The sequence below is a fragment of the Borostomias antarcticus genome, assembly GCF_949987555.1.
Source record: "Borostomias antarcticus genome assembly, chromosome: 19".
Classification (NCBI taxonomy): Eukaryota; Metazoa; Chordata; class Actinopteri; order Stomiiformes; family Stomiidae; genus Borostomias; species Borostomias antarcticus.
The window spans coordinates 10,429,857-10,491,583 of record NC_140252.1 but is presented as its reverse complement, the minus strand read 5'-3'; the positions used below and the strand labels follow the sequence as shown (position 1 = coordinate 10,491,583).

The 61,727-nt window shown below is 46.3% G+C and overlaps 11 protein-coding genes and 2 pseudogenes across 13 annotated transcripts; 8 read left to right on the top strand and 5 right to left on the bottom strand.

Moving 5' to 3' along the window:
- Positions 1 to 2,159: 2,159 nt before the first annotated feature.
- On the top strand, positions 2,160 to 2,774 carry LOC311321490 (histone H1-like; the record flags this gene model as incomplete). The annotated part of the gene is made up of 1 exon (XM_084453481.1): positions 2,160 to 2,774. The coding sequence occupies one exon, from the start codon at positions 2,160 to 2,162 to the stop codon at positions 2,772 to 2,774; it is 615 nt and encodes a 204-aa protein (XP_084309607.1).
- A 1,262-nt stretch (positions 2,775 to 4,036) lies between these two features.
- LOC311321495 (histone H2A-like) lies at positions 4,037 to 4,423 on the bottom strand (the record flags this gene model as incomplete). Its single annotated transcript, XM_084453485.1, has 1 exon — positions 4,037 to 4,423. One exon carries the CDS (start codon positions 4,421 to 4,423, stop codon positions 4,037 to 4,039), a length of 387 nt encoding a protein of 128 aa, XP_084309611.1.
- A 272-nt stretch (positions 4,424 to 4,695) lies between these two features.
- LOC311321494 (histone H3.2) lies at positions 4,696 to 5,106 on the top strand (the record flags this gene model as incomplete). Its single annotated transcript, XM_084453484.1, has 1 exon — positions 4,696 to 5,106. The coding sequence occupies one exon, from the start codon at positions 4,696 to 4,698 to the stop codon at positions 5,104 to 5,106; it is 411 nt and encodes a 136-aa protein (XP_084309610.1).
- Positions 5,107 to 21,744: 16,638 nt separating this feature from the next.
- Positions 21,745 to 22,048, top strand: LOC311321944 (histone H4-like; annotated as a pseudogene). The gene has a single exon. The product of its transcript is annotated as a histone H4-like (transcript).
- Positions 22,049 to 22,888: 840 nt separating this feature from the next.
- On the bottom strand, positions 22,889 to 23,266 carry LOC311321498 (histone H2B-like; the record flags this gene model as incomplete). Its single annotated transcript, XM_084453488.1, has 1 exon — positions 22,889 to 23,266. The coding sequence occupies one exon, from the start codon at positions 23,264 to 23,266 to the stop codon at positions 22,889 to 22,891; it is 378 nt and encodes a 125-aa protein (XP_084309614.1).
- Positions 23,267 to 26,691: 3,425 nt separating this feature from the next.
- Positions 26,692 to 27,278, top strand: LOC311321491 (histone H1-like; annotated as a pseudogene). Its single transcript has one exon. The product of its transcript is annotated as a histone H1-like (transcript).
- A 2,113-nt stretch (positions 27,279 to 29,391) lies between these two features.
- Positions 29,392 to 29,778, bottom strand: LOC311321496 (histone H2A-like; the record flags this gene model as incomplete). Its single annotated transcript, XM_084453486.1, has 1 exon — positions 29,392 to 29,778. The coding sequence occupies one exon, from the start codon at positions 29,776 to 29,778 to the stop codon at positions 29,392 to 29,394; it is 387 nt and encodes a 128-aa protein (XP_084309612.1).
- A 270-nt stretch (positions 29,779 to 30,048) lies between these two features.
- LOC311321493 (histone H3.2) lies at positions 30,049 to 30,459 on the top strand (the record flags this gene model as incomplete). Its single annotated transcript, XM_084453483.1, has 1 exon — positions 30,049 to 30,459. One exon carries the CDS (start codon positions 30,049 to 30,051, stop codon positions 30,457 to 30,459), a length of 411 nt encoding a protein of 136 aa, XP_084309609.1.
- Positions 30,460 to 34,014: 3,555 nt separating this feature from the next.
- On the top strand, positions 34,015 to 34,326 carry LOC311321499 (histone H4; the record flags this gene model as incomplete). Its single annotated transcript, XM_084453489.1, has 1 exon — positions 34,015 to 34,326. The coding sequence occupies one exon, from the start codon at positions 34,015 to 34,017 to the stop codon at positions 34,324 to 34,326; it is 312 nt and encodes a 103-aa protein (XP_084309615.1).
- An 854-nt stretch (positions 34,327 to 35,180) lies between these two features.
- On the bottom strand, positions 35,181 to 35,558 carry LOC311321497 (histone H2B-like; the record flags this gene model as incomplete). Its single annotated transcript, XM_084453487.1, has 1 exon — positions 35,181 to 35,558. One exon carries the CDS (start codon positions 35,556 to 35,558, stop codon positions 35,181 to 35,183), a length of 378 nt encoding a protein of 125 aa, XP_084309613.1.
- Positions 35,559 to 38,965: 3,407 nt separating this feature from the next.
- Positions 38,966 to 39,580, top strand: LOC311321489 (histone H1-like; the record flags this gene model as incomplete). The annotated part of the gene is made up of 1 exon (XM_084453480.1): positions 38,966 to 39,580. One exon carries the CDS (start codon positions 38,966 to 38,968, stop codon positions 39,578 to 39,580), a length of 615 nt encoding a protein of 204 aa, XP_084309606.1.
- Positions 39,581 to 40,855: 1,275 nt separating this feature from the next.
- On the bottom strand, positions 40,856 to 41,242 carry LOC311321942 (histone H2A-like; the record flags this gene model as incomplete). The annotated part of the gene is made up of 1 exon (XM_084453957.1): positions 40,856 to 41,242. The coding sequence occupies one exon, from the start codon at positions 41,240 to 41,242 to the stop codon at positions 40,856 to 40,858; it is 387 nt and encodes a 128-aa protein (XP_084310083.1).
- Positions 41,243 to 41,516: 274 nt separating this feature from the next.
- Positions 41,517 to 41,927, top strand: LOC311322154 (histone H3.2; the record flags this gene model as incomplete). The annotated part of the gene is made up of 1 exon (XM_084454191.1): positions 41,517 to 41,927. One exon carries the CDS (start codon positions 41,517 to 41,519, stop codon positions 41,925 to 41,927), a length of 411 nt encoding a protein of 136 aa, XP_084310317.1.
- Between the last annotated feature and the right edge of the window lie 19,800 nt (positions 41,928 to 61,727).

Below are 61,727 nucleotides of genomic sequence, written 5' to 3'. Positions count from 1 at the left end.
AGTCTTCACATGCCTTAGAAATAAACTATAGCCTGTGCACTCTTTGTATCTCAATGATAGATGATTCAACACTGGCAGATTAGGCCCTGTGTGCAAATCAGAAGCTGGGCCTTGGCTGTCACAGAGTAGACGTAGGGCAGACTAAGGACACCAGACTAGGGTGCTAAGGTAGTGCGTAAGGACTAGGAATTGAGGGACCATATGACAGTCATATAAATTAGGACTTGAACAAAGGATATTAAAACTTAAGTTTGTAATGAATAGAGTCTTTGAAGAGTGGACAGGGAGGGATGACAATGGCCCACAGAAAGTGGACCTGATAAGGTGTATATCAGGCACCAGACAGCTGAATGAACAGTATTAGGCAGAAGGCACTGCCCTAACTTTTAATAAGATGGACCATAAATCTGAAAAGTCACCTGTGACAACTGATGGAAGCAGCCTGTGACAACTGATAGACACATAGATGAACTGTTAGGCCTGTGTGCGAAGGTCATCTCTCCTGCAGGACACTCACGGAGACTTATTTGCTCTTGTTGAAGCAAACACCCTCTGTTGATCACCTCTGGATTCTGGAGTTTCTTCATCTGAATTTGATTGTATTGACAAAGTGTTCTAAGTATAGTTTAAGACAAAATGTTCACTACATTTGAATGAAATCACAATGGCCCTATGGGAGTTTAAAATACGCAATATGCCTAATTGTTTCCTTCTTTCGCCCTCTTGGCTCCCATTTAGTTTTGTCACAAATGCAATTTACGTTTCTACTCATGTCGCAATAGTCTACCATGGTATAGGCGATTGATTCTTAGCAGTTCCCGCTTAGTCACTTATCTTGTTATTCCCTGTAGGGTAAATAGCCTACTTTGCTCAAGAACACAATCTTGCTTGAGATAAACGTTTCTAGAAACTAAGCCATATTTATTTAATTCTGCCTCGACCACGTCTATTCACATCAGGTAGGCTAGTTTAGAATCCCAAAATCACACAGCCCAGAAAGAGCTAATTGCTCAGATCACTCAACAATAATCGCCTACATTTCCTTCCATGTAGGCTAGGCCTATCTTCACTACATGGGCTGCTATACGATAGGCTAGGCTATGCTAGACGACTGGGCTCCTGCTTTGTCTATAATGACACAATAGCCTAGCCTACTCAAGATGCGATTGAGATATTGTTATAGCTAGGTCATCAAATTCAGTAAAAAGAAAACGACGAGTGTGTGTTGTGATAGTTGCGTTTCACTTTTTGCAATCCTATAACAAAATGTAGCCTAATGTTTTGAAATATGGATGCTTTTGTGCTTATTAGCCTTTTTTTTTATTGAAGCATTATTTCACCTGTTTCGTCAAGAAATTTGGTTATTAAATGGGGACAATAGGCTGTGACACAATCTAAACGGAGAGAGATTCTGCGCGGCACCTCACTGCATAGGCTAGGCCTACCAAACAAACGAGGACATTGCCCCAGACGAGGGGCGTAATAGGCGACAGACAGTCCAAAAGACCAGGGGGATTCATTCTGCAGGTAATCCAAATGTGAATCACCCAGGGAGGGAGAGAAAGGTAGCCTCACACACACGGGCAGACACCAGCAAGATAGGGACCAGGTCTCCGCCCCAGTTTCAACGCTGTGCTTTACGCACCCCAAAAGAGACCCCGTTTAAAAACATCGGCACCACTTCTGTGTACCCTAAATCATTTTAGCCCCTTGCCAGACAACTTGGCTCACTGGGCAACGATTTATGTCCATAATCGCATGCACTTTTAGACATTTTAGGAGTCAAATGCCACTGGAAACCTAGTACGCACGGCTCCATCCGAGAGATCAACGGCGGTGTTTTTACCCGGTAGCGAATAAACAGACGAGGCCGCCGCCACCCAAACAACTTTATTTCGAACGACAAATAGGCTGCTCGCTGTCACATTCGCTTTCGGACTTGTGCTCCACTCCAACTTTGATTTTTAGCCCTTTATACACCAGGAGAAAACACAGGAGGAACATCATTTTGGTAACCGAGAGCTCCTCGGTGGTGGAGCTGAGTCCACACGGTTCTCATGGCGCGTTTAAGGCCAAGCCCTCGCAGCGTCGAGGACTCACAGTCAGCAAGACCGACATACAGTACGTGTGTGATGCCGCAGAGCAAACTCAAGACAGACATGGCAGAAGTCGCCCCAGCTCCCGCAGCCGCCGCTCCGGCCAAGGCACCCAAGAAGAAGGCAGCAGCCAAGCCCAAGAAAGTGGGACCCAGCGTCGCCGAGCTGATCGTCACGGCTGTTTCCGCCTCCAAGGAGAGGAGCGGTGTCTCCCTGGCAGCGGTCAAGAAGGCACTGGCTGCCGGCGGCTACGACGTGGAGAAGAACAACTCCCGCGTCAAGATCGCCGTCAAGAGCCTCGTCACCAAGGGCACTTTGGTACAGACCAAAGGAACTGGCGCCTCCGGTTCTTTCAAGATCAACAAAGCAGCCGAGGCGAAGGTAAAGAAGCCAGCTAAGAAGCCCGCCGCCCCGAAGGTCAAGAAGGTAGCCGCCAAGAAGCCCGCTGCAGCCAAGAAGCCCAAAAAGGTCGTGGCTAAGAAGCCTGCAGCTGCCAAGAAATCTCCCAAGAAAGCCAAGAAGCCCGCAGCTAAGAAGGTGGCAAAGAGCCCCAAAAAGGCCAAGAAGCCCGCGACACCCAAAAAAGCCCCAGCCAAGAGCCCCAAGAAGGCCGTCAAGCCCAAAGCTGCCAAGCCCAGGGCTGCCAAGGCGAAGAAGGCAGCCCCCAAGAAGAAGTAAACGTCTTCTTTCTGTCCTCTTTACTATTACAAAGGCTCTTTTAAGAGCCACCCAACCAACTCCATAAAAGCGCATCTCCATGTATGGCCACCGAATTCACGCGGGCGCACATCCAACAGTAATAATTACGATATAAAGCACTTAATCTAATGGTACTGAAAACGTGCTGTACACGCTGGTGTTTCATTATAATACACTTCCACAACACTGGTAATGGGAGGCTATGAATTTCAACTGTAGGGTAAAACTCATTATCTGATGCATGTTCATGGTCAACTGGCGTGCACGGGGATCAGATCGACGCGTAGTTTATTCAACATTGTATTTTTGGCGCCTGAAATGAGAGGAGTAGTGAGAGAGCGGCGGAGCAGCGCAGGCCGTGGGCGCGTTCGTAAGGATCAGGACTGATCGCCGCCATGCTGTGACCCTTTGCATTGTGGCCAAATTCCGTCCCGACTCGCTCCAACGTGATACGTAGGCCTACTTTGTAGGGTTATACATTATTGAAATTACAAACTAAAATAATTAGTAAAACTGTATTTTGAGAAACGCCCATAGACATGCATGCATTCTCTCTAAGTCTAAAGCGACGTACAATGTTTTGAGTTGGGGTTAAGTGGCACAGCGGTAGGTAATTTTTTTTTTTAATTTGTTGGTCTTTACAGATCAAACAGAATCATTGTAGTTTGATGGTGTGTATGAAACCAGGGAAAGGAGGGAGTAGGTTAATAGCCCTGTTGCTCTTTTCTGTCCATTATTGTATAAGTCTACGAGGAGATCAAGCCATTTATACAGGGACGTCTATTTATTAGGGAGGACAAACTAGGTCATTCATGCAGCACACTTCATACACAGGCAACACGAAGCGTTTCAATTAAACACGTTTTAAATTAAAACTATCACAAGATAAGTCGAGAGTAATACAACTATGCCAAATAACGGTATAACATGCTGTAAAACCTGCAGCCGGCAACGTCCGTCGAATAACTTTAACTAACAATCCAAACACGTCTTCAACAACTTCAAATCAGACTGAATTAGCTAGATTTCAAGCGAGACTCCTTCTTGCAGGAGTCTCATGTGGGCGAATGTGCCTCAACTCGGGAGGTGGCCCACGTAGTCGCAAGTAACGGAGAACACGAGGATGATGGAAACGCATTCCAGAGGACAATGGAAATACACTTTGCGCTTTTAAGGATAGAAGTGGGTGGCTCTTAAAAGAGCCTTTGGGATTATTGGGAGAATTCACGTCAGTGGCGACTTCACTTGGCTTTGACAGCCTTCTCGGTCTTCTTGGGGAGAAGCACTGCCTGGATGTTGGGCAGCACGCCGCCCTGGGCGATCGTCACGCCTCCGAGAAGTTTGTTGAGCTCCTCGTCGTTGCGGACAGCCAGCTGGAGGTGACGGGGAATGATACGAGTCTTCTTGTTGTCGCGAGCAGCGTTGCCGGCCAACTCCAGGATTTCAGCAGTCAGGTACTCAAGCACAGCGGCCAGGTAGACCGGTGCACCGGCTCCCACACGCTGGGCATAGTTGCCCTTACGGAGAAGTCTGTGAACACGACCCACTGGGAACTGGAGACCGGCGCGAGATGATCGGGTCTTGGCCTTGGCCCTTGCTTTGCCTCCTGTTTTCCCCCTTCCGCTCATTTTAAGTATAGAAGTAGTTTAGTAACTCAGTGGTGTGATACAACGGCGGTCGGATTTTTATACCTTCCGTAAAGTGGCGCCCTTTTGCTTTTGTCGCTTTATCCAATCCCAGTCTCCGTGTTAATAGCCAATGGGGAGAAGGAGGCGATAGCCAGCCAATGAAGTAGCCCAGAGAGGCTGTCCAATCAGCGCACGGCAGCTGGCGTTATAAAAAAGGCACATTACGTTCTTGAAAGCTTTAACTACGACTCGCGGAGAAGAAAGCTGAGATCATGGCCAGAACCAAGCAGACCGCCCGCAAATCCACCGGTGGCAAAGCCCCGAGGAAGCAGCTCGCCACAAAGGCGGCTCGTAAGAGCGCACCCGCCACCGGCGGTGTGAAGAAGCCTCATCGTTACAGGCCCGGCACAGTAGCCCTGAGAGAGATCCGTCGTTACCAGAAGTCTACCGAGCTGTTGATTCGCAAGTTGCCCTTCCAGCGCCTGGTGAGGGAAATCGCTCAAGACTTCAAGACCGACTTGCGCTTCCAGAGCTCTGCTGTGATGGCACTGCAGGAGGCCAGCGAGGCATACCTGGTCGGCCTCTTCGAGGACACCAACCTGTGCGCCATTCACGCCAAGAGGGTAACCATCATGCCCAAGGACATCCAGTTGGCCCGCCGCATTCGCGGAGAACGCGCCTAAATTGGTCTGAGTTGCTTTATCATTTCAACATCCCCCAAAGGCTCTTTTAAGAGCCACCTCATTATCTCTAATAATAAAGCCAATGTGTTCATATTGCAACCTGCACAGTCTAGTGCTTCCTAATGGGGGTAGTTTGGACCTAGTTCTACTACACTGTCCATTCACCACCATCATGACATCCACGTATACAATGCAATTATTTTCGTGCATTGACCTTACGCCCAGCCATGGATTTCAGCCTGTACCGCCTTTTTTGACACCCAAGAAGAGAACTTGGAACGGAATGAAAGTCAGACTTAAGTCCCTTCCAGCATTTGATTACAGCCTCAGAGAAAGTATGAACATAGTTTAAAAATGGTTTATTCAAACACTAGTAACATGCTTTGTTTAGCGTATGAGGTGGTTTAAACAAGTGAATAGCCGTTCAATATATTTTAACGTGATGGGAAAACCACAGCAAAGTGAGATTAAGGTTGTTTTTTTGTCTTGTTTCTTTTTCCTCCTGCGTTGTGGTATGTTACAGGTGGACTATTTAAGTGTACCATACCTAAACAATACCACAAAGCGGGAAAAAACAAAGTCACAACAAGCAACAAAAAAGCCTTTTAGCTCCCTCTAGTGGCTATAGTTATAAATTACATTCTGGTACAGATATGGATTTCCATCAACTGTTTATCTTTTGACTGTGGTGCCTGTCTTTACCTGTGTTTTGGCAACCCCTATGTCTTCTCCTCATATGGATAGTTGAGAACAGATTGTAGCACAGGTAAGACAGACCTCCATCCTGTCAGTCACAGTGTGAGATAGTACTGTATCCCTCCACGGTTCTCTCAGGTCAAAGGGGAGCTGAAGGAGGTGGATGTTGATGGTCCCCAGTCCCCAGCCCAGTAGGTTCAGCTGCAGCACCACAACACCAGTGGCACACATTTTTAATCCATACATACAGTTCACCTGTGTATTTACATGGAACCCATATATTGTATTGCATATTATATCGACCTAAACCTATTTCATATCGCTTGAATGTGGCTGTTGTAACAGTGCAATTTCCCCCCTGGAATTAATGAAGTACCTGCCTGCCTGCTGAAGGTCTAGAAACAGCAGTAGGGCCGATATTCAGTTCCAGTTGATATGAGCAGAGGCTATTAGGTAAACACCTCCAACACCAACCAGGGGCCTCATTTATCATTGAGGTACGCCTTCTTTTACACGGTCTTTTTCGCGATTTCAGGCGTACGCCATTTTCCCCCCCCACATTGCGATTTATCAAGCCGAAAGGGCGGAAATTTAGTCGCCTTTCTCCGCGCTTTTGTACGACACCTCTCAAGTTGTCGTACCGATTTACACGGTGTTCTACGCCCTTTTTGAACACAGGGGGAACTGGCGACGCAGGTGGTGCGTCGGTGAATTACTATGTTTGACGGAGAGAATAAGAGCGACAGTTCATGAACGCACAATCATGTAGGCTAATAGCCCAATTCAGCACCAACATATATCGCAATGCAAGATTAGACGTGTCCTCTAACCGGCTCATTAATGGTCCGATATGGATTTGTTCCCCAAACTGAACCTATGCGCTGTCCCAAACCTTTCCGCGCTATATGTCACACACCTAATGCAGGCACTCCATCAAACGGCAATAATTGACCAATTAGATTGTCATTAATATGTGATCATGTGGACCTGTTTGCTCTTTGGTAAGCATATAAATGACAGTCCTCCTGTGCGTAATGCGAGCCTAAATGAATCCGGCGCTACTCGGCCTAGGCCTACTGGCCGAGATAGAACTCCAAAGAGGTGACGGCGATGGCGACTGCACCCACATAAGGGCACCATCAGTGAATGAATACGTCTATGTGAATCGCTAAAATGTGCACACTATAAATACCCAAATCATATGTGACATGCTCATCACAAGTGTAGTGGCACGGTGGCCTGGCTCCACGCATGACTCATTCATCCTGGCGCACAGCAGGGTAGGGGCTAGACTGGAGGCAGGCGCTGCGTGTGACGGCTGCCTTGTTGGTGTGTGCATAGCCAAGATACATATTCTTTGTCTTATTTACTTTAATCTTTATTAGCATTTTCCATCCATACAACGACAATACAATAAAACATAAAAACTTACAATAACAGCTTATGGGTACTTCCATCCATGCAGCTTTTTTTTCTTACTCAAATATGACAATTTTAATATTAGTGGTATCATCACACTTCCTTCTATAATCCATCCATTTTTCCCATCTCCCTTCAAACTTTCCTTCCTGCATCCTCAATGCATAAATAAATGTCATAAATCTCCTCCACAACACCCACCACTGCTCCTTGGTTGGGGGTTCCACCTTATACCAAGCCCTCATTATTGTCTTTTTACTAGCAACCAATAGTACTTTCACCAGGTATCTGTCCCCTCCTTGTACATCATTCTGTTATGTTTGCCAAGATGTATATTCAAAGCTGATAAGAATGAGAACCAGTCAAGACCCCACCACAAAATGAGGACCCAAGCCCTCAGCCCCCTCCCCATCATGAGGTTTACCAGCGGGGCCAAAGGGCCCACACTAAGGTCATGCGCCAGCTATGAAGACACAAACAAGTAAGGTTCACATTTCTACCATTTTATTGTCTGTTGGTGGGTGACTGTGTGAGGTGTGTGAGTGCGTTTGTGAGTGAATGTGTGAGATCCGTGAGTGTGGTAGTGAGTGACTGTGTGAGGTCCTTGAGTGTGGTAGTGAGTGACTGTGTGAGGTCCGTGAGTGTGGTAGTGAGTGACAGTGTGAGGTCCGTGACAGCATGTGTGAGGGAATGAAGTGCAGTGAGGATGTCCTGTTGGCTCTGGTGGTGTAGTGTGGTGACCTCCACCAACTGCTGAACAACTGCCCCACAACTGCCCCAATCCCTTCTGCCATTTCCCTCTGGGCCTCTAGGGTCATGAGCCTCCAGCACAGCGTCTGATAGGAAGCCCAGCCCTCAGGGACCCTTGAGGCAGGGACGCTGGCAGCCGGAGGTGGAGGCGTGGGCGGTGGAGACGGAGGCGCTGGAGATGGCACTGGAGGTGGAGGCCGGTGCGCTGGAGGTGGAGGCACTGGAGGTCGTGGCACTGGATGTAGAGGCTGCAACCGGCGGGGGCACGACCGTCAGGTCAAGGACCACTGCAGACTCCCCCTCCTCTGAGTCCCACCCCACGTCAGAGTCTGGAGAAACAATTTCAGTCATTTTCTTTGAGTTTGTCTGTTAACTTGATTATGCATTAAACATTTTATTGTGTAGCCATATTCAATTGATATGTTTTTCTGTTGGCAGCCAAATAAATGCTTCAGTGTGATTTACCGGGTGATTTAGATGAGAGTCTTAATAATGTGGTCTAACATTATGAAGTGGTCATCTGTGTTATCGTTCCCTGTTTTTGGTCCTGAATCAATCATAGCCTACCACAGAATGTGTGGAATGTTTGCTTTCCTCACAGACACATAATACATCATGTCCGTGTAGCCTACGCCACATACAGGATGCACGAAACGTACAGTAGGCTACCTAAACTGTAGGAGCGATCAGACAAATGTAGGCTCGTACAAATAGCTTACCTTCCGAAGATGATTTTCTTTCCTCGCGTGGACCTCACCAACAAGCACATGCACCTCCGTCTCCGAAAAGTTTCTCTTCTTTCCGCGTTTTTCCATAAACGTCTTTGTCTGTCCTAATGCTCCACGCTATATTATGTCGGTTCCTTCCGGGGTATCCACGTTGTGCGCTGTCAGAGTTTTGACCATATATGGTTGAATTTGGGCGTGGAGAGGGCGGAACACGGGGCGCGTGCGCGTACGCTCTCTTCTCCGCCAGTCTCGGATTTCGGAGCGTACGACATTTTTGATAGATCCGAAAAGCGTGTAAATATTCTCGTCGTACGCTACATTTCGCATTTTCCGCGTTTTCGTCGTACGCCCTCTTTTACACCAGAATTTACACGCTCTTTGATAAATGAGGCCCCAGGGCCTCGTTTCCCAGAGGCATCGTTAAGGCATCGTAGCGCTACGTGCTTCTTAAGAACGTCGTTAGCTCCACCTCTAGGTGGCGATGCGTTTCCCAGAACCTTCTCAAGCCAAGGTATACCTTGGCTACGAAGGCTCTGGGAAACAGCTCCACCCAAGGTACATCGTAAATCGCCCTTACGATGTACCTTCCGAAGATACATCGTTAGCCTTCCTTGGAGCCGAAGCGCTGTTTCCCAGAGCCTTCTTAGCCAAGGTATACCACAGCCAAGGGATACGTTACGAAGGGCGGTCGGACCCCATCGTTAGTGTACCTTGGCGATGCGCTCCGTTCATCCCGTTATAGTTTTAGCTCGATTCGAGCGAAATTACACTTTGAAAAAGGAGAGTTGCAATACAGCGCACATCTATCTATCCTATCTGCGCGATTCACATCATTAGTGTACACAAAATACAAACTTGAATGATGAACAAAATGTTATGGCGCCTACAGAACACATCATGGAAATGTTGTTTTTAAAACTTTTATTGAGCCAAGCAACATATACGACTATCCATAGCCTAATATAATCCACTCTGTGAACAACAACAACATTTTCTCATGTAAAGGGATAATTTGATGACATGACTTTTCTGGCTGTCTTTATATATTGTCAGACAGATATCCTGGCGAATCGATTAATCCAATGAGGCCGTCTAGATGAAGTCAAATATCCTCACACACGCTCCAGAATATTGTAGAAAGCCTTCCCAGAACAGTGGAGGCTGTTATAGCTGCACAGGGGGGACCAACTCCATATGATGCCTATTCATTTAGAATGAGATGTCAGGAAAGTTGTAATGTGTAGGTGGCCCAATACTGTTGTCCTTATAGTGTACTTTGCTAACAGATTCACAGTATTTAGTGATCTTACAAATGCTGTTTGTTATATTGTTTGCCTTCTTCAAAACCTCTACTGTTGTAATATGGCAAGAAATGACAAATATACAGGATAAAGGGAACTTGTTGAATATTGGTTGGGAAAAAACATGGGCAGGTTTGTTCTTCAGACTTTTGTCCTGTAACAGGCGGTCTTTTTCCGGGGTGGGGTTGTTAGACCCATGCCCAACCCCCAACCTGGAGGGCCAGTTGTTGCTTTTCGTCTGGCCTCTACCCTGAACCTGCCCGGCATGGTTGAACCTGCTGGGGGGTGACCCCCCTCCAATATAGCCTTCATGGTCATGGAGGCACACAAGCCTTCCCACCACGACAAGGTAGCAACACGTAGGAAGGATGAATGGTGTGGTGAGTGTATGTAGTGTGTGTGCGCAGTGTACTGTAGTGGGTGGGCAGTGTGTGATAAGTGTATGTAGTGTGTGTAGTGAGTGTGTGCAGTGTGTGTGGTAAGTGTATGTAGTGTGTGTGGTGAGTGTGTGTAGTGTGTGTGGTAAGTGTATGTAGTGTGTGTGGTGAGTGTGTGCAGTGTGTCTCAGGCATCTGCATCATCTGCAAGGGAGGAAAATTCAATTAGCGACATTGAATGGAATGCATGCAGTGTGGGAATAGACAGAGTACACAAAATACACACTTAGCCTACCTGGAGTTGGCAGAATGATGGGCACTGATATGGAGGGCCACACAAACTGTGCCTCCGCTAGGGCCTGCTGCCTGTTCTGCAGGTCCAGCCTCTCACGCTGCACACCCAGCCTCTGCCTCCCCAACTCCAGGAGCTCCTCGCTGCAGTCGCACCTCGCATCCGTGGTGTTCAGCTGCCTCTCACGGGGGGCGGGGGACGTCATGGGGTGTGTGGGGGGTGGGGGGAGAGCGTGTCGACGGGGTGGAGCAGTCTGACTGCGCTGGGGTCTCCTCTCCAGAGGACTGGGAGGCTTGGGGTGACTCAGCTGAGGGCTGGATGTTGGAGGGGCCCTCTCCAGACTCCAAATCAAGGCCACCAGTGATGCCTTGGGAGGCTGTGAGGCCGATGATCGATAGGGCCTTCTCCTCCTCCGGGGTGAGGGAAGGCACGGTGCTCTGCCTCTCGGCGCACTGCCGCCCCCCGGCTTTTGGCCTGACTGGCGAAGTCCTGCCATTTCTTGCTGACGACTGTCCACTCCCTGGATGGCCCAGGAGTGGAAGCAGCCATCCGCGCTGCAATGCGGATGTCTGTTAACTACGCATACTGTGTGTGTGTGTGTGTGTTGTGATAGTATTTTAAACTTGTCTAGTCAAAAGATTTACCAAGATACGTTCAAAAGGTTGAGTCTGGTTTATTGTGGAAAACAATACGTGCGCAAGGACTTCCTGAACAACGCAAACAAAGGTGGTTTCGTCAGAGAAGTGAATTCAGCCTCTGCTAGCTGTGGCTTATATGCAGTCAAAACACAGGTAAAGTCCTTCTAGGATGTGATTGGCTAACTCATTGCACGTCATGTGAAATGGCAGGCGTGGCCAAGAGTACAGACATGTGAAAGGTCTGAATCAGGACGAGGAAGACGAAGGTGTGGCCCTTCTGACTTAAACAAAGAGATGAGGAAGAGCTAGGCAGAGGGGGTGTTTACAATTACAAAGGGGGGAGAGTTGAGGTGTTTTCAATTACAAAGGGGAGACTGAAACTAGGGTTTGCAGGGGGCTTGATGAATACTTGGGGGGAGGTGATGAATTACAAGGACAAAGGTTTAAGGTGTTTGGATGTAAATTCCTGGACAATCCCCCATTTGTGCCTGAACAGGTACACAAAAATAAAATATAAAATCCAAACACAGTGTAAACAGTCAGCTATGCTATACATGTGGAAAGGAAATAATCTCTCCACTAGGTGGAGCAAAAAAAAAATCTCTTTTTTTTTTTTTTTAAATTATTTTCTTTCAACGTGCAAAATCACGCACCAAAACCCCTTGCTTCAGAAATTTGACAGGAAACAAGATAAAAAAAATGACATGATTATATACTATTTATAGTCTAAGAGTGGACAACCATTCACCAAAAAACATGATTTAACAAGGCAAAAAAAATAAATGGTTACCAGTGTAAGAAGGGCAAAAAACCTCTTGGTCAATTTAGAGGAAAAACCCAAACTTATTTATCAACTCATGTTTCAACCATTGTAACTCTTGTAAACAAATATGATATTTTTCAGATTATTTCAAAGTTCATTCACTCTTGTGAATAATCGCATGTGATGTCCTATGGAACATAGCTTCCATGTGTGCGTCTCTGAATGTTTAATGTAGGTTCCAGTGTGTGCAGGTGTGTGTTGTCATACCACAACCACAAGAAGGAGGTGACCGGCAAGGTCAGTCTCCGATTGCTCATCAGAGGAGAGGAGAGTGTGGCGGTGGCTGTCAAGGTCACTCTTGTTCACAGTGTATCCCACAGTCATTTAGGTGACACTTCTCTTTTGGGCAATAGAATGTCATTTGGGGAATGCAAGGCGTCTTCTCTTCTAGATCGCAACTTCAATGTCGCGTTGTTTGAAATCAGTTATGTTCAATGTTAGTGTGTGCAGGTGTGTGTGTGTGTGTGTGGTGCATCTTGTGAGGAGGTGACCAGCAAGGTCATTTTTCCTCCGATTCCTCGTCAGAGGAGAGGACAGTTGTGGCAGCCCATGGCTTTGGCCTCTGAGCTCCTCTGGTTCAGCTGCATGTTTGATCTCCTGGTGTTGGCGATCCCCTGGTGGACCGTCCTCTGCTGCTTGGACCCGTCGGCAATGGCTTGCATGGATCCACGAAGTCCTCTCAGATCGCTGTCTGCGTGGTGAGTAGAACCTGGTACGGCCCGAGCCACCTCGGCGAGTTCCAGCTCCTTCGTCTGTGGTCGCGGACCAGGACCCAATCCCCAGGAGAGATGTGATGCAGGAACCCCTCCTTAGCCTCAGGAAATGGCGGTCCTCACTCTGTTGGAGACATCTGTTAACATCTTCCGCCACCCCTGTTTTTGAAACATGATCTGGCCCGTGGGCTAGTTTGAAAGCATAATGAAAACATGAACGAGGTAGTACAGGTTTGTCATTAGGCCCTAGATACAGGTTAGTTTGGTGGTGGAATGTGCACTTATTCCTCCATTTCTTTTTCTCCGCAGGTGGAGCAGATGCTTGTAGGTCAGAAATGTCTGCCAGGGACAGTGGAGGAATCTTGTCAGGGTCTGTGGATGGTACAGAGAGCATAGAAAGCACAGGGGAGGAAGCAGAGACAGCCGCAGCTTTTGCAGCGAGCTCTCGGAGGGTGAGGAGGGAGTCCCTGTCCTGGTTCAGCAGGGTGAAGATGCGGTGGGACACCACACAGCCAGGGCGCCAGCAGCACGTACAGGCTCTTGAATTGAACCCGGTCCATCCCTGTACTGCTCCACGTAGGGCCGGCCCGGGTCGTGCTGCTGGAGGGCTCATCTCGGCGCTCCCGCTCCCCCAGCACAGGCTGATGAAGTGCTCCGTCTGTGGATCCACAGATGAGAGAGACAAACAGAGACAAAACAGAAGAGCAAAAGGAGAGTCATCTGGTCTCCCTGTTCCCCTCCTTGGTCAGGAACGGTTATCAGCAGTCTGTTGGAGATACTCAGAAACATGGTTAAGCGCAAGCTCCTGCTTTGGGGAAAAAATGTTGTTATTCAGTCAGGAAAACTTAAACAGGGTGTCTGTTCAAGTGTCATTTTAGAGCCAGTCTACAGTAGCCTACAGTGACATCAGGGGCAGCGTTAGAATGACTTCAACACGCCCAGTCCCCAGTCATGATCAAGGCAATTGGATTTGGCTCTAGAATTTCTCTCGCGATTTTATGAAAATAAAATAAAATACCCACATTCTCGTCTCAACAAAACAACACCCCCTAAGGGTGAAAGCAAAAATTTCCTGAAGTCAGGATAAAAATTAGAGATGGGGCAAAGAAAATGACACTAAAATGAATTGGCTTCATTTACAATTAACTAATCAAAAAACTCCATCAAAGCTTCATTTGTATAGCTAAAATTTGTATATCTAAAACCTCCCTCTTCTGCATTTGAGGACAGAGTATTTGGGCACTGCTCCTGTTTCATACTTATCTGTCGCTCACAGTGAGTTGGTGACATGGCGTTGGTCTTGCATCTCGCGAACCCCAGATCGCCCATCTGTAGGGAAACAGGCCGGTAACTTCCATCTGCACCTCTGGTCCTGTGCCCGCCTCCTGGTTCGGCATTCACCCATCACTCCCGGAACGACAGTTGTCTGTAAAAAACACTCAGAAAGAACACTCAGGCCCGATGAATGTGCCTCAAACTATAAACATGAGATATTTAACATAACCATTTAAAAATATATAAATTGGGTTATGAGATGCTGCATTCAGATTAAGACACTGGCAACCCTTATCTATTCCCCCCACTATTATGCACAAACCTTATGTCTTAAGCTACATATCAGAAAGAGAGACAAAACAAACAATTAAACAGACAAACAGCAGGTCCCAAGCAGTCCCCAGGAAGGCATGATCCAGGCTCCTCAAAGACCTGCCGCCCAGGGTCCATAGCCCCTGAAAAATAAGACTCAAACACAGACTGGGTTCAATAGCAGAGGGGAGGCCTAAAGCCAACTCCTCAAAAAACACATCATCATTATATGAATGAAATTCATACAGTAGAATGCATAAAATGAACAGCTTATGGCCATTCATTGACTATTGAAACAAACTCCTGAATCAAAACCCCTATTCAAAACCCTGTCAGACTTTTGAGTTCCCACCAATACCTAAAAGATCATCTCAGAAACATTAACAGCAACTTAAGACTCAAAGGCTCTACATCTATTTCATCCTGCCACCATTATCTTAAAAAAAAATCTCTCTATCTTGGCTAGTTAAAATCTCCCTAGTGGGTTGTTCAAGGGAACTCCAGCAGGTGGCGCTCGACCCCAAATCGGAGGCTCTTCCTTCCTGACCTGTTCGGACGAATACCTCGTAGAAAGGGGCGCGCTTAACTCGTAGAGAGAAGGGGCGTGGCTAATGGCGGGGGCATTGTTGTGTGATCATGGCGCAACAAGTCGAGGGGGGAAAATATAATTTTAAATCAGAGTTATTCTGCTGGGGAAATGGTGGAGAGACTGTTTGCTGAATCTCCTTATCTTTCCTTCCTGACCTAAAAAAAACAGTGCTCGTACTACTCTCCCAAATCTTAAAAACAGACCAGTCTATAGAATTAACAGGCTTTTCCCTTAACCCTCTAGCTGAGCCCGAATCTTAGAATTTAACACTAAAATGTCAGATGGGGATGTAAGAAATCGAAAATGCTTTAGCACATAACGAAATCTGCCAACAAACGCTCGCAGAATAATGCTTCAGCGCAACAATCTCATCAGGCTAGCAGTAGAATCCTGTGACATCCTCTAGCCATATGTTAGTAGCCGGGGTTACAGGGACACCTAGTGGTGCTCCCAAAATGTTGCATGTATGACCCGGATGTGGTCTATGGCCGTGCGCGGGGAAATTTAAAGAAACAAATCCCTAATAACCACGACGCAGCCTAAAACCCCAAAACAGCAATGAAAGGAAACCTTATGGTTAACTCACGGCGGGAAAGAATACAATTTCGAAAGAAACACACATTAAGACACATTAAATTCGCTTAGTACTCACCCAGTCAGCGAAGTCCTGTGTTCTCCTCTGGCTCAATGGCGGATCACCGGGACAGTTGTTTTTCTGCGTCTCCTAGGCAACCAGCTAGCCTACTGGAATCTAGCAGTTACGAACTTTAACAGTCTAAAAAGTGTACAAAAATACTTACAATACTTTACTTGGATCCATGGCGCGCGTAACAAACAATACAACCCAAGAGCCGAGGCTCAACAGTAAACACATAAGACGAACAACCCCCCGTGCACATACAAGAGAGAACGCAGCAGACTCACACGGGAACGCAAACAAAGAACGACCAAACGACGACCAAAAACGACTAATATACGACTTAACACACAAACATGAAACAAAGGCCCACGTTTACAACAAGCATGCCCGGCTGCACCAGCAATTTGGTCCAGGCTAAACTGGACGTCTAGATCCTACCAAATACTGTACAGCCACTTGGTCAAAGATAACGCTCGTTAGGTTTACCAAGTCACCCGGGAACAAAGGGGAAAACGTTTCTCCAAGAAACGCGGATTGCAAAAACTCTCAATCACTCCCGTAGCTACCATCTCGTTGGTAATCGTTCTTCAACGAACATCAACAATCACTTCGAAGCTAGTTGGCAATCGTGCTAACACGAACATCAACAAACGGGGCTTAAGCTAGTTGGTATCGTTCTGAAACGAACATCAACAATGCTCGCCCTACCCTCGGTAGGACTAAATACCCACGCTGGGGTTCCTGTTTTCAACACTCCAGACCAACACAACTGAACCAAATCAAGGCAAATACAACTCAGAACCATCAGAGGGTTCGTTTAAACGTACCTGTGAGCCTCAAGAATCCAGTGGAAGAACTGAGGAAATAATCTCGGCGTGCGCTCTGGCGCAAGAGAGAAGATTGATTTTCCAAAGCCCATATGGACCGACACGTCTGTCGATCAGTTCATCCACTGGAATCCCGAAGCAAAACGCAGGCAGTTATTCCATTCCCGTTCGCCAACTGTGATAGTATTTTAAACTTGTCTAGTCAAAAGATTTACCAAGATACGTTCAAAAGGTTGAGTCTGGTTTATTGTGGAAAACAATACGTGCGCAAGGACTTCCTGAACAACGCAAACAAAGGTGGTTTCGTCAGAGAAGTGAATTCAGCCTCTGCTAGCTGTGGCTTATATGCAGTCAAAACACAGGTAAAGTCCTTCTAGGATGTGATTGGCTAACTCATTGCACGTCATGTGAAATGGCAGGCGTGGCCAAGAGTACAGACATGTGAAAGGTCTGAATCAGGACGAGGAAGACGAAGGTGTGGCCCTTCTGACTTAAACAAAGAGATGAGGAAGAGCTAGGCAGAGGGGGTGTTTACAATTACAAAGGGGGGAGAGTTGAGGTGTTTTCAATTACAAAGGGGAGACTGAAACTAGGGTTTGCAGGGGGCTTGATGAATACTTGGGGGGAGGTGATGAATTACAAGGACAAAGGTTTAAGGTGTTTGGATGTAAATTCCTGGACAGTGTGTGTGTGTGTGTGTGTGTGTGTAGGAACTACAGCGTGGTGAACGTGTTGTGTGTGTGTGTGTGTGTGTGTGTGTGTAGGAACTACAGCGTGGTGAACGTGTTGTGTGTGTGTGTGTACGCATACAGCCTTCTTCAATGGGCTATATGCACAACTACAGTAGGCTACTTCCTGAAATTAGACATGCTTCTTTATTTCCTATCTTACACTATTGGATGAAATGATTATTCAGGAATTCCTGAATAATCATTTCATCCAAAGTGTAGGACAGGAAATAGAGAAGCATGTCTAATTTCAGGAAGTAGCCTACTGGAGTTGTGCATAGGCCCTACTGGTAGCCGCCAAACAGGACGGCCTTCGGCTGCTCCACCTCGTCCAGCATGATCACTAATTATTCTTTGGTGAACGCTATCACACGCTTCCTCTTCATATCTGCCATGTCGCTCAATATGTGCAGTTACCCTTGTTTTTTTTATAGGCCACATGCGCCAACACCGGTGCCTGATAGATTAAATTAGTCATCGTATCCGCGCGAATTCTAACGTGGGAATGCTACTGCCACAGGGGCAATTTATATGGGCATTATAACTTTGTTTGTATGATAACTAAATCAGTGGTCATTTTGCTATCATCATTGCCTATCATCATTAAAGTATTTTTTCCTGGCCTTTCAAGACATCCTCGACGGGGCTTATATGTCCCGATCCGATTCATGCTCTTTCTTGGATATTTTATTTGATGTAATGTAATTTGATGTATGAATTGGGACTATCACGAGGTCTCGCTTTGACTCTTAAATACATTAGCAGATGAGCTTTCGGTGGATTAGCTTACTTTTTGGTAATATTTAGACTGAAATCAAATAATTAAGACAGCACGTATTATATTGGCACGTAATTTCTGTGACTTTACGAATGGCCATCGATGTGTGCGGCATCGATTAATTCTTTTTTCAGCACCGCGCCCAGGGACAGCTCCTCTAACGATGTATCTTGGGATGGACCTAACGATGTATCTTCACGCGCACGCTAAGGGATAGTCTGGGAAACACTCGTAGGAAAAACTGTCCCTTCGCCAAGGTATACCTTGAGAAGCGTCGTAGTGCGGAGAAATTCGGCAAATCTGGGAAACGCGGCCCTGGGAAACAGGGCCGCGTTTCCCAGATTTGCCGAATTTCTCCGCACTACGACGCTTCTCAAGGTATACCTTGGCGAAGGGACAGTTTTTCCTACGAGTGTTTCCCAGACTATCCCTTAGCGTGCGCGTGAAGATACATCGTTAGGTCCGTCCCAAGATACATCGTTAGAGGAGCTGTCCCTGGGCGCGGTGCTGAAAAAAGAATTAATCGATGCCGCACACATCGATGGCCATTCGTAAAGTCACTGAAATGACGTGACAATATAATACGTGCTGTCTTAATTATTTGATTTCAGTCTAAATATTACCAAAAAGGAAGCTAATCCACCGAAAGCTCATCTGCTAATGTATTTAAGAGTCAAAGCGAGACCTCGTGATAGTCCCAATTCATACATCAAATTACATTACATCAAATAAAATATCCAACAAAGAGCATGGATCGGATCGGGACATATAAGCCCCGTCGAGGATGTCTTGAAAGGCAAGGAAAAAATACTTTAATGATGATAGGCAATGATGATAGCAAAATTACCACTGATTTAGTTATCATACAAACAAAGGTATAATGCCCATATAAATTGCCCCTGTGGCAGTAGCATTCCCACGTTAGAATTCGCGCGGATACGATGACTAATTTAATCTATCAGGCACCGGTGTTGGCGCATGTGGCCTATAAAAAAAACAAGGGTAACTGCACATATTGAGCGACATGGCAGATATGAAGAGGAAGCGTGTGATAGCGTTCACCAAAGAATAACTAGTGATCATGCTGGACGAGGTGGAGCAGCCGAAGGCCGTCCTGTTTGGCGGCTACCAGTAGGGCCTATGCACAACTCCAGTAGGCTACTTCCTGAAATTAGACATGCTTCTCTATTTCCTGTCCTACACTTTGGATGAAATGATTATTCAGGAATTCCTGAATAATCATTTCATCCAATAGTGTAAGACAGGAAATGAAGAAGCATGTCTAATTTCAGGAAGTAGCCTACTGGAGTTGTGCATATAGCCCATTGAAGAAGGCTGTATGCGTACACACACACACACACACACACACACACAACACGTTCACCACGCTGTAGTTCCTACACACACACACACACACACACAGTATGCGTAGTTAACAGACATCCGCATTGCAGCGCGGATGGCTGCTTCCACTCCTGGGCCACCCAGGGAGTGGACAGTCGTCAGCAAGAAATGGCAGGACTTTGCCAGTCAGGCCAAAAGCCGGGGGGCAGCAGTGCGCCGAGAGGCAGAGCACCGTGCCTTCCCTCACCCCGGAGGAGGAGAAGGCCCTATCGATCATCGGCCTCACAGCCTCCCAAGGCATCACTGGTGGCCTTGATTTGGAGTCTGGAGAGGGCCTCTCCAACATCCAGCCCTCAGCTGAATCACCCCAAGCCTCCCAGTCCTCTGGAGAGGAGACCCCAGCGCAGTCAGACTGCTCCACCCCGTCGACACGCTCTCCCTCCACACACCCCATGACGTCCCCCCCTCCCCCCGTGAGAGGCAGCTGAACACCACGGATGCGAGGTGCGACTGCAGCGAGGAGCTCCTGGAGGTGCGGAGGCAGAGGCTGGGTGTGCAGCGTGAGAGGCTGGACCTCCAGAACAGGCAGCAGGCCCTAGCGGAGGCAGTTTGTGTGGCCCTCCATATCAGTGCCCATCATTCTGCCAACTCCAGGTAGGCTAAGTGTATATTTTGTATACTCTGTCTATTCCCACACTGCATGCATTCCATTCAATGTCGCTAATTGAATTTTCCTCCCTTGCAGATGATGCAGATGCCTGAGACACACTGCACTTGCCTGATACACTTACCACACACACTACACACACTCACCACACACACTACATACACTTACCACACACACTGCACACACTCACCACACACACTACATACACTTACTACACACTGCCCACCCACTACAGTACACTGCGCACACACACTACATACACTCACCACACCACTCATCCTTCCTACGTGTTGCTACCTTGTCATGGTGGGAAGGCTTGTGTGCCTCCATGACCATGAAGGCTATATTGGAGGGGGGTCACCCCCCAGCAGGTTCAACCATGCCGGGCAGGTTCAGGGTAGAGGCCAGACGAAAAGCAACAACTGGCCCTCCAGGTTGGGGGTTGGGCATGGGTCTAACAACCCCACCCCGGAAAAAGACAGCCTGTTACAGGACAAAGGTCTGAAGAACAAACCTGCCCATGTTTTTTCCCAACCAATATTAAACAAGTTCCCTTTATCCTGTATATTTGTTGTTTCTTGCCACATTACAACAGTAGAGGTTTTGGAGAAGGCACACAATATAACAAACAGCATTTGTAAGATCACTAAATACTGTGAATCTGTTAGCAAAGTTCACTATAAGGACAACAGTATTGGGCCACCTACACATTACAACTTTCATGACATCCCATTCTAAATGAATAGGCATCATATGGAGTTGGTCCCCCCTGTGCAGCTATAACAGCCTCCACTGTTCTGGGAAGGCTTTCTACAATATTCTGGAGCGTGTGTGAGGATATTTGACTATTCATCTAGATGGCCTCATTGGATTAATCGATTCGCCAGGATATCTGTCTGACAATATATGAAGACAGCCAGAAAAGTCATGTCATCAAATTATCCCTTTACATAAGAAAATGTTGTTGTTGTTCACAAAGTGGATTATATTAGGCTATGGGTAGTCGTATATGTTGCTTGGCTCAATAAAAGTTTTAAAAACAACATTTCCATGATGTGTTCTGTAGGCGCCATAACATTTTGTTCATCATTCAAGTTCTTTGTATTTTGTGTACACTAATGATGTGAATGATGTGAATCGCGCAGGTAGGATAGATAGATGTGCGCTGCTGTATTGCAACTCTCCTTTTTCAAAGTGCAATTTCGCTCGAATCGAGCTAAAACTATGACGGGATGAACGGAGCGCATCGCCAAGGTACAGCTAACGATGGGGTCCGACCGCCCTTCGTAACGTATCCCTTGGCTGTGGTATACCTTGGCTAAGAAGGCTCTGGGAAACAGCGCTTCGGCTCCAAGGAAGGCTAACGATGTATCTTCGGAAGGTACATCGTAAGGGCGATTTACGATGTACCTTGGGTGGAGCTGTTTCCCAGAGCCTTCGTAGCCAAGGTATACCTTGTTCTGGGAAACGCATCGCCACCTAGAGGTGGAGCTAACGACATTCTTAAGAAGCACGTAGCGCTACGATGCCTTAACGATGCCTCTGGGAAACGAGGAGGGCTTGCTGCTTGAATTGGGCTGAGGTTGGAGGTTGTATCTAGTGAAGCGTCACCCAGGCAGAAAAGAGCGCCCACTGTGTTCAATCACATCCGCATTCACGATATAATAGACATGCCACGATTCTGAAAGAACAGTCTAACCAACTACTCAGTAGACGTCAGTCGATAACGGAAGTGTGAAAAATGTCAGGCCGCGGTAAGGGAGGAAAAGGACTCGGCAAGGGAGGAGCCAAACGCCATCGCAAGGTTCTTCGTGACAACATCCAGGGTATTACTAAGCCTGCGATCCGTCGTCTGGCTCGTCGTGGTGGCGTGAAGCGTATTTCTGGCCTGATCTACGAAGAAACCCGCGGTGTGCTGAAGGTGTTCTTGGAGAACGTCATCCGTGACCTACACCGAGCACGCCAAGAGAAAGACCGTCACCGCCATGGATGTGGTCTACGCTCTGAAGCGCCAGGGACGCACCCTGTACGGCTTCGGCGGATAAGCGGTTTCTCTCGTCTGTATTCCACCAACCCAACGGCTCTTTTAAGAGCCACCCACATCTGCAATTAAAAGCCGTGTCTCCATGTCGAATGAAGCTCAAACATTGAAAATTAAAAGCTCATTGTAAATGGCCTATATTAAATACAAGCACAATATCCTATATTACATTTTATTTTAAAAAGCTCCATATTACGCCTTACATTGTACGGTGTAGGCTATTTACCACTACAGAACCAAGCCCACGGGACATCGTTAGAAGAATAAACTCAGACGTAAGTGCAGTTGTTGCAGAAATTGACTCGAAACAACAATTAAAGAACAGGCAGGAGTATGCGCTAGGGGAAGAGTTTCTCAATGGAAAAGACGTTTTCGCCGTTATTCAGACTGGGATTAGTAAAAAAGTGCTAAAAAGTGATATGTTAAAATGAATTGATTTGCTGGAGTTCCAAGGGAAATGGGCTACTCCAGCCCCGCTCCTCGTTATTTTCACGATTCATTTTTCCCTGAGTCTGGCTACCAGGCAATGGCTGGTCCCCCAACATCAAATTCGACCCCACCAGGGTCCAATTCCACCGCACTAGGCTAGCCTACCAAGACTAGAATCACAGCACTTTGTCATATTTCGTGATCGGCTACCGAAGGAGTGGCTGTCCCACGCTTAGACAACTATTGATCTCGAGATGGTGATGACACATTCGGGGACAAATTACAGCATTTATCGCAAGCACACATTCGAAAAATATATAAAGACTAGCACCATGGAATTGCATTATTTCATAGAAAATGTGGGTGGCTCTTAAAAGAGCCTTTGGGTAGATTGGAGCCGTGGAAAGCCGCCTCTTTACTTGGAGCTGGTGTACTTGGTCACTGCCTTGGTGCCCTCGGACACGGCGTGCTTGGCCAGCTCACCGGGGAGCAGCAGGCGCACGGCGGTCTGGATCTCCCGGGAGGTGATGGTTGAACGCTTGTTGTAGTGAGCCAGTTTAGAGGACTCTCCGGCAATGCGCTCGAAGATGTCGTTCACAAAGGAATTCATGATCCCCATGGCCTTGGAGGAAATGCCGGTGTCGGGGTGGACCTGCTTCAAGACTTTGTACACGTAGATGGCGTAGCTCTCCTTCCTCGACTTTCTGCGCTTCTTGCCGCCTTTGGCAGCGGTTTTAGAGACGGCTTTCTTGGAGCCCTTCTTGGGCGCGGACTTCGCGGCAGGTTCGGGCATTTTTCTTTATGTCTCGTTGCTTCTAAAGAACGAAATGTGCTTAACGGCGCGTAGTCACCCAGTATATGTACGGGGAGTATGCAAATATTTAGGCAAGGCTCCCGTAATTATCTGCGTTGAGCTCTGACGCCCTCGTTTACCCAACGAACCAAATTGACCGCGCATGCTCAGGAGCTCCCCACTTTCCCAGCTGTCGGTCGAGAGGTCTGACGTCACTTTATTGGCTGTAGCATTGCCGCCATTGTGGGGTGTAGTCCAAAATCCCTATGGGGAAAATGAATTATTTGAGACACACATACGGACACTTTCCCCATAGATATCCATTGTAGGAGCACTTTGTTTACACCTCCAACCCACGTTTGTTTGCACCTCCGATTGGCATGGACGAGTAGTGCGTGACGTCACTGCAGGCAAAATAATAGTAGACTATTTGCGGAAAATAAAGTTGGTGTTTAATAATGATTCCTAGAACACAGTAGCCTACGTAGAATTTAAAATACATTGTTGAGTTAAATACATAGGTAATTGGCGATGAGTTTTGTGAATTTTGAAGCCCTTAGCCTGGTTGATTCTCAGGTCAGTGTTGAACCTAACATGACACATCACAGGACAGCTTTCTCAAAATATGGTGAACGACAAACCCTGATATGCACACAAGTAGCCTACACCAAAGCAGTTTGGTAGGTAGCTATGGTCACACTAACAAAAGGACATGGTCTGCAGTTGGATTGTTATTCCTTGCTTAATCCTCTTCATTCCTTGAGGAACATAAGGCTATCTATCTACTATCTATCCATCTATCTGTTTCCATCTGGTCCTGTCCTGTGCAGCATGTTGTACCTTGTCCCAAGTTAGGTCGCCATTTTTAGTTCAGAGCTCACAATTCTGTGCCAGGATGTTCTTGGCCTCCCTTGTTTCCTCTGAAATTCCAGCCCCCTAAGAGTCCTGTCATCATTGGGCCCAGGCCTCCATATTGGCATTGGGCATTTTGGGGTATTTCCATAAAAGCACCACTGCACACTACCGCTCTCACCGCTATCACTCCTCACTGATATCAGCAGCCAGTTGTTCTGACAGGTCTGTTCCCCATATTCTTTTAATGACTTGTTCACAGTCATCAATGTCAAGACAGGCTGCGTAGCCTAGAAAATAAGAATATTCCAGCGTAGACGTCATTCACTATTGCATCGTAGATAGCTGTGCTTGACTGAGTGTAGCGATTTATTTGCAGGTGCCTATAGGCTATTGTGGTGAATTTTAGAAGTTTTCGGTAGTCTTCACATGCCTTAGAAATAAACTATAGCCTGTGCACTCTTTGTATCTCAATGATAGATGATTCAACACTGGCAGATTAGGCCCTGTGTGCAAATCAGAAGCTGGGCCTTGGCTGTCACAGAGTAGACGTAGGGCAGACTAAGGACACCAGACTAGGGTGCTAAGGTAGTGCGTAAGGACTAGGAATTGAGGGACCATATGACAGTCATATAAATTAGGACTTGAACAAAGGATATTAAAACTTAAGTTTGTAATGAATAGAGTCTTTGAAGAGTGGACAGGGAGGGATGACAGTGGCCCACAGAAAGTGGACATGATAAGGTGTAGATCAGGCACCAGACAGCTGAATGAACAGTATTGGGCAGAAGGCACTGCCCTAACTTTTAATAAGATGGACCATAAATCTGAAAAGTCACCTGTGACAACTGATGGAAGCAGCCTGTGACAACTGATAGACACAGAGATGAACTGTTAGGCCTGTGTGCGAAGGTCATCTCTCCTGCAGGACACTCACGGAGACTTATTTGCTCTTGTTGAAGCAAACACCCTCTGTTGATCACCTCTGGATTCTGGAGTTTCTTCATCTGAATTTGATTGTATTGACAAAGTGTTCTAAGTAGCCTATAGTTTAAGACAAAATGTTCACTACATTTGAATGAAATCACAATGGCCCTATGGGAGTTTAAAATACGCAATATGCCTAATTGTTTCCTGCTTTCGCCCTCTTGGCTCCCATTTAGTTTTGTCACAAATGCAATTTACGTTTCTACTCATGTCGCAATAGTCTACCATGGTATAGGCGATTGATTCTTAGCAGTTCCCGCTTAGTCACTTATCTTGTTATTCCCTGGAGGGTAAATACTTTGCTCAAGAACACTAGTTTTCTAGTTTTCTAGAAACTAAGCCATATTTATTTAATTCTGCCTCGACCACGTCTATTCACATCATGTAGGTTAGTTTAGAATCCCAAAATCACACAGACCAGAAAGAGCTAATTGCTCAGATCACTCAACAATAATCGCCTACATTTCCTTCCATGTAGGCTAGGCCTATCTTCACTACATGGGCTGCTATAGGATAGGCTAGGCTATGCTAGACGACTGGGCTCCTGCTTTGTCTATAATGACACAATAGCCTAGCCTACTCAAGATGCGATTGAGATATTGTTATAGCTAGGTCATCAAATTCAGTAAAAAGAAAACGACGAGTGTGTGTTGTGATAGTTGCGTTTCACTTTTTGCAATCCTATAACAAAATGTAGCCTAATGTTTTGAAATATGGATGCTTTTGTGCTTATTAGCCTTTTTTTTTTTATTGAAGCATTATTTCACCTGTTTCGTCAAGAAATGTGGTTATTAAATGGGGACAATAGCCTGTGACACAATCTAAACGGAGAGAGATTCTGCGCGGCACCTCACTGCATAGGCTAGGCCTACCAAACAAACGAGGACATTGCCCCAGACGAGGGGCGTAATAGGCGACAGACAGTCCAAAAGACCAGGGGAATTCATTCTGCAGGTAATCCAAATGTGAATCACCCAGGGAGGGAGAGAAAGGTAGCCTCACACACACGGGCAGACACCAGCTTGATAGGGATCTCAGCCCCAATTTCAACGCTGTGCTTTACGCACCCCAAAAGAGACTCCGTTTAAAAACATAGGCACCGCTTCTGTGTAGCCTACCCTAAATCATTTTAGCCCCTTGCAGGCGACTTGGCTCACTGGGCAACGATTCCTGTCCATAATCGCATGCACTTTTAGACATTTTAGGAGTCAACTGCCACTGGAAACCTAGTGCGCACGGCTTCATCCGAGAGATCATCGGCGGTGTTTTCACCCGGTCGCGAATAAACAGACGAGGCCGCCGCTACCCAAACAACTTCATTTCGAACGACAAATAGGCTGCTCGCTGTCACATTCGCTTTCGGACTTGTGCTCCACTCCAACTTTGATTTTTAGACTCTTATTCACCAGGAGAAAACACAAGAGGAACATCATTTTTGGTAACCGAGAGCTGCTCGGTGGTGAACCACACGGTTCTCATTGCGCGTTTTAAGGCCAACCCCTCGCAGCATCGAGGACTCACAGTCAGCAGGACCGACATACAGTAGGCCTACGTGTGTGATTCCGCAGAGCAAAGTGAAGACAGACATGGCAGAAGTCGCCCCAGCTCCCGCAGCCGCCGCCCCGGCCAAGGCACCCAAGAAGAAGGCAGCAGCCAAGCCCCAGAAATAAAAGTGGGACCCAGCGTCGGCGAGCTGATCGTCAATGCTGTTTCCGCCTCCAAGGAGAGGAGCGGTGTCTCCCTGGCAGCGCTCAAGAAGGCCCTGGTTGCCGGCGGCTACGACGTGGAGAAGAACAACTCCCGCGTTAAGATCGCCGTCAAGAGCCTCGTCACCAAGGGCACTTTGGTACAGACCAAAGGAACTGGCGCCTCCGGTTCTTTCAAGATCAACAAGGCCGCCGAGGCGAAGGCAAAGAAGCCAGCTAAGAAGCCTGCTGCAGCCAAGAAGCCTAAAAAGGCCGTGGCTAAGAAGCCTGCAGCCGCCAAGAAATCTCCCAAGAAAGCCAAGAAGCCAGCAGCAGCAGCTAAGAAGGCGACAAAGAGCCCCAAAAAGGCCAAGAAGCCCGCGGCACCCAATAAAGCCCCAGCCAAGAGCCCCAAGAAGGCCGTCAAGCCCAAAGCTGCCAAGCTCAAGGCTGCCAAGGCTAAGAAGGCAGCCCCCAAGAAGAAGTAAGAGTTCTTTCCGTCCTCTGTACCATTACAAAGGCTCTTTTAAGAGCCACCACCCCTCTCCATAAAAGCGTATGTCCATGTATGACCATCGGATTCACGCGGGCGCACACTTCCTTTATAAAGCACCTAAGTCTGAGATAAATCTCATGGTGCTGAAAATTTGTTCTAGACTCGCTCATGTTTCGGTATAATACACTTTAATAGCACTGATAAGGGGAGGCTAGGGATTTCAACTGTAGGATAAAACGTGCGTGTGCATGGTTAACTGTGCATAGTGCTCAGATCGACGCTTGGTTTATTCAACATTTGTCTTCGGCACATGAAATGAGCAATAGAGTGGGGGACAGGCGCTGGCCGTGGGCAGCTGGGCTCGTTCGGTCCATGATCAGTGCCGATCGCCGCAATGGTGTGGCCCTTGCATTGTGGCTAAATTAACGTCCGACTCGATCCATCGTGATACGTACTTTATCTAAGAGAGTATTGACATTTGTTTAATAAGTTATTGAAATAATTTGTAAAAAGGCCTTTTGAGAAACGCTGGCATGCATTCATTCTCTCTGGGCCCTCTGATGGTAATGTAAGTGGCCTGAGATTAAGGCATAAACAGACTTGAGCCGTGTGACCCTATGCTAATTTCACCTGTATCCGTCTGTAGAGGGCTGAATTTTAAACTCAAAAGGGACCAGTGTCTGACCCTGTAGTTCCTTGTCTCCGTATGCAATTGGGTTATTTAGCATGCAATTTATCTAAAGCGACGTACAATGTTTTGAGCTATAGTTGGGGTTATGTTACACAGCGGAAGGTAAGATATTATTTGTTGGTCTTTTACAGATCAAACGGGATCATTGTGTTTGACAGCGTGCAGCTCATGGTGTGCATGACACCAGGCAAAGGAGGGAGTAGGCTAATAGTAGCCCTAGTCTGTTGGGCCTGATTGGGATAGAGCTGTCGCTCTTTTGTCAATAATTTCGTACAGGATGGAGGTCTATCAGGAGATTACATTACATTACATTACAGTCATTTAGCAGACGCTTTTATCCAAAGCGACTAACAATAATTGCATTTAACGTAGGAAGAGCCAATGTACTACTACTTGCCAGAACTCACAAGTGCATCTTCTTTCTAAAACAAACAAGTGACTAAGAGCATAATCTAGTGCTGAAGCAAAGTGCAAGAATCACAATCTAAAGTACAGTGCAATATAATATAATAAGTGCTTAGGTGGGAGGATTGTTGTAGTACTTCTTGAAGAGATGAGTTTTGAGCCTGCGACGAAAGATGGGCAGCGACTCTGCTGTCCTGACATCAGTGGGCAGCTCATTCCACCACTGCGGGGCCAGGACAGAGAAGAGCCGTGACCGTGTCGATCGACCGCAGGAGCCTCGGAGTGACGGGGCAACCAGTCGCCCTGAGGTAGCAGAGCGTAGTGGTCGGGAGGGGATGTAGGGTTTGACCATGGCCTGGAGGTAGGAGGGGGCTGTTCCTTTCATTGCCCTGTAGGTTAGCGCCAGAGTTTTAAACTGGATGCGAGCCGCTACAGGGAGCCAGTGTAGGGAACGGAGAAGGGAAGTTGTGTGGGAGAACTTGGGGTGGTTGAACACCAGGCGAGCAGCAGCTTTCTGGACAAGTTCCAGAGGTTTAATGGCTGACGCCGGTGCCCCCGAGATCCAAGACATTTATAAAGGAACGTCTATTTATAAGGGAGGACAAACAGACATGACAAACTAAGTGTCATTCATGTAGCGCACTTCATACACAGGCTACAGGAAGCGATTCAATTGTTTTTTTAATTAAAACAATCACACCGTAAGTTAAGTATACAGCCATGGCCAATAACTGTATAACATGCGAAGCACGTTGCACTTCCTTTTAAACAATCCAAAGACGTCTGAACTTAAAAATGTGCGCATGAATTGCAAATCACCCTGAACATTAATTTTAGTTCATATAGTTATAAACCCCCGTCGTAGGACTAAGTAACGGAGCACACGAGAGGGTGATGAAATAACATTTTAAAGGACAATGGAAATACACTTTCCGCTTTTAAGGATTGAAGTGGGTGGCTCTTAAAAGAGCCTTTGGGATTATTGGGAGAGTTCGCTTCAGTGGAGACTTCACTTGGCTTTGACAGCCTTCTCGGTCTTCTTGGGGAGAAGCACCGCCTGGATGTTGGGCAGCACGCCGCCCTGGGCGATCGTCACACCTCCGAGAAGTTTGTTGAGCTCCTCGTCGTTGCGGACAGCCAGCTGAAGGTGGCGGGGGATGATACGACTCTTCTTGTTGTCGCGGGCAGCGTTGCCGGCCAACTCCAGGATCTCAGCAGTCAGGTACTCGAGCACAGCGGCCAGGTAGACCGGTGCACCGGCTCCCACACGATGGGCATAGTTGCCCTTACGGAGAAGTCTGTGAACACGACCCACGGGAAACTGGAGACCGGCGCGAGATGATCGTGTCTTGGCCTTGGCCCTTGCTTTGCCTCCTGTTTTCCCTCTTCCACTCATGTTCAGTATCGAAGTGTTTCAGAAACTGAGTGGCGTTGTACCACTGCGGTCGGATTTTTATACCTTACGTAAAGTGGCGCTCTTTTGCCTTTGTCGCCTTATCCAATCCCAGGCTCCATGTTAATGTCCAATGGGGAGAAAGAGGCGATAGCCAGCCAATGAAGTCGCCCAGAGAGGCCGTCCAATCAGCGCACGGCTGCGGACGTTATAAAACGGCACACTACCGGTTCAAAAGCGTCAACTTAGACACTGTAGAAAAAAGTGGACAAAATGGCTAGAACCAAGCAGACCGCCCGCAAATCCACCGGTGGCAAAGCCCCGAGGAAGCAGCTTGCCACCAAGGCGGCTCGTAAGAGTGCACCAGCCACCGGCGGCGTGAAGAAGCCCCATCGTTACAGGCCCGGCACAGTAGCCCTGAGAGAGATCCGTCGTTACCAGAAGTCAACCGAGCTATTGATTCGCAAGTTGCCCTTCCAGCGCCTGGTGAGGGAAATCGCTCAAGACTTCAAGACCGACTTGCGCTTCCAGAGCTCTGCTGTGATGGCACTGCAGGAGGCCAGCGAGGCATACCTGGTCGGCCTCTTCGAGGACACCAACCTGTGCGCCATTCACGCCAAGAGGGTAACCATCATGCCCAAGGACATCCAGTTGGCCCGCCGCATTCGTGGAGAACGCGCCTAAATTGGTCCGAGTTGCTTTATCAACATTCCCAAAAGGCTCTTTTAAGAGCCACCTCATTATCTCTAATAATAAAGCCAATGTGTTCCTAATGCAACCTGCGCAGTCTAGTGCGTCCTAATAGGAGTAGTTTGGACTGCTAGTTCTCCTACACTGTCCATTCGCCACCGTTCTGACACTTGGGCTATACAAAGCAAATATTTTTGTACATTGACCTAACTTTATGAAAGTTTAGTCCCTTCCAGCATTTGATTACAGCCTCAGAGAAAGTATCAACATGGTTTCAAATGCTTTATTCAAACACTAGTAACATGCTTTGTTTAGCGTATTAGGTGATTTAAACAATTGAGTAACCGTTTAATCTATTTTAACGTGATGGGAAAACCACAGAAAAGTGAGATTAAGTTTTTTTTTGTCTTTGTCCTCCTGCGTTGTAAATGTAACAGGTGGACTATTTAAACCCACTTTCCCTAAAAGTGGCCTTTTTCCAATTGGAATATACATTTTCAGATGCGTAAATACTCTTCTAGGGGCATTTGAAAAGGCAAAATGTCATGTTTGGATTGAGAATATTCCAGCCTGGGATGCTCTTTATACCATTCACTGTGGAAAGATCATCTTGCCCCTCCCCATAAGGTTTGTGGAAAGGCGTTCAGATGTGGCTGCATCGGTCCATCAGTTTTATATTTCGATACTTCTGAAATGAGAGAAAAGAAGCTATTAGGGCAATTCATTTACTACTGTATCAGTACTTACAAAACAATTCAACTGTCTTAATAAAAAATCCCATTCGCCCACTCACAGCCTAGTGTGAAGCACCTTGCATTAACTTCAACATCAGCCTAAACCAGGGCCGGACTGGCCATGTGGCGTACCGGGCAAATGCCCGGTGGGCCGGACCTACTTGTGGGCCGATCAAAAAAAACGAGATAACGAACGGCCCATAGAGCAGGGACAGCGGCCCATTGGTCCATTTTCTATACTGACACTGGGCTGGCCCAATCATATGTAGGCCCCACCCCTCCCTCTGTTAGTTTCAGGTGTCATTTGCGTGGGCCGCTAGAGAGCCTCAGCAGCACCCCCCCCCCCCCCCGTCAACAAATCGCGCAGCAGCACCCCCCCCCCCCCCCCCCCCCCCGTCAACAAATCGCGCAGCAGCACCCCCCCCCCCGTCAACAAATCGCGCAGCAGCACCCCCCCCCCCCCCCCCCCCCCCCCCGTCAACAAAACGAAACTGAAGGTGCTCCATTTCACGCGTCGGCTCGGCTAGTGGGCCGACTGGGGCTACATTTCCCGGTAGGAAATATTCACCCAGTCCAGTCCTGTGGGCCGGTCTGGGCCAAGATGCCAGGGCTGAATTTTTGTCCCAGTCCGTCCCTGGCCTAAACCATGCACAATTCTGAACATGTAGGCTACAGTAGAACCCAACTCCACAAGCTACACTAGCCAATATCCGAGAACATGAAAGCCATGTTGTTATATAGAAATCTGTTAACAGTGAACTAATATACTGTACCATGAGGTCCAGCTGGACTTAGTAGTATGGATCTGAGTGCCACTGCTCCTGTCGGTCTGTCCATCATTGTCCCTCTCTTCATCACTGTTCTGCTCTCCCCCTCTTTCTGAGTCACTTTCTTCTCTCTCAATGGCTCTGTCTCGGTCTCTGGTGTTTTGTTCTTCACAGTCATTACTCAGTTCTTCTTCATTGCTCATTCCTCCCTTACTTGTGCTTTTCTCTTCTCTTCCTTGACTGTTCTCCTGTCCCTTACTCTCCAAAGGCTCTTCGCCTTTGTCTGACTCCCCTCCTGTGTTTGTTTTTTGGGGTTGAAAAAAGCTGGCCATGCCACCACTTTTCTCCTTCCTTTTCACTTTTGCATCTGCTGGACCTACAGTATTCAAGAAAAGGGGGGGTTAAAGCCATGCCATACATTGTACTGGGTACTCGATTTATGAGCTAAGATAGCAAGCTATGGGTTTTGCTTGGCAATAAGCAATCAACTTTTGCTGTTGTAGATTTCGTGATTTATTCTAAACACAGCACACATACACACCGTCCTTTCAACCTATCCCCATCTCACTATGACAGCCTCATTATTGTCTCACTTGTTAACGTAGCACACCTACTGTGCTACTGACTGTAGCTAGCTACACAACTTTGCATTGCAACTTGTTTCTGTGAGCTCCTACATTCCTTTTGTAACGTTTATTGACAACAGCGCGCGCTGAGGACAACCATGGTCTCATTTCATTAATGCTAGCTAATTGTTTAGCAGGCTACCATTTGACAACAGCGCACGCTGAGGGAAACAGTTGTCTCATTTCACTACTGCTAGCTAGCAAACGTTGATGTGAAGCTAGATACCCCCCGCCTCAGTATGTGCACCAAAGAGGGTTTTTTTAAGTTTTTTTTTTTATACCTTTATTTAACCAGGTTAAAAACTCATTGAGATTAAAATCTCTTTTACAAGAGAATCCTGGCCAAGAGAGGCAGCAACACAGTTTCCTGAAAAAAGACATGAAGGCTACAATACACAACTAGACATAAAGGTTACGATACACAATGAACAAAACAAAAAACAACAATAACAACCGCTACAACAATGACAACAAATGTTAACAAGACTAGCTCAAAGCTCAAAATCAGTAATAGTTCATATGACGATCAGTTAATAATTACAACTACCAATAGATTCGGTTTCTATAGCCTTTACAGCACTTTTGAATTCATTTAGCGTGATTCTGTCCTGGAGTTTAAGCGGGTTCTGTAAAGTGTTCCATGTTGAGGGGGCAGAGTTTAGAATAACTACACCAGTCATGTGGTTGAGCTCTATCACATATTTCACATTGTCAAACTTGACAGAACATTTGAACATTTTAAACATAGAGCAACAACAAACAAAGTTAGGGTGGCAACTGGGGTGGCAAGGCATTTCTCTGAAGTGGCACCTCTGCCACCCCGTGCCACCCCGTAGAACCGCCACTCGTCCCAAACCCCACTGAGGCCTATCGTAGTCTGGACAATAGAAATGTCCAATTTGATCATGTTTATTGACATTCATCTTCCCTGCTACAGGGGCTCTACAGGTTCGGGCAGAATGGCCTGTAAACATTTTTGGAACTATTCATAGAATAATACATGGGCATTGTGCATATAACTATATAGAAAAGAATTCAGAACGCTGCCTTTAATCAATTTAATGTATTACTTTTTAGTAAGCTTTCTAGCCAACATTGTCATTGAAAAGCCCATCAAACCACCACTGACAGATAATGACAGATAATGACAGCTAGTCCAGTGGGGGAGTGGTTTGGGGCGGGGTTAACCAGCTACTGTTCCCACCCATTACCTTGCTGTGAGAAGTGTGAACAGTGAGGACTTGCTGCTTGAATTGGGCTGAGGTTGGAGGTTGTATCTAGTGAAGCTCCACCCAGGCAGAAAAGAGCGCCCACTGTGTTCAATCACATCCGCATTCACGATATAATAGACATGCCACGATTCTGAAAGAACAGTCTAACCAACTACTTAGTAGATCTCAGTCGATAACGGAAGTTTGAAAAATGTCAGGCCGCGGTAAGGGAGGAAAAGGACTCGGCAAGGGAGGCGCCAAACGCCATCGTAAGGTTCTTCGTGACAACATCCAGGGCATCACCAAGCCTGCGATCCGTCGTCTGGCTCGTCGTGGTGGCGTGAAGCGTATTTCTGGCCTGATCTACGAAGAAACCCGCGGTGTGCTGAAGGTGTTCTTGGAGAACGTCATCCGTGACGCAGTGACCTACACCGAGCACGCCAAGAGAAAGACCGTCACCGCCATGGATGTGGTCTACGCTCTGAAGCGCCAGGGACGCACCCTGTACGGCTTCGGCGGATAAGCGGTTTCTCTCCTCGTCTGTATTCCACCAACCCAACGGCTCTTTTAAGAGCCACCCACATCTGCAATTAAAAGCCGTGTCTCCATGTCGAATGAAGCTCAAACATTGAAAATTAAAAGCTCATTGTAAATGGCCTATTTTAAATACAAGCACAATATCCTATATTACATTTTATTTTAAAAAGCTCCATATTACGCCTTACACGGTGTAGGCTATTTACCACTACAGAATCAAGCCCACGGGACATTAACGTTAGAATAATAAACTCAGGTAAGTGCAGTTGTTGCAGAAATTGACTCAAAAGAGCAATTAAAGAACAGGAGTATGCGCTAGGGGAAGAGTTTCTCAATGGAAAATACGTTTTCGCCGTTATTCAGACTGGGATTAGTAAAAGTGATCTGTTAAAATGAATTGATTTGCTGGAGTTCCAAGGGAAATGGGCTACTCCAGCCCCGCTCCTCGTTCTGGGCGGTTGGCAGTTCCTTTATTTTATTTTCACAATTCATTTTTCGCCGAGTCTGGCTACCAGGCAATGGCTGGTCCCCCAACAACAAATTCGACCCCACCAGGGTCCAATCCCACCGCACTAGGCTAGCCTACCAAGACTAGAATCACAGCACTTTGTCATATTTCGTGATCGGCTACCGAAGGAGTGGCTGTCCCACGCTTAGACAACTATTGATCTCGAGATGGTGATGACACATTCGGGGACAAATTACAGCATTTATCGCGAGCACACATATTCGAAAAATATATATAAAGACTAGCACCATGGAATTGCATTATTTCATAGAAAATGTGGGTGGCTCTTAAAAGAGCCTTTGGGTAGATTGGAGCCGTGGAAAGCCGCCTCTTTACTTGGAGCTGGTGTACTTGGTCACTGCCTTGGTGCCCTCGGACACGGCGTGCTTGGCCAGCTCACCGGGGAGCAGCAGGCGCACGGCGGTCTGGATCTCCCGGGAGGTGATGGTTGAACGCTTGTTGTAGTGAGCCAGGCGAGAGGACTCTCCGGCAATGCGCTCGAAGATGTCGTTCACAAAGGAATTCATGATCCCCATGGCCTTGGAGGAAATGCCAGTGTCGGGGTGGACCTGCTTCAAGACTTTGTACACGTAGATGGCGTAGCTCTCCTTCCTCGACTTTCTGCGCTTCTTGCCGCCTTTGGCAGCGGTTTTAGAGACGGCTTTCTTGGAGCCCTTCTTGGGCGCGGACTTCGCGGCAGGTTCGGGCATTTTTCTTTATGTCTCGTTGCTTCTAAAGAACGAAATGTGCCTAACGGCGCGTAGTCACCCAGTATATGTACGGGGAGTATGCAAATATTTAGGCAAGGCTCCCGTAATTATCTGCGTTGAGCTCTGACGCCCTCGTTTACCCAACGAACCAAATTGACCGCGCATGCTCAGGAGCTCCCCACTTTCCCAGCTGTCGGTCGTGAGGTCTGACGTCACTTTATTGGCTGTAGCATTGCCGCCATTGTGGGGTGTAGTCCAAAATCCCTATGGGGAAAATGAATTATTTGAGACACACATACGGACACTTTCCCCTTTGTTTACACCTCCAACCCACGTTTGTTTCCACCTCCGATTGGCATGGACGAGTAGTGCGTGACGTCACTGCAGGCAAAATAATAGTAGACTATTTGCGGAAAATAAAGTTGGTGTTTAATAATGATTCCTAGAACACAGTAGCCTACGTAGAATTTAAATTAAATTTTTTAGTTAAATACATAGGTAATTGGCGATGAGTTTTGTGAATTTTGAAGCCCTTAGCCTGGTTGATTCTCAGGTCAGTGTTGAACCTAACATGACACATCACAGGACAGCTTTCTCAAAATATGGTGAACGACAAACCCTGATATGCACACAAGTAGCCTACACCAAAGCAGTTTGGTAGGTAGCTATGGTCACACTAACAAAAGGACATGGTCTGCAGTTGGATTGTTATTCCTTGCTTAATCCTCTTCAGTCCTTGAGGAACATAAGGCTATCTATCTACTATCTATCCATCTATCTGTTTCCATCTGGTCCTGTCCTGTGCAGCATGTTGTACCTTGTCCCAAGTTAGGTCGCCATTTTTAGTTCCGAGCTCACAATTCTGTGCCAGGATGTTCTTGGCCTCCCTTGTTTCCTCTGAAATTCCAGCCCCCTAAAAGTCCTGTCATCATTGGGCCCAGGCCTCCATATTGGCATTGGGCATTTTGGGGTATTTCCATAAAAGCACCACTGCACACTACCGCTCTCACCGCTATCACTCCTCACTGATATCAGCAGCCAGTTGTTCTGACAGTCCTGTTCCCCATATTCTTTTAATGACTTGTTCACAGTCATCAATGTCAAGACAGGCTGCGTAGCCTAGAAAATAAGAATATTCCAGCGTAGACGTCATTCACTATTGCATCGTAGATAGCTGTGCTTGACTGAGTGTAGCGATTTATTTGCAGGTGCCTATAGGCTATTGTGGTGAATTTAGAAGTTTTCGGTAGTCTTCACATGCCTTAGAAATAAACTATAGCCTGTGCACTCTTTGTATCTCAATGATAGATGATTCAACACTGGCAGATTAGGCCCTGTGTGCAAATCAGAAGCTGGGCCTTGGCTGTCACAGAGTAGACGTAGGGCAGACTAAGGACACCAGACTAGGGTGCTAAGGTAGTGCGTAAGGACTAGGAATTGAGGGACCATATGACAGTCATATAAATTAGGACTTGAACAAAGGATATTAAAACTTAAGTTTGTAATGAATAGAGTCTTTGAAGAGTGGACAGGGAGGGATGACAGTGGCCCACAGAAAGTGGACCTGATAAGGTGTAGATCAGGCACCAGACAGCTGAATGAACAGTATTGGGCAGAAGGCACTGCCCTAACTTTTAATAAGATGGACCATAAATCTGAAAAGTCACCTGTGACAACTGATGGAAGCAGCCTGTGACAACTGATAGACACATAGATGAACTGTTAGGCCTGTGTGCGAAGGTCATCTCTCCTGCAGGACACTCACGGAGACTTATTTGCTCTTGTTGAAGCAAACACCCTCTGTTGATCCCCTCTGGATTCTGGAGTTTCTTCATCTGAATTTGATTGTATTGACAAAGTGTTCTAAGTATAGTTTAAGACAAAATGTTCACTACATTTGAATGAAATCACAATGGCCCTATGGGAGTTTAAAATACGCAATATGCCTAATTGTTTCCTGCTTTCGCCCTCTTGGCTCCCATTTAGTTTTGTCACAAATGCAATTTACGTTTCTACTCATGTCGCAATAGTCTACCATGGTATAGGCGATTGATTCTTAGCAGTTCCCGCTTAGTAACTTATCTTGTTATTCCCTGTAGGGTAAATAGCCTACTTTGCTCAAGAACACAATCTTGCTTGAGATAAACGTTTCTAGAAACTAAGCCATATTTATTTAATTCTGCCTCGACCACGTCTATTCACATCAGGTAGGCTAGTTTAGAATCCCAAAATCACACAGCCCAGAAAGAGCTAATTGCTCAGATCACTCAACAATAATCGCCTACATTTCCTTCCATGTAGGCTAGGCCTATCTTCACTACATGGGCTGCTATAGGATAGGCTAGGCTATGCTAGACGACTGGGCTCCTGCTTTGTCTATAATGACACAATAGCCTAGCCTACTCAAGATGCGATTGAGATATTGTTATAGCTAGGTCATCAAATTCAGTAAAAAGAAAACGACGAGTGTGTGTTGTGATAGTTGCGTTTCACTTTTTGCAATCCTATAACAAAATGTAGCCTAATGTTTTGAAATATGGATGCTTTTGTGGTTATTAGCCTTTTTTTTTATTGAAGCATTATTTCACCTGTTTCGTCAAGAAATGTGGTTATTAAATGGGGACAATAGGCTGTGACACAATCTAAACGGAGAGAGATTCTGCGCGGCACCTCACTGCATAGGCTAGGCCTACCAAACAAACGAGGACATTGCCCCAGACGAGGGGCGTAATAGGCGACAGACAGTCCAAAAGACCAGGGGGATTCATTCTGCAGGTAATCCAAATGTGAATCACCCAGGGAGGGAGAGAAAGGTAGCCTCACACACACGGGCAGACACCAGCAAGATAGGGACCAGGTCTCCGCCCCAGTTTCAACGCAGTGCTTTACGCACCCCAAAAGAGACCCCGTTTAAAAACATCGGCACCACTTCTGTGTACCCTAAATCATTTTAGCCCCTTGCCAGACAACTTGGCTCACTGGGCAACGATTTCTGTCCATAATCGCATGCACTTTTAGACATTTTAGGAGTCAAATGCCACTGGAAACCTAGTACGCACGGCTCCATCCGAGAGATCAACGGCGGTGTTTTTACCCGGTAGCGAATAAACAGACGAGGCCGCCGCCACCCAAACAACTTTATTTCGAACGACAAATAGGCTGCTCGCTGTCACATTCGCTTTCGGACTTGTGCTCCACTCCAACTTTGATTTTTAGCCCTTTATACACCAGGAGAAAACACAGGAGGAACATCATTTTGGTAACCGAGAGCTCCTCGGTGGTGGAGCTGAGTCCACACGGTTCTCATGGCGCGTTTAAGGCCAAGCCCTCGCAGCGTCGAGGACTCACAGTCAGCAAGACCGACATACAGTACGTGTGTGATGCCGCAGAGCAAACTCAAGACAGACATGGCAGAAGTCGCCCCAGCTCCCGCAGCCGCCGCTCCGGCCAAGGCACCCAAGAAGAAGGCAGCAGCCAAGCCCAAGAAAGTGGGACCCAGCGTCGCCGAGCTGATCGTCACGGCTGTTTCCGCCTCCAAGGAGAGGAGCGGTGTCTCCCTGGCAGCGGTCAAGAAGGCACTGGCTGCCGGCGGCTACGACGTGGAGAAGAACAACTCCCGCGTCAAGATCGCCGTCAAGAGCCTCGTCACCAAGGGCACTTTGGTACAGACCAAAGGAACTGGCGCCTCCGGTTCTTTCAAGATCAACAAAGCAGCCGAGGCGAAGGTAAAGAAGCCAGCTAAGAAGCCCGCCGCCCCGAAGGTCAAGCAGGTAGCCGCCAAGAAGCCCGCTGTAGCCAAGAAGCCCAAAAAGGTCGTGGCTAAGAAGCCTGCAGCTGCCAAGAAATCTCCCAAGAAAGCCAAGAAGCCCGCAGCTAAGAAGGTGGCAAAGAGCCCCAAAAAGGCCAAGAAGCCCGCGACACCCAAAAAAGCCCCAGCCAAGAGCCCCAAGAAGGCCGTCAAGCCCAAAGCTGCCAAGCCCAGGGCTGCCAAGGCGAAGAAGGCAGCCCCCAAGAAGAAGTAAACGTCTTCTTTCTGTCCTCTTTACTATTACAAAGGCTCTTTTAAGAGCCACCCAACCAACTCCATAAAAGCGCATCTCCATGTATGGCCACCGAATTCACGCGGGCGCACATCCAACAGTAATAATTCCGATATAAAGCACTTAATCTAATGGTACTGAAAACGTGCTGTACACGCTGGTGTTTCATTATAATACACTTCCACAACACTGGTAATGGGAGGCTATGAATTTCAACTGTAGGGTAAAACTCATTATCTGATGCATGTTCATGGTCAACTGGCGTGCACGGGGATCAGATCGACGCGTAGTTTATTCAACATTGTCTTTTTGGCGCCTGAAATGAGAGGAGTAGTGAGAGAGCGGCGGAGCAGCGCAGGCCGTGGGCGCGTTCGTAAGGATCAGGACTGATGATCAGAGCTGATCGCCGCCATGCTGTGACCCTTTGCATTGTGGCCAAATTCCGTCCCGACTCGCTCCAACGTGATACGTAGGCCTACTTTGTAGGGTTATACATTATTGAAATTACAAACTAAAATAATTAGTAAAACTGTATTTTGAGAAACGCCCATAGACATGCATGCATTCTCTCTAAGTCTAAAGCGACGTACAATGTTTTGAGTTGGGGTTAAGTGGCACAGCGGTAGGTAATAATTTTTTTTAATTTGTTGGTCTTTACAGATCAAACAGAATCATTGTAGTTTGATGGTGTGCATGAAACCAGGGAAAGGAGGGAGTAGGTTAATAGCCCTGTTGCTCTTTTCTGTCCATTATTGTATAAGTCTACGAGGAGATCAAGCCATTTATACAGGGATGTCTATTTATTAGGGAGGACAAACTAGGTCATTCATGCAGCACACTTCATACACAGGCAACACGAAGCGTTTCAATTAAACACGTTTTAAATTAAAACTATCACAAGATAAGTCGAGAATAATACAACTATGCCAAATAACGGTATAACATGCTGTAAAACCTGCAGCCGGCAACGTCCGTCGAATAACTTTAACTAACAATCCAAACACGTCTTCAACAACTTCAAATCAGACTGAATTAGCTAGATTTCAAGCGAGACTCCTTCTTGCAGGAGTCTCATGTGGGCGAATGTGCCTCAACTCGGGAGGTGGCCCACGTAGTCGCAAGTAACGGAGAACACGAGGATGATGGAAACGCATTCCAGAGGACAATGGAAATACACTTTGCGCTTTTAAGGATAGAAGTAGGTGGCTCTTAAAAGAGCCTTTGGGATTATTGAGAGAATTCACGTCAGTGGCGACTTCACTTGGCTTTGACAGCCTTCTCGGTCTTCTTGGGGAGAAGCACTGCCTGGATGTTGGGCAGCACGCCGCCCTGGGCGATCGTCACGCCTCCGAGAAGTTTGTTGAGCTCCTCGTCGTTGCGGACAGCCAGCTGGAGGTGACGGGGAATGATACGAGTCTTCTTGTTGTCGCGGGCAGCGTTGCCGGCCAACTCCAGGATTTCAGCAGTCAGGTACTCGAGCACAGCGGCCAGGTAGACCGGTGCACCGGCTCCCACACGCTGGGCATAGTTGCCTTTACGGAGGAGTCTGTGAACACGACCCACTGGGAACTGGAGACCGGCACGGGATGATCGAGTCTTGGCCTTGGCCCTTGCTTTGCCTCCTGTCTTACCGCGTCCGCTCATTTTTCAATGTCTGAGTAGGGACTTCAGAATTAGAATGATGTGATACTGCGGTCGGATTTTGATACCTTGCGTAAAGTGGCGCTCTTTAGCCTTTGTCGGCTTATCCAATCCCAGGCTCCATGTAAATGTTCCAATGGGGAGAAGGAGGCGATAGCCAGCCAATGAAGTCGCACAGAGAGGCCGTCCAATCAGCGCACGGCTGCGGACGTTATAAAATGGCACATTGCCTTTTCCAAAGCGTTATTTTCCCCTCGTGTAGAAGAAAGCTCATATCATGGCCAGAACCAAGCAGACCGCCCGCAAATCCACCGGTGGCAAAGCCCCGAGGAAGCAGCTCGCCACCAAGGCGGCTCGTAAGAGTGCACCAGCCACCGGCGGCGTGAAGAAGCCCCATCGTTACAGGCCCGGCACAGTAGCTCTAAGAGAGATCCGTCGTTATCAGAAGTCAACTGAGCTCTTGATCCGCAAGTTGCCCTTCCAGCGCCTGGTGAGGGAAATCGCCCAGGACTTTAAGACCGACTTGCGCTTCCAGAGCTCTGCTGTGATGGCACTGCAGGAGGCCAGCGAGGCATACCTGGTCGGCTTGTTCGAGGACACCAACCTGTGCGCCATCCACGCCAAGAGAGTGACCATCATGCCCAAGGACATCCAGTTGGCCCGCCGCATTCGCGGTGAGCGCGCCTAACTTGGCCAGAGTTGCTTTATCATTTCAACTTCCCCAAAGGCTCTTTTAAGAGCCACCTCATTATCTCATAAAGCCAATGTGTTCCCATTGTAATCTGCACAGTCAAATGCGTCCTGATGGGGGTAGTTTGGACTGCTATTTCTTCTAGACTGTCCATTCATCAGTCTTGAAATCCACGTTACAGCATTATACAAGACTTATTTTTATACACTGACATTACATCCAGCCATGGATTTCTCCTGTACTGACATTTTTTGACCCCCACGAAAACAACTTAATACTTCCAAGTCATAGTTGAGTCCCTTCCAGATCCAGACTTTGATTACAGACTCGGAAGTATGAACATGCCTTCTAAATGGTTTATTCAAGCACTGGCAACATGCCTTGTTGAGCGTATGACGTAAGCGACAACAGACTTTAAACATTTGATAGATTGAACGGCTATTTTAACTTGATGGGAAACCCACCGCGAAATGAGGTAAATGTTGACTTTTCACACCTGCATTGTGGGTATGTTACAGTTGGGCTATTTAAAAAGCTTAAAAGCCTACCTATAAAATACCACAAAGCGGAAAAGTCACGAGGAACAAAAAAGCCCTTTAGCTTCCTCTAGTGGCTGTAGTTACAAATTAGCCTACATTCTGGTACAGATGGATTTCCATCAACTCACTGTTGACTGTGGCACCTGCCTTTCGGCAACCCCTATGTCTTCTATGTTTTGCTATTTTAACGCTTGTATATATGAAAATAATATCAGTAGGCCTATAGTTGCACTTTGTAAAATGTAAAAAATGACCTTGCCCTAGGCCTACTTGGGGACCAAATTACCAGCGGCTGTACATGAGCTAGAACTGGGATGGAACTTGGCAGTGATTTGTGAGAACATGACTCCATGCTGCAAGGTCTAAAGAGGTCTGGAAAGCTATTCAGAACATCGGTATGCCCATTAGAGTAGAACCAGAAACTGTTTTTTTATGGAATAATTGTGGAACTGTTTTTATGGAGAAAAAACAGTAGCCTATTGATGAGCAATATAAAGGTCTGTTGTATTTGGTAATTTGTAGGCTATAGTAGCCTAAGATGTCCACTGACAATGTGGTCATCACTAGTGGAATTGTATTTAAACAAATAATTGTAGAGCTGAAAAGAAGATGGATACTCATGTTTAGCCCTGTTTTAAGGTTACTTATGATCATATACAATGGTTCAGATCAAAAAGTTGGCAAAACTAGCACTTTTGAGAAAGTCTGAATTGCTCTACCACCGTTTTGGTCATACAATGGATGTGGGTGGGCACCTTGAAAAATCATTCAAAAAACATGTTAAACTCTCAATTTCAATGACAAGAAATTCACCGAGGTGTTAGTTGGCGTTCTGACATATAATTCGCCATAAAGTAAGATTCTAGTTCATCTGGAAAGGTTATTTTATTTTTATATTTAGCATATAACTATTTAGTCGCAGCACATAGCCTACGTGTGTAAACTTTCGCAAACTAGGTAGCCTAGCAACATAAACAATAATAGTGTGGTAAACCTAAACGGGGAGGAGTTGGGTTGAGGCTCAGGCTCCCCGAATTAGACTGATGAACCGCACCTGTGCCCGCGCATGGACTCTGTCCGAGACTCTGGTAACGCATAAATAGACAGAGCCGGGAGCTGAGCGGGTCTCAGGTAGCGGCTAGCGGTCAGACGGGACTGATAGGCTACATATACAGAACCAGATCATTGTAACCGCATTGTCTGCACCGGTATCGGGGGGTGGGAGCCGTTCGCGGTGATTTAGAGCTGCCGGCGGTGAAGACAGCGAGAGAGGGGGAGAATTGGGCTGATAGGGCCAGACAGCGCTTCCTGAGAAGCAACACCTAGAAAAATGCCCGAACCGGCAGCAAAGTCATAACTTTATTTATTTGAGCTTCAGGAACGAAAAATAAGATTGACCGCAGCACCTTGCGGTGTCTGCGCCCCCCCCCCCATTTCTCACGTTTGGAGAAACGCCAAACAAAAGACGGTGTTTTGTAAAAAAAATAAAGAAAATGTTGCCCGACCAGGCCGGACGGCACTGGGTCAGGTTACGCTATACCGGGAAGGGAGAGCCTCCCACCCGAGACACTGTTGGCCAACGTCTATTTAGTACGACCTGGATCGAGGTGAGCGAAGTTTATTCCTTCATAGAGCTACCCTCCAGGAGAGACTTTGAGCTCAGTTTCCACACTGACCGCTCTTTGCGGAAATTCCTCGGCCTGTTCGCAGATAGAGCAGACGGGGAATGGAAGGATTTTGAGTCGCACTCCTCCGTCCCAGCTGACATATTATCCCAAGTTCTGGACCGCGAGGGTCGCTGACCATGGCGTGGAACACTACCTCCGCCGGTACTGTAGCCTACCATCCTGCGGCCGGTGGAGAAACTTTTGGACAACCTTGGGCTGTGGTTTGGTGTGCGGCGCTACCGAGTCAAACTTAACCGTGACGGCGAGGGGCGGCTCACATCCCTGCCAAATTCCATCTCCCTCGGCCCATATAACGGCAAGATTACTTACCCGGGACAGATTCAGCGGGGTTAACATTTGCCAATCAACTTCACACCAAGTAAAGGACTGCGTTTTAGTCAAGTGTTGGCGCTGTGGAATAGTCGGCCACAAGGGGAAGCAGTGCACCAACACCGAGACCTGCACCCTTTGTCAAGGCGAGGGCCATAGCTACTTCACCTGCCCGTCTTCATATAGTAATCGGGCGAGAGCAGCAGGAGGCGCCGCAGCAGCAGCAGAGAACCAGCAGCGACCAGCAGCAGCAGAGAGAGGGCGACACTCGGCCCCGGCGTTCTCACCAACACCTGAGGGCAGACAACGCACAGAGAGCACGACGGCAGAACCAGGAGCCCGCAAGCGCATACCGAGCCATCAGCGTGCGGCGAGGGCGGCAGCGGAGGAGGGCCCAGCCACAGCACCGCAGAAGAACCACCAGCCCCCAGCGGAGACAGCAGCAGCACCAGCGGAGGCGACGGATCCAGGAACATCAGTGGCGGCGGCGACAGCGGTTCCAGAGGCGACAGATCCAGGAACATCAGCGGCGACGATAGCGGTTCCAGAGGCGGTGGAGACGGCGGCGGAGATGGCAGCGGCTCCAGAGGCGGCGGAGGCCACGGCGGCATCTGATCCAGATGCGGCAGTGGCGACGACAGCGGCGGCGGTGCCGAAGACAGCGGCGACGGCAGATCCAGCAGAGGCGGCGGCGGAGACAGCGGCGGCAGAAGGAGCAGACGCAATGACACCATCCTCATCAGCGACGCCATCAGCAGCAGAGTCTGACCCCGATTTCATAGTGGTCAACAGCGACGACGTGATGTGGCTATCACAGGAAACCAGCCAACCAGTACAGGGAACCATCCAGGACAGCTTTCCCAGCCACCCGGTGCCATGCATGGTGTATGACACAGCCAGCCTACGCGCCGAGTTGGATGACGCCGTGGCTCGACTGTGCGGCCCAGCAGAGGAAGCCGGTGGGCTATGTAGTAAGGAAGGAGCTACACAAGGCAGCCTTCCTAGCTATCAAGTGAACCCCGATGACAACAGCCTCGATGATTCCTGTGGAGTGAACAGCAGCAGTGAAAGAGAGGGGGGTGAGTCCACACCTTTCCTGAATGTTACGTCAGATAATTTCCCAGTATTGGGTAAGAGGGAGAGAACGTCTCCAGGGACCAAAACGAAGGGTAAATAGCCCAGAAAGAATAGAGATCCCAGGAAGAAGCCATTTCATTTATCATGAACTCGTGGCAAGTCACAGGGCCTCTCTTCTTAATGATGGCTATTAATATAGCAACATTAAATGTAAGAGGGATAAATTCCGTTAAGAATAGAGAGGCAAAGCTGAATGTTTTAAAGAACAGTAGTGCTGAAATGATTTTCACTCAAGAACTACATTCGAATTCTGTGGAAGATATTCAAAAAGTCAGACTTATGGACTCATGGCTGTGTAGAAATGTCTATTGGGAGTAAAGCTGATGGAGTCGGTATATTTTTCAATACTAAGAATATAGCAATACTACGAAAACGTGAATTAATACCAGGTCGTCTGTTAATATTGTGTTGTACGAAAGCAGAAACTGCGCCTAATTAATGTGTACACATCCCAGAGCCGCAGTGATAAGATCAGACTTTTTCACAAACTAAAAGAGGTCTTATGTGGTGGATACAATATAGTATTAGCGGGGGATTTTAATACAGTTACAGACGCTAAAGATCGCATACCAACAACCCCTTTTAATCTAACACGTACAAGCAAGATTCTGAAAGAGACATGCGAGATGTTCAAAATGAAAGATGCTTTCAGGGAGATTTATCCAGATGAGGCGGGCTTCTCACGTTTTGATCAAAGAATCAAGACACGCATAGATAGGATCTATGTCTCTGATAAAATTAAGGTTCAGTCATATAGAACAGAGGTGTGGGTAAACTCGGACCACTTAGCTGTAAGAGCATCAGTTAGCTTTGATAGTGTCCCCAGTCCAAGACAAAATAGCTGGAAGCTGAACGTGAATTGTCTCAAAGACCCTGTTATATTAAAGAGTGTCAGAAGGGAAATCGAAAGAGTCAAAGACTTACGAATATTTACAAAAACAAGCGTTGAGTTATGGGAGGAGTTGAAGAACAGTCTAAAGAGACACCTAATTTATAAATGTAAATTCTTAAATAAACAACGAAATGAAGAATATAAGGAATTAATGAAACTCTTTGTTGACATTAAATGTAGACCTAAGAGCGTTCCATTGACAGAGCAAGAAGAAAAAGATTGAGGAGATTAAGGAAAAGTTAATGAATTTTAATAATGAATATTCAAATACTATTAAAATGCATGCAGGTATTGCTTTTGATGAACCCGCAAATATACACAAAGTAATCAAGATGTACAAGGAAAGGAGCGACTACAAATGCATAGATTCGTTAAGAAATAGTGAAGGTAAAATTGTTAATACGGATCATGATATAAAGAAAGTTATAGTAGATAGTTTTAGCAAAATGTATGGAGCTGATAAGTCTAGTGGGGTGGAAGGTATGGAGGTTTTCCTCTCGAAATGAAAGCCGACGCATGTTGTCGATGGTGCCTCACTAATAAGGGTCATCACACCAGAGGAAGTCAAACTGGCCATCTCCCTATTAAATCGAGGGAAGTCACCCGGCCCAGACGGACTCCCCACTGAGTTCTATCAATTTTTTAGCAAGGATATTGCTGATCTGTTGGCCTCCGCCTTTAATGAGGGTTTGAATAGTCCGACAGGAATGCATGACAGCTTTTATCAGGGAATAGTATCCATGATCTACAAAAAAGGAGATGAAAAGGATCTCAGTAACTGGAGACAGATCACACTTACTAACATCGATTATAAGATCTTGGCGAAAATTATAATGACAAGATTAAGTAAAATACTAGACCACATAATTGAAAAAGAACAAACATGTGCTATTAAAGGCCGAGTTATGTGGGATAACTTAAACATGATCAGGGAAATGGTATCGAAGCCTGACGAACCTGGCTTTTTCATAGTAGGCTTCGACCAGAAGAAGGCATTTGATTTTATAAACAGAGACTACATGTGGAAGGTTTTATTAAAATATGGCTTTCCCCATGATTTTATAAACATGGTTAAGATGTTATATGCCAGGTCTCAGGTGGCTGTTAAAGTGAATGGAAGTGTGACCGAGTAGGCTACATCAACATCCAGAAGGGAGTGAAGCAAGGTTGTCCGCTAAGCGCAGCTCTTTATGTCATTGCAATCAGTCCTCTTATACAGCGAATAAGAAATGATAATAGAATTGAAGGAGTAAACATGAATGGCACAAAGGTCAAAGTAACTGCCTACGCAGACGATGTGACTGTTTTTGTAAAAAATCAGAGAGAGTTGGACATAATAAGAGAGCACTTCTACCTCTATGAAAAAGCTGCTGGCGCACAATTAAACCACACAAAAACTGAGTGTACCTGGATAGGAGAGGATAGTGCGAGGCCGCACATAGACCTAGAGGTGAAGGAGGAGGTTAAAATCTTAGGCATATATTTCAGTAATAAGGACTGCGCCCAACGAAATTGGGACAGAAAGGAAAAAGAGATATTGGATGTAACAGATACATGGGGGGTCAGGGAAATTAGTTATAGTGCACGGATAGGTGTAATAAAGACTTTTGTTTTATCCAAACTGCTTTTTGTTGCAACAATCCTTCCACCACCCAATGCGAGCGTGGTAAGGATAAGCAAAATGTGTGTGAAATTAATCTGGGGAAACAACAGAGAAGTAACAAAAAGGTTTTTAATGTACAAAAGTGTGAAAAATGGAGGACTCGGTGCTGTCGATGTTGGTGCGAAGTTAAATGTAGCCTTCTGCAAAAACATCTCAAAAGGCATATCCCAAAAGGCCACCTGGGTGGGAGAGGTGAATAAGTGGCAAAGGTTAAGGGGTAAACGCAGGGAGTCCCAGCCTTATCATGTAGGCTACTGGCTTATGGTGATTTTATTCACAAATATAAAGACCTGAATATTAACTGGATCACACAGTCAAATAAGGTGATTTATCACAGTATTACCGAATACCTCTATGGTGGGCCTAATATTTTTAAAGACTGCTCACAGGAGCAAAGTGAACGTCTGGCGGAGATACTGAACTCTGAACACATCTCTGGAGCAGTGAGGGACGTTATGTGGCTCACTGTTAACGGCAGACTGCCTGCGAGAAACGTGGTCAAATGGAGCTGTAATGTTAAGACCACAAGATGTCCGATGCCAACCTGCAACATAAAAAAAGAAACCACTGGGCATCTTCTTATAGATTGTGATAGATCCAAAACAATATGGCAAAAAATGAGCGACATAGGATTAAAGGTACCATGCCATAGAAGCACCTTATATAACAACTTCGACAGCACTGAAGAAACCCATTTATTATTTTGGATATGTATTTGTATAACTGTTTTTAGAATATGGAAAACACGTTGTAAAATGACAACGGACAATATTTTTATTGAGGCTGATGAGGTCTTCAGGAGTATACGGACTGAACTAAGAAGAAGGAGATCCATGGATCTAAGGAAAGCATCTCCAGAACTGAACTGGTCACTCCTAAAACTGTGATGAGCTTAAATGCTGACAGGCCAACTGAAGCCTGAGAAGACCTAGGCTGCGTTCCGAATCGCCTACTACCCTACTATATAGTATGCCAAAACAGAAAGTAGTATGTCCCAATACATAGTATGCCACATGCAGTATGGCAAAAATGCCAGGATGTGATACTACATCCGGTCGTTTTTTGCAGTATGCACGCCAGCAGTCTTCTCTGCCTATTCTGACCCACAATCCTGTGCGCAGCGGAAATTACGTCACGTGCGAGTCGCGCTGGAGGCTTTATTATGAATCCTGCGGCGCGCAGACAGATGTGCAAGCGGCAGCGGCAGCGCATTCAAGTGTTAGTACAGTAACGTCACTACATATTTGTAGCGACTCGTGTTGTGTGTATAATTGAAACATTAAAAGATACTATTGCTGCACGAAGCTAAGTGGATAAATGAGCGCAAATGTAAACCTATAACCTCAGCCAGTGGCCTAGTGGTATCTATAGTGGTAGCTACTAGCGTAACTTACTTCTGTAACATCAACTAGCCAGCTAGTTAGCTAGCTAGCTATGTGGTGCACTGAAGTTAACAACGTTACGTCTCACTCTTCTCATCATTCGTCAAATTTGCCAAAAAGCAGAATGCAAGCCAAGTCAGTATAGCTAGCTATGTACGGTACGACATACCAATTCAGCTCACCAGAAAATAGTTTGCTGTTAATGCACGAGCCTATCCAGGACGTCAGTTAGCTAACGTTAACTAGGTAGTTGAAGTACTAGTCAGTCAACTGCTTTGTCTCACTGGAAAACATCATTAATTTGTTAGGGACAGATGAACATACTGAGCAACTCATCCAGTGGAGGATGGAGAAGGAGGAGCTGTTCACTGGGAAGAGAAATGCAGCAATAAAGGGGTTTGAGTGAGTAACACTTGACCCTATTTTACGAAATGTGATGAAAGGAGCATTTGTCATTGCTGGGCATGTTCCTTGTCCCCTTAGGATGTTTGTGGTTGAGCTTGGCTTGGAGGGGAAGGTGACACCAGCCACCATAAAAAAGAAATGGGAGAACCTCAAACTAAAATAGAAAGTCAGTCACCAGTGTTGTGTGTATGCCTTCGATTAGCCATTTACTATGCTTTAGTGTCATTAACTAATCCTGTCATCTAATTTGCAGGATTTGAAGTGTCCTAAAACAGGGGTCAGCACAGAGGGAGGGGAGGCAACAGCAGCCTCCTGGAAATGGTATGGGGTGATGGATGCTGCATTGGGCAGTAAGCCATCCATCACCCCACCATTGCTAATTTCATCAGCAAGCCAGGAGGCTGTTGAAGTCTCAACTCCCTCTGTGTCTGATCCCATTCCTGTGGAGGACGAGTGTCCTGCTGTACCACCACGAAAGAGAAGGAGGGAGGGAGGTCAGTCCAGTAGCCAGGTACTGGACTACCTTAGAGAGACGGAAAAGAGAGAGGCAAGACAGCAGGCACTAGAGGGGCAAAGGTATGAGGAGGCCAGGGGGAGAGAGGAGGCAGCCAGGGCTAGGGAGGAAGAGAGGTACCAGGAGAGCAGGAGGAGAGAGGAGAGAAGAGGAGGCCAGGAGGAGAGAGGAGGTGGCCAGAACAAGGTATGACAAATACAAGATGGTGTGGACTACTCCAGTCTCCCTCAGTATAACAAGATTGTGCTGTATTTTTACTCTTTTTTAAATCTTTAGTGTCTTTTACTTAATTACTTCTATTTTTTACTGTACTATGCACTTTTGGGAGCTAGCAATTGCATTCCAGTGCATATTATACCTGTATGATGTGCACCTGACTAATAAAACTTACAAGGGAGGAGAGAAGAGACGAGGAGGCCAGGAGGAGAGAGGATGAGTCTCGGTCAAGAGAGGAGAGGCGGGAGGACCGCTTTTTGGCACTACTGGAGGCACTCGCCAAGAAATGATCATTTAGCTTTGTTTGTTTTGTTTGTCTTGTGTTGCAGCATGTTTAATTTTATTAGCTTCATTTGTTTGCTTAAAATGCCTCATTAAATGTTTCGACCAACTAACCTGTGCTTTCTTAGAGCTCAATCAGTCAAATATACTGTATCCTGAGTGTTGAATAATTGTTGACTGACGGGTAGCTTGGCCTCCACTGGACTTGAAATGGTCTTTCAAAGCATCCACACTTTTTCCTTCAAAGTTACAGGTGAAACTGGGACAAAGTGATGTGTGGATTACACAGTACACAATACACAAGTCATGATTGATCATTAGATGTAGTTATGATTGATCATTGGATTTATACATCACACGTGTTAAACAAAACAATGCATAATGGTAGCTTGGGAAAATGAGGGTGACAATACAAAATGAAGAACAAATTAACAGGCATCAAGCTTGGTTTTGGTGAAGAAACAATGAGGTGTGATGCTGTGTATCCTAATGTTGGATCGTGTAATCGTGTTCTTGGAGAGCTGGAACACAGTCAAGTGGTGCAGACACTGCTGCAGCCAGGAGATCATCAAAGTAGAGCTGCAGGATGGGTGCATTGGGGTTCAACTGGCAATATGTTGTAGGGTGGACATCCTATGAATATGAGTATGGTGATTGAAGTGAAATGAATGGGAAATAAAAAGTTAACTTAATTGCATGAATGGTTTATTTCCAGTTTGAGATACAAGGACACTACATTACAACTGCAATGATCTGATTATATACTGTCACATATCAAAGTTAGTAAAATGTAGGTTCAGTCAACTAAGTTACACAACAGAATTGGCAATAATGTTTACACTGACGTTACTAAGTTAAATGTGAGGCTGCTTCACATGCAGACAGGACATAGAATGACAATGACTGAAATGCATTATGTAATTTTACTGACGTGGATAAATACCTTGATCAGGTTAAAATGTACAATTCAGTTCAAACTACATACATTGCAAAGGAACAACAGGAGAGCTCTTGTCCTCCGACGGTATTGGCGTCTCTGGCGTTCTCGTGCATCTGCAAGGGATTTACTGCGCCAACCATCTCTGATCTTGCGCGTCTCTGCGGACAGCTGTGGGCGAATGTCGCTTTATGGACTGCGACGGATGTGGTCAGCTTTCAGGGCGCAATGTTATGACAGAGTAGTATGTCCCAATTGGATGCCTACTGCTTGCAAAGTACGTACTTTCTGAGGGCAGCTGTAGTAGGTACTAGTAGTAAGTAGTAGAAGTATGCGATTCGGAACGCAGCCCTAGTCTATTTCTAGCAGCCTTGATTTTCTAGTAGGCCTATTCACTTTCTTGTAAATAACCCTTATTTGTCTATCTGCTATAGGCTATGCTGTAATGTGTGTAAATGTGTATATGTCGGCATTGCCAAGTTGTGAATAACCTGAATGTAACATGAAATGTACCTAATAAAATTAAATATACAGCGCTAGGGCCGGGTTTTAGCAGGTGCAATTTGGCCGCTCTCCACTGGTTGGGAGCGCTCCTATAGCCAAGGGGCGCCCCTGGTTCGCACAACGGGTCGACATCCCCCACAGGCTCTCCGCTACACGAGCCAGGTCGGCACGGTGCTTCTGCTCAGACCCCAGGGGGGTCTCGTCGCCTGGCGAGTTGTTATTTTAATGCAACCACAGTCTGTTTAATGTTGTGTCCTGTCTTGTGTTAGGGGTAAGGGTTATAGGGGTTTTAATAAAAACGTCAGCAGGGGCGCACAGCGCAACCTGCCACCTTATAGTCTGGAGCGGCCTACCAGGGGCGAGGGGTCCTAGTCACCCGTGTGGGCAGTGTGAGCCGTGGTTACCGGGCAGAGTCCCCTATATGGTTGTGTTCGGCCGGTGTGGCAGGCCGGTTGTTTTGGAGTCTTGGTTTGACACGTAATGTTTCGTTTGCAATGAGAGTGCAGTTATATTCTTTTGCAGTGCAGTTTATATTATTTTGCAGTGAGAGTGCAGTGTTATAATTTAAGCCCGGAGCTCCTGGGGGTGGGGCAGCTATAGGGGAGTTGGGGAGCGTCTCGAGCCATGCTGATGTTGGCGTTTTGGAGCAAATAATTAATAAAGCATGTCCTTTTTCTAAAGCCTGTGTGGTGTGTGTTCTGACCCCTGACGCCGGACCTCACCGGTTAAAAAAAGGTGGTGGCAGCGTAATTCGCTAACCCTAGGCTACTAACACAGTACGTAAAACTGACGGGACACATTGGTGTAATTGTGGTAACTTTGCGACGTCACCAGCAGCGGACCTAGCTGACACCTAGCTGACACTTGCCTTTTCAGTCGCAAAATAACCAAAATAGCCGTCCTCAAGGACACTGTAAGGGAACGTAGCCGCCACTGCTGCTTAAATCCGTAACTACGATGTAATTAAATAACGTGACAATGTGGTTACATCACAGTCCCAATCTGACTTTATTGGAAATGTGTCACAGTGGGTCAGAACATTTGTAAATTACTTAGGTTTTAAAATAAATTTTGAAGTCATACAGTTACAGAATTGTAATAATGAGGAGAAATCCTGCATGTCTGTTTTGTGTGTAATTTCTCATTTACAGTTAATATTAACACTAAAGATTTGCAGTCTAGGCCTAATAAAAATAATGATAATAAAAATAATGATAAAAAATATGCCTATGAATAAAGTCCTAATTTTGCAACCTAAATGTGAGCAATGAACGCTGAGCAGTGAACGTAGAATGCAAGGCATTGGGCTACTTTCTTAGGTGACACGAAGAACTAGACAAACAAGTTACACACTCTGTGCCAGTAGGTGGCTGTATGCACATTAAAGTTGTTTGCGATCCGCCACTAAACCCAGCGAAGGAGAAGAAGAACGAGGACGGGTTAAACTTCCGCCCCGTTTGAAACAGAAGCGATTGAGAAAGACCAACACGCTGTCTTTGTCCCCGTGACAACACAGATCCTGTAAGTATCTCAATTTCAATGTATACATTAGTATGTATACATACATACTATGTATTTTGGTATCGTCCCAGATAAAACACCAACGTTATGTGCAAGCTACCCTTTTGTAATGATTATCTATATGCAGATGCTCTCTTTCCAATGTTAGCTAACTAGCTAGCCAGCTAACGTGATTAGCCTTTTTCGGGCAATGGTGGAGTCTTCTCAAGTCTAGCAGGCTCGCGCGAGCTCCTGCACGTTCATACTGTTTCATCGCTTGGAATAAAATGCGATAATTAGCTTACTCATTGATTTCGCATTAACCCACGACACCGTTAGTATGTGTTTGTTTTTAGGCATTCATTTTTCCGAAGTTAACGTTAACAGAATACTAGAAGCCCCAACAACGGAGCTAGGCTAGCTAGCAGGATTTGTTATAGCAGCCATCTTGGCTCATTTGGTTACAGCAGCCATCTTGGTGGATTTCATGTTACTCTTAACTGTTGAAATGGTTGCTCATTCTGTCAAACGGGTAAAGAATTGTGTACTACGTTTTCACTCACATACAAATCCAAATTTTGCATAATAGGTACTCATGATGTGGACTACTAATATAGTGTCTTGCAAAATCTATTTAATTACTGAGTGTGAAGGGTGGTAGACATGTTGCCCTGTTCCTCTAAACGTGTCAGAAATCACATGGTCCTGTGGAGTGTGCATGTCAGCCAACGAGAGGGTCACCCACCCACTCTCTCTCTCTCCCTCTCTCCCCTCCCATGCTCTCAGTTGCCAACCTCCCAGTTCTTGTTTGAACTGAGCAAGAAGCAGGTGAGCGGGACAGGAAGAGGCGCTAAGACGGGGACAGGCATGGCCAGGGGCAGTCCTGGGACAGCACCACAGGCTCTGTGAGTCTTGTTCAGTTGAATGCCCTCATGAGTATTAACAGAAGAGCACCATATACATATGCACACATACACTCTAACATGTCGCTCTCTCCTCAGCTCAGCCCAATGGTCTCTGATGGTTCTGTCTGGCCAGCCCTTAGGTGGAGAAACACCTGATCATCAATAAAGGCAGGCACACGTAAGTACAAATGCACATACGTTTCCATAGACGGGATAAACAAATGGGGATATTGATATTGAGTTAATGTTAGCGGTAGACATGTGAGATTCATAAGACGCATCACTGACGCCAGTGACGCCACAATATCAGGGAAATTGAGCAATTGCTTCCCTGTAGTGCAAACTTGCAAGATTCGCTCAGTTATTAACCCTTCTTGCCTTTTTTGTTGTTGGTTTTCTCTCTCCTCCTTCCTCTCTGTGCAGTTCTCCTGTGTGCTGAGCCGCTATCCCATGTATTGCCACTGCTGACAGGGTAGAGCTCAGCCCCATGCAGAAGTGAGTGATGAGGAGAGGGAAGATCATTTTCCCGTTTTTTTCCCCTCCAGTTTTAGGAACCGTCTCAAGAATGTGTTCCCCACTTTTATGCCTTTAAATCAGGGTTGGAGTATTCCAGGTGTGTGGCCATGGCCATGAACACCAGTAGAGGAGGGAACCAAGTGTCTCATTCTCTCTCCACAGTTGTGTGGTTGTAACCCCCCACTAGCTATATATTCATTCAATCTTTATTTAACCTCGTGAATCAATTGAGAGTAAGCTCTCATTTACAATGACGTATAATCACTCTATATTTGAATTTGTACTACAGGTGAGATAATCCTTTTTAATGGTCTCTCTCATTCGCTCTCCTAGCTGTGATGTTAGAGTTGTGCAAGACTTGGGTGTTCTCCTGCTCTGAGTGCCCATTCTCCTATACCTCCCAGATCTACCTCCACAAGCACATCAAGAGGAGCCATGACAACCTCTGTCTCTGCTGAGGAACACACAGAGCATTATGAAGTAGCCAGTGCCTTGGCGAAGGTGTTTGAGCAGCAGTCATCAATGGATTAACTCCCAAGACACAAGGAAGAGACAGCGCAACACACGCTATGACTCCAGTGACGAAGGTAATATAATAAAGTGCATTCAACAGTCCCAAAAGAGTACTACTTGAGTTGACTAATCTGAGCTAATTTACCTCTACTATATGTTCCAGTGCCCAGGCAGCCGGTCGGCAGAACTCAGACCAGACCAGCTATGCCAGGTGCCAGAGCCGGAAGGCCTGCTCTGCCAGTTATCAATGCAGGTATCCATGCATGTTTGTGTTGGTGAAATGTCTATGCATATTTGCACACTTACAGTTAACTCAGGACTTTCGGAAGACTCATGTACTCAGTTCACTAATTCGCTCATCTCACATCTCACTACTCGGCAGTAGATGTTCATCGCCCGGGTCCTTTGAGCCAAGGCGCTGTGAGCCCAGGCCCTTCAGCCCTTCAGACGTCCAGGCACGAGCAGCATGCATCAGCGATTAGCACCCCGGCCAGACCAGGTCAGGGTCTGACATGTCTCATGTCGAGTTGATTCTTCCCCTTATGCCAGAATCACTACGCCGCCAGCACCATAGTTTCCTGCTCATCCCTTTATCCTCTGGTTTTCAGGTAGTTCTCTGATGCCATCGCCTGTGAGACCAACAGCTCCAGCAGTGTTGCCATCAAGCTCTGCAGATGCTGGTATGCTGAATTTTGTGAACTACTTCATGCTGCATGTAGGGATATACTTTGAGCTGAATATCCATTATGGGACCGTACAATTACTTATAGCCACATCTGTGTTTAATATCCAGACTTCCAGAGGATGACGTGTCAGCAGTTCTCCAGCGTCATGCAGAGTCTGAGGGAGATGGCACAGACAATGATGAGGCTGGAGCAGAGACTGTCCGGCGAGTCTGCAGACAGCTATTGGGGAGCAGTATTGGATGACCTGCACCCTGCTAAAACGGAGGAGGAGCTGCTGGTCTTGGAGGAGCAGCTGAAGGACAAGGATCATCAAAGGAAGATGGTGAGTAACTTCAGGGCAGAACTTTGTTCCTTATTTTTGCAGGGAAGTGTTAAGGAAATGTAAAAGTAAATGATTGTCTTTATGTTTTGCAGACACGATATCTGAGTTCCATTGGCGGCAAAGATCTGCCAGATGTGGTCCGGCGGGTGCTGTCAGCCATTGCCATACACAGAGTGTGGTGTGTCTACAGCGTCCATGGGAAGAGGGGGAAGAAGCCTCTGAAGAATATGACCCTCTACAATGTCATATTACGTAAGGGATTGTTCATATTTTCGCAAAATAATACATTGTCTTTGCTTCATGCCATGTGCATTGAAACCATTCCCTTTTTGGTTAAAAGGTGCAGTTATGGCCTGTAAGCCAAGCACCACTGTGACGGAGGTGTCTGCCCAGCTGCAGGAGATGCTGAAACAAGGTTCAAAAAGGTATGTGATGTCAGGCAGTTAATTTTCTCGTATCCAGTGACATGGCACGCTTCCAATGAACGTATGCGACTTGCTTTTACAGCCATTTCATTATGTCCTTAGGCATCTGCTCCAGCCCAGCTGACCTCCCCAGCCCAGCCCCTGACCGCAGCTCCAGCCCTGACCACAGTGGAGTATTCAGATGAGGATGACCTCTTCTGCCCAGACCCTCGATTCAGATGTGGGTGACTCCCAGCCCGTCTCCCTAAACCTGCCTTTCCAGCCTGCCAGGATGGATGCCTTTTTTGTAAATAGTTTTTGTAAATTTTAACCTTTTTTTTGTGGGATACAACGGTCTGTTCCCGGTCTGCCTGCCACAGAATGCGCACTTTCATTTTTGTTTTTAGAACTTTTGCAATTGTCAGATAATGGGTTGCTAGCCAGAGCTTGTACATGCTTTTTTTTGCTTTTCTGGCTATGCGTAATGTGACAGACCGTAAACCTCATCCTTGTAAATATGTATACTTTTAATTTGTAATGTACTTTGTGTAATAAAATGTTCTAAACTGTTAATGGTGTTCAGTCTTATATTGGTTTGTATCATAATGCTTGCTGCTATATCCCCATATAGCATTAATTCGTTTTTGTACTGGTAAATGCTAAATATAGCCAGTGGTACTGCAAATGCTAAATATAGCCAGTGGTACTGCAAATGCTAAATATAGCCAGTGGTCAGTAAGTGACCATATTTGCACCGTGCGAAAAAGACGTGCAGACCAAGTCATATAAATACCTGTAAATCTAGTGTCAGCCAAGTGAGTTTATTACGGAAGTTCCTGCCCACGTTTTTTGCACGCGGCCGCACCATATTTGCACTGTGCGAAAAAGACGTGCAGACCAAGTCATATAAATACCTGTTAATCTAGTGTCAGCCAAGTGAGTTTATAACGGAGGTTCCTGCCCACGTGATCACGTGCGTTCTTTGCACGCGGCCGCAACTTCGGAATGACGTGTCGTTCTAACGTAGCGTCTACTAAACGGCAGATCTCGCGTTTCCGTAAATGGCCGCGTAATTTCCGCACGCGGCGCAGATGAATCGTCACCTATAGCGGCCGTATGTAGAACGTTTGCGCAACCTGCGTGTGTTAGTAGGGAAGGAACCCAGTAAGCAGCTCCTCCCTCTGTTGGGTGGTTCGGGTTTATTTCAATAGCTACCGTAAGTAGTTTCGCTTCCTGAATCCCCTCTACGGATTGATCTACACATCTACAATGGTCACGTCAATACTAGTCTGGATTTCATAAAACGGTTAATAAAACCCTACAGGATTCATACTTTGCGGCGAATTTGATGTCAGAACACCAACGGACACCAATTACCTCCTCGGTGAGCTTCCCCAGTGAGCATTTTCTGGTTGATAAAACGTTTAATAGACTTATATAATCTAGGCTCAAAAAACGTCTAAAAATAGGTCAGAAGTGCAAAGTGAAACAACGTCTATTTTTAGACGCTGATTAAACGTTCACATTTAGACCATATTTCACCAGTGTAATATTGGTGAAATGCAGTCTAAATGTGAACGTTTAATCAATGTCTTCAAATAGCCGGTATTTCACTTTGCACTTTTGAACCAGTTTTGCATGTAATTTCACCGGTTACCACAAACCGTATTTTAAACGACTTTTCAACTGAAAAATGCTCAATGAAAAATTTAACTGTTAAAGTAATTCTGGCTATAGGATTACAGCCAACCAGCAGCACATGACACACACACAAACAGTGAAATTAACACTAACAGTTTCTACTGGGACAAAAAACACCATGTGACACAGGCTACAATTTATTTTTTATTTCTTTGACCAAATATGGAACCAACACACATGTATGCAAAACAGCAAACACACAATTATGCATGTGATGTGGCCTCAGTTCACATCCAGACAGACTCTAAAAGAGAAGGGGGATATAACAGGGCAGAACAGGGGCCAGGAAGTAATCCGTATCAGTGAAAGAGGACCGAGGATCTATAATGGTGTGTGTGTGTGTGTGTGTGTGTGTGCGCGAGCGCACGCTCCTGGGTGTGGCCTAGAATGACCACCCCCAGGGCAAAAAAGGTCCTTGAGAAAGGATGAGAAACATGAAAAAATATTTGCCCTTAAATAAAATAAAAAAGCATTCATCTGTTGGGGCTGTGGTCAAAGCTACCCTCACCAGACCTCCCAGGAGCCTGCTGGAGGTGGTCCGCCATGGCGTTACATTACATTACAGTCATTTAGCAGACGCTTTTATCCAAAGTGACTAACATTAACTGCATTTAACGTAGGAAAAGCCAATATACTACTACTTCCCAGAACTCACAAGTGCATCTTCTTTCTCAAACAAGTGACTAAGAGCATTATCTAGTGCTGAAGGCAAAGTGCAAGAATAGCAATCTAAAATACAATAAGTGCTTACGAGGGAGAATTGTTCTAGTACTACTTGATGAGATGAATTTTGAGTGTGCGACGAAAGATGGGCAGCGACTCTGCTGTCTTGACGTCAGTGGGCAGTTCGTTCCACCACTGTGGGGCCAGGACAGAGAAGAGCCGTGACCGTGTCGATCGACCGCAGGGGCCTCGGAGGTAGCAGAGCGTAACGGTCGGGAGAGGGTGTAGGGATTGACCGGAATGAATACCACCTACTAGCAAACAAAACATGTTGTGTCACAATTATACTGTTAAAACTAAGATGCCTGGATAAAAAAATATGTTTTCCAACGGATATATTTGACGAAAGTAGATTAATAAACAAGCCGCTTTTCATCGCTAAATCAGAGCGGGGAGAGCCATGAACATAATCTGTTCGTGCACTACAAGAACGCGTCATTATACCTTTGGCTGCGCATGTCAAAGGCATCAGTGATGCGTCTTTTTCAAAGATGGCGCAGTTCAATAGGGCTTCACTTTAGATTTAGAATCCTGGGGGCCTGATCCGAACAGTAGCGAACTAGCATAAACGCTAGTCGACATCGTTCATAAATCTCAGTAACGTTAATGGTCTCTATCACAGAGCAACGTACTAAACAGAAATATAATCTAGTAACCTGAGACAGCATACTTACGTTTCCTTATGTACATACAAGGGGAAAAGATATGGAAACAATACCGAAAAAACCTGTTGGGTCGACGAAAACTAGGTCACTAGTCATCACTAACTTATGCCGCGTTCCAGATAGGATTTTGAGCCCGTTAATTACGACTTCAAGTCACGACTCACGACTTCATAGAGTTCCAGGCAAACTGTCTGAATGCGTGGCGTTCTGGATAAATGTAAACAAGCCGATATGGTAAAAGCTTGAGATTTGGCACAGTGTCAGAGCTGGCAAGCTAAACATTGTATGCCTAATTTCGCTATGCTAACAAATCGTACGTTACATTTTATTTATTGACATCATCGCCTTTTCGCCGTTTGCATGGTCACGTTCAGGTTTACCTTAATGTTAGCTAGCTAGCACTAGCTATCTCTTGTCAACATATTTGGGCATAATTACATACACATAGCAGATTGTAGTGCATAATCGTTTGTATTATTTTGATTACAACGTACAAATTTACTTTACGTTGCCCTAAAGTTATCTTTGTCGCTATACCCATGGGGGCTGCCAACTTGCTTAGAGGGCTGTGTGACGTCAGAGAGCGCAACTGGGAGTACATCGATCTGGTACGAGTTCACGGGTGGGAAGTTACGGGTTTGACTGCCATTCCAGTGCATTTTCACGTGTAGAAGGTCGGAAAAACACGAGTTACGGGTTGCCTGGAACGCGCCATTAGAAGCGGGACCACTACCGCTCATCACACAGGTGCCCAGGCTGTAGCCAATCAGAGGCAAGATAATGAAACCCATCCTTCAAATTAAGAGTATTGAAATAAACCCAGGCATACTCTAACAATACTGAAATGAACAATTAAACAATGGTTAGTTCTGGTTCTTGATTCTGATTGGCTGGAAGCCGTGTTAAAATACTATTTCTACAACGGAGAGTTTGGATACTTGGCTAGCAGCCGTGGTAAAATACTCTGTAACCCACGGCTGCGACCTCATAACAATTAGTATTAATGCGCCGTCAATCTCATTGATGAGGCCATTGATAAAATCAAGCGGTAGGCTATGCTTTGCGTAGCAACCACTCACAGCAACCTCGCCTTTTTCGTATCCTATTACAAAAACGCACTCCTTAGTCCGACTCCAACACTTCCACACCCCTACCAGCAAAAACGAGTGCTCTGGAGAACTGTTTTAATAACTGCACCATAGCTGGAAATATTCAAATAAACGTGAATCACCCGAATTATGCCTTATGGCTTATGTGAACAAGGCCAACCCAAATAGGCGAGATAGCCTATGTTGCCTGGCAACCATTTAATTCACGGAAGATTTTGGAAATACTAAAATGATAACAATGATCGGTAAATACATTATTAAATGTTACTGCTGAATGTTTTTTGT